Source organism: Rattus rattus, chromosome 1 (assembly GCF_011064425.1).
Source record: "Rattus rattus isolate New Zealand chromosome 1, Rrattus_CSIRO_v1, whole genome shotgun sequence".
Taxonomy (NCBI): Eukaryota; Metazoa; Chordata; class Mammalia; order Rodentia; family Muridae; genus Rattus; species Rattus rattus.
This window is the reverse complement of record NC_046154.1, coordinates 118,446,202-118,507,530: the sequence shown is the minus strand read 5'-3', so window position 1 is coordinate 118,507,530 and position 61,329 is coordinate 118,446,202. Positions and strand designations below refer to the sequence as shown.

The 61,329-nt window shown below is 41.6% G+C and overlaps 1 protein-coding gene across 1 annotated transcript; it reads left to right on the top strand.

Annotated features, from left to right (window-relative positions):
- The first annotated feature begins 821 nt into the window (after positions 1–821).
- Positions 822–51,728, top strand: Gpr63 (G protein-coupled receptor 63). Its single transcript, XM_032905071.1, has 2 exons — positions 822–1,054; positions 50,115–51,728. The coding sequence occupies exon 2, from the start codon at positions 50,263–50,265 to the stop codon at positions 51,538–51,540; it is 1,278 nt and encodes a 425-aa protein (XP_032760962.1). The 5' UTR covers positions 822–1,054; positions 50,115–50,262; the 3' UTR covers positions 51,541–51,728.
- Positions 51,729–61,329: the final 9,601 nt, after the last annotated feature.

Genomic DNA, 61,329 nt, shown 5'->3' with positions numbered 1-61,329 from the left:
AGAAGCAAGGATCGAAAGCAACAGACAGAAGAGCAGATTTGGTGAATGGTCCCTCAGGCTGGTCTCTGGGGAGTCAGGGCAACTGCTGCTGCTCTGAGCCTCCTGGGCCCTCAACTCTGCCCACGAATGTTGAGGATGGTTTGGAAAATAGTATCGTTTATCACTTGGAAGCAACATTTCAAAAGCACCATTACTGAGATTTGATGATGGTATCTTTCCTTCAGGGTCTTCCTGAGTCCAGTGTGGTGATCATTAATGCCAGTGGTTCTAGTAATCAAGTTGGAAGCCACCTTGCAAAGTGGTGATTGGTTAAGAACAGAGAATGGGTCAGAGCAAGGCATGTCTGCTACTGCACTTCAAGACTCCTTCAGCGGTCCAGGTAGGAGTCCAAGCTGGTCTTCAATTTGAAGTGCTCCGAATGAGACCCTCACCACAGTGTGGGAAATGAAGAACCACCCAGGAGGATGGACCATCAGCGGAGGGAAGCACTGTTCCACTGGGCACCTATTTTTAGCTCAATGGTAAGTGTGGCGGGGTGATGGGGTGTTAGGATCAAGACCTTAACAGGGGTGTTGGCAGTTCAAGCAAAAGTGAGGTTTCCTGGCTAGCCAGCAGTAGCTAAGCATCCTGGATGTAGGGTCTGAGCACCTACTCCCTTAGATCGTTTTTTTACCCAGGTGCGTGGGGTGAGGTGACCTGGGGACCTGGAGCAGGAGGAGTCAAGTTTAGACATCAGAAGGCTCCTGGGATTTTGTCTGTGCTGCCCCCTCCCTCTTTCTTTGCCTCCACCCCACTCCTCTCCTCTTGCCGACCTCGCGGCCTAACCAGCAGCTGGCGCCTTTAAGAGCGAGCGCTGGTTAACCGGGGGCGGGAGCCGCCGGCAGCCGGCAAGGCGGAGGCACTGCCGGGCGATGCCCCGACTCTCCGCCGCCGCCTCGGCCTCCTCCTGCGCTGGGGGCTCGGAGCTGCAGAGCTGCGGTGCGATGTCCGCAAACTTCCGGGAGGCAGCGGTCACCAACTCCCGGCTCTCTCGCCGCGGCGCCTTTTGTGCGAGGTGTGAGCGCGTCCCGGGCAGGCGAGCGCATCCTGGGTGCGGGCGGGCGAGCGGGCGGGTGGCGCGGAGCGCGGCTCTCCGGGTCTCCGCGGCAGGAAGCGGCTGGCTCGGCAGCCGGCACCCGGGAGAGGCTCCTGGAACGGCCGCGGCTTCTCCGGGCTATCGGACGCCCCGCGCTGCTTCGGGCCTCCTAGATCCCCGGCGCTCCAGCCCGGGCCCCGCCGAGCAGAGCCTCGCGGAGGGCTGGGACCCTCGGGAACTTTCCCGCCCTGGGCTTTTCACTCTGGGCTGAGACTCAGCATGATCGCCCGGGTGTTTAAAAAAGCTCAGCAATGCAGCTTTATGAGAAATAACAACCTCCGGGGCTGATCCAGTTTTCAAAAGTGATCATTTAGTTTTTGGTGAAATATTTGGATTGTCTGGAATACTTAGGAAATACAGGTTTTCTCGTTAGAACGCACCCCCCTCCCCGTGAGGTAGGGGTGAGGTTTAGCGGCATCCTTTTAAAACAGGAATTTCTTTGTTTATCGACAAGTTTGCTTTTCATCACGTTTTAGATTAAGAGTGCTCCAACTTCTTAAGGATTTTAAAAGTAATATATTTCTAAGAATGGTAAGCAATACTTGCATAATATTACTTTACTTCAGACAGTTTTACCCTTGGAGGAGGTAAGTAATCATTTGATAGAGCCTACAAAAGTTCATGTACTACAGGGATGGTCTTTCTTCATGTGCCCCATTTGTGAAGAAAGCCTCACATGCTCACCTTTCGGTTCATGTATTCTGTGTTCTCCAGTTAGCCTGGTCATCTGGTGAAGGCTGGAAGTCAGAAGTGCTGATAAAGAGTTCTGTGCTGTAATACACAGTATCACATAGCCCACATTTTAGTGACATAGTTGATTGTATCACTTCGTTCACTTGAAACAATTGTATCCAAACTCTTGCCCTTAAATCCTGAAATGTTCAGAGTAAGTTGTTAGGGGTATGCTTCATATATGTGGAAGAAAGATACTTGCTACTCAAATAGTCAGGATAACTAAGGAAATGCCTCAACGGTACCGTGGAAGTTTTGAAATAACAGAAATAGCCATTAATACTGTAAAACAAACAGAACATTGATTTTTGTCTTGGAATATAGTTTTGTCAATATATGTATATACGTATATATGTATATATGTGTACATGCATCTCTGTGTGTGTGTGTTTGTACATGCATCTCTCTCTCTCAATCTATCTATATATATACACTATATACATCAGAACTGATGATTAAAACAACTCTTTACGTATTTTCTGTCAACATTCTTGTAAAAAAAATTTTCTGAGAAGTCTCATACTTAAAATCCTAACTCTAGTTGCAATTGTCCCTTAAGTTGGTTGTACTTCTGGCAAATTGGTAAGAGTTTGATGTTCTAAGGTGGTTGTGGCAGAGTTCTGATCAGTGTGTCTTCTCTGAGATTATATAGGTATACTTGACTTGGGACATATATTTTTGAGACCCTTTCTCTGTACTCTGTACTCAGGAATATGCATATGGCTTTATGTAGGTATGATGTCACACATGTCATGCATGTATCTGTCTGTCATGTATCTCTGTCACCTGTCACAGGGAAATCATTCAGGGACACAGTAATGCCTGTTCACTAAGAATAGCAGATCTAAATGGTTAGAAGGTAAAAACTGTTCTTGCGAGGGTTTGTTATCTTTGAACGTTTTAATTAAGGAATACTGCTTTCTAACAAACACTTCAGCTCTTACAAAGCTTGGACTAGCATGCCATCTACCAAAGATCTTAAACACACATTTATCTATCAAAGCAATCCTACCACTGGGTGATTCAGTCAGGCTCTTTTCTCAGCTTCAAAAAATTTTACCGTTAGTAGGTGAATCGATAGATTAAACCTTAGTTTTTCAGCACATCAGAAATGACCTCTCGTGATTCTTCTCAACTTTACAACTTAGGAAAGTTGATCTCAGTAGCAAACCTAGAGGAAGTTCTTTGTTCCCCTCTGTGAGAACTCTTCAGTGTTGATGGTCTTGGTTGTCTGCTTTGAGAGGGGCCCACTGATGGTTCAGTAAACAGTACCCAGAATCCAGTGCTGCAATCATTGTTAAGGGTAGCAAGATCATCTTCCTTTGGAACAGTGCTCAGTCACTTTCCACATCTGCTGCTGAGGCATTTAGAGAGGGAACCAGTAACCCATTAGAGTGGTTTTTATTATTGCTTTAATTTGCTAGCTATTTGCGAAATATGTTTGCAATTTGCTTTTGCCATACATGTTCTTTACATTGTTGCAAGTGGCCCTCCTCATAACCTCCTCCCCTCTGCTTTTGACAACCGAGATTGGGGTGAGTGCTTACTGTTCTCTTGGAATACATTAAGAAGTTTCTCAAAATTTACATCATGTCTCTTTAACTTAAAAAAAAAATCACATTTGAAGTGTTTAAGTAGGAAATAATAGCCCCTCCCCTTCTTTAAGATGATGGGATTTTTGTCAGTTTGAATACTTGGGAAACTTCTGTGTAAGGTCAGATGTGTCTTTTAATTTGAACTGGATGAGGAACAAAATCAGTACTCTTGCAACCACGAAACACGGGGAGCATCCCACATAATTTGCAGTGTGGGCAGCCCAGCATGCTTTAGTGTTTAGTTGGCATGAGGCGGCAGGCCATGCTTGTTAAAAATGGTTTCTCAAGTGGACGACAAGCTGGTTTTGTCTTTGAGCTTGGCACGTAGGATAAAATGCCTTTGCCTCTACATCGATCGATATGGACAAAAACGGGCAAGTACAATTTGTGTGCGTTTCTGTTTGTCTGACAGAAGTTTTAGTAATCTAAAGAATGAAAAAAAAACTCTAGGATGCTGAAAAGTTTACTCATGATCACTGAAAATGGAAGGAGCATCTAGGTGGGATTTTAATACAGCTCGAAGGTTATGGGGGGAAATGTGGTGTATGTTCAGTTGACTATTGGTCTCCAGTTGAATTGATAATAACACTATTGTTCTTAGCATTTCATTTAATAAGCAATGCAAAAGGAAGTATGCCTAGGCTCCACTGAGATTAAGAAGATACCCAGTCAGATCCTGTATCAGTCACCTGACCTACATGCTGATTAGTTCTTAGGTAATTTCCAGCTGAAACCCTTATTATTTTAGTCACGTGTTTACATACCGTTTGGGGAGTTTTGGCCAAAGCTTCTTGGGTAACTTTTTGCACTGGACTAGATGAGCTCAGTCTTTAGAAAGGAGGAATCCTTCTTGGGGAGATTGGTGCAGAAAAGACGGCCATCATTCTGCGTTGTAGTGCTTACCTACCTAACAAAGGGAGACATCCCTTGTTGTCCTACTTTCTTGTTTTATTGTATATTTTATTTATTTACATTTCAAATGTTATCCCCTTTCCCATTTCCCCTCTGGAAACCTATGTTGTCCTCCCTCCCTCTGCTTCTATGAGAGTATTCTCCCTCCCCAACCAACCACCCCTTCCCACCTCCCCGCCCTGACATTTCCCTACACTGGGGCATCGAGCCAAGGGTCTCTCCTCCCATTGATGCCCAACAAGACCATCTTCTGCTACATATGTGGCTGGAGCAATGGGTCCCTCCAGGTGGACTCTTTGGTTGGTGGTTTAGTCCCTAAGAGCTCTGAGGGGGGGGGGTGCTCTGCTTGGTTAATATCGTTCTTCCTATGGGTTACAAACTCCTTCAGCTCCTTCAGTCCTTTCTCCAACTCCTCCATTGGGGACTCCTGCTCAGTTCAATGGTTGGCTGCAAGTGTTAGCCTCTGTATTTTTGTCAGACTCTGGCAGAGCTTCTCAGGAGACAGCTATATCAGGCTCCTGCCAGCAAGCACTTCTTGGCATCTGTAATAGTGTCTGGGTTTGGTGTTTGTATATGGGCTGGATCCCCAGGTGGGGCAGTCTCTGGATAGCCTTTCCTTCAGTCTCTGCTCCATACTTTGTCTCCTTATTTCCTCCCTTGAGTATTTTGTTCCCCCTTCTAAGAAGGACTGAAGCAGTCATGCTTCGGTCTTCCTTCTTCTTGAGCTTCATGTGATCTATGAATTGTATCTTAGGTATTCTGAGCTTTTGGGCTAATTATCCACTTATCAGTGAGTGCATACAATGTGTGTTCTTTTGTGACTAGGTTACCTCACTCAGGATATTTTCTAGTTCCATCCATTTGCCCAAGAATTTCATGAAGTCATTGTTTTTTTTTTTTTTTTTTTTTTTTTTTTTTTTTTTCGGAGCTGGGGACCGAACCAGGGCCTTGCGCTTGCTAGGCAAGCGCTCTACCACTGAGCTAAATCCCCAACCCCAAGTCGTTGTTTTTGATAGCTGAGTAGTACTCCGTTGTGTAGATGTACCACATTTTTCTTTGTCCATTCCTCTGTTGAAAGACATCTGTGTTCTTTCCAGCTTCTGGCTATTATAAATAAGGCTGCTATGAACATAGTGGAGCCTGTGTCCTTGTTATATCTATCTACCTACCTACCTTCCTTCCTTCCTTCCTTCCTTTCTTTCCTTTTTTCTTTCTTTCTTCCTCTCTCTCTTTCTTTCTTTCGATTTATTTGAGTACACTGTAGCTGTGTTCAGACACACCAGAAGAGGGCATCAGATCCTATTATAGATGGTTGTGAGCCACCATGTGCTTGCTGGGAATTGAACACAGTCAGTGCTCTTAACCGCTGAGCCATCTCTCCAGCCCTTGTTATATGTTATATGCTACCTTCTTTAAAAAAAAAAATAGCCTAGGAGATTTTAGAGAAAGAGCATTAGTAGGGGTTTTAAAATGCCCGAATTTAGATGAGAATTAGGGATTTGACTGGAAATTACCTAAGAATCAAATAACTTGTTTGCTGGTATTTTGGTTCTGTATCTAGGCTGAAGGAGTCTGCTGTAAGTTCTTTGCTCTCTGCTGGTCCGGGAAGGATGCTGGGTACAAAGGGGAGTGGGGTAGGAAAGGTCATGTGATCCCCTGCCTTCCATAGGGAAGGGTTTCAGTACCATCCATTCTTAACATTGTTTTACTTGTTGGCAAGGGATGGGTTCAACTTGCTCCATTTTGAATAAACCCACACAAACCTAGACAATTTCAAGTTTCAGGGTCAAACACTAGCAAGAATCCATTCCTGATTTTTTCAGCTCATTGCCTCAGTACTTGCTTACCTTCTTTGCATTGTCTCCTTCCCCCATGATATATTTATCACCAGTTTGAACTCAAGGTTTTCCCATTTTCTATGAGTTGGGTAACTCTGCCCCCAGTTAAAGCTGAAATGCCGTTGATGTCTTCCCTCTGTGTATTTTATGTTTATCTGTGTTTACGGCTTTGGCTCCCTATTCTTCATTCTCACACAGTAATAGGTTTTCTCATCCTAGAAATGCTATGTGTGCAGTATAGACAAACCTATCCAGATAAGCAAAGAGAACTATGCTGATTACTGTCAGCATTTTATTGTATATTTCATAGGCACGTGGACAGTAGTTCACTTTCTAACTTTATATATTGCTCTGTTGCCTCTTTCCAGGTCATGAAATGACGTGCAACACTGATGTGTTGAATAGTGTTTTCTATGGATACGTTATGATTTATTGCATAGGTGTGATGATAACTGACAGGGAGACATCAGTGTTGTTGCTGCCAGCTTTCCTCCTCCTCCCTTTCTCCTCCTCCCTTCCTCCTCCTCCTCCCTTCCTCCTCCTCCTCCTCCTCCTCCCCTTCCTCCTCCTCCCCCCCCTCCTCCTCCTCCTCCCCTTCCTCCTCCTCCCCTCCTCCCCTTCCTCCTCCTCCCCTTCCTCCTCCTCCCCTTCCTCCCCCCTTCTTCCTTCTTCCCTTCCTTCTCCTCTTCCTCCTCCTCCTCCCTTTCCTCTTCCTCCTCTTCCTCTGCTACTGTAGGGCAGGGAGAAGCTTTTTATAACTCAATTTTATACTCATCTATGACTATTTACATCGAGTAATATCCTAACTGCTGAGTTCTGTGGGAGAAATAAAGACATTGGCCTGAGGGTAGTTTGTTATTCCTAATGGAAAAGTCTAGTCATCCATTAGCATCTCTTTCTTTTTCCTCTATAGGTTCTGCTTTCCTTCAAGTCAGAATTTCAAGGGTGTTCTCATTAACACTTTCTCTAAATGAAATAATCCCAGATGTTCACAGAGATTTAGCCTTAATCCCAGCCACAGCTGTAATTTGCATGTAAGGAAATACAGCAGATGACAATGTGTGGTGAGAGTATTTTTCTCTTTGCAATTTCAGTCTCCTATATTTATGCTTGTTCTCTGGTCCACACACTTTGCAGCATATATAACTGCCCAGGTATTTAATGAATATTGCTTATTATAGTCATGTTTAAAACTTAAAGATGCTTTTCTTACCCATGATACCAGCTCTTATACCCTTAACCTTGATGATAAATTTGTAAGGTTTAAAATGCACAGAACTCCTAGCAAGCGCAAGGCCCTGGGTTCGGTCCTCAGCTCCAAAGGGGGAAAAAAATGCACAGAACTTAGCTTCGAGTTGCATCTGCACATGTGGGTCTGTATTTTATCCATATGCTTGTATTGATCGTTCTTTCCTCTGTCCTTAATATAAAATGATTTCTTAGCCAGAAGTTATCTTTGAAACCAGATACGGGTCATGCCGATTGTCTGTAAAATGTGCTATTTCAGTAATGGAACGGGAGATGCAAAGTGGGCATCGACAGGAAAAGAACATGTGTGAGTCTGCCTTGTGTTCAGAACTGAAGTTATCTTTAACCATCCAACATGACTCTCAAGTGCATCATGGCATGGTCTCCGTGCCCATTCTTTATTTGTAAAATTTAGCACCAGCTGTGGGGGATCTCTCTCTCTCTCTCTCTCTCTCTCTCTCTCTCTCTGTCTCCCCACCCCATGCTCTCTCTCACATTTTTTGGACTAGTTTCCTCATACCCCAACCCCAGGGGCTCATTTCTTTGTCTAAGTCAAGCTTAGTTTACTGTTTTCTTCTAAGCTGGTGGTTTACTCTGATTTTATACTTAATAGCAAGTTTTTTGCTTAGCTGAATATCATTTCTCTTTTTCTTTAATATTGAAACAAAACCCACAAAAAACAGAACAAAACAAAACAAAAAATCCTGTGTTTGTATTAGTTTGTATTCTGTTGCTGGGACACTGACCTAATAAAAATGGCCTAGTGCTAGAAAGCTTTATTTTTGCTCATGGTCTCAGGAGTTGTAGTCTAAGGTCACTTGTCTCTGTCTCTTTGGGACTAAGGTGAAGATTATCTTATGGTGTAATGAGCCTGTGGAGGAAGAGGTGAATTCACCTCATGAAAGTCAGGAAACAAAGTGGCAGAGACCAGCAAAAAGATAAAGTCTCTAAGGACAGTATCCCAGTGACCTACTTCTCCCAACTAGGTCTCATCTGCAGAGTTTTCAGTACCCCCAGGTAAAGTCATAAAGATGTGACTGCATCAGCACCTTTTCCCACTGATTTGGTGCTAGCTCTTAAGATCCACTAAGATCCACTAGTCTCTGAGTGATCGATCCACTAGCTGTTGACCAACCTGTAACACATGGATGCTGGGGGCGGCGCTTCATATCCAAGCCACAGCCGGGTCTCAGTGTGTTGGCATGGATGTAATAGACACACACGGATTGAATAGGTACATTTCTTTTCATGAGGAGGCTCAGCCTTTATGGAAAAGTACAGAATATCTTTTTGAAACCAATTTTTACCACTGCCTCATCCTAAAATAGTTGATTTCTTATTTTTTGTTTACTTGGGGACTTTATGCCAATTTAACTACATTGATGTGGGTCTCACTTTTAAGATTTGGGAATTTATCAGTGTCATTTGGGCTAAAGTTTATTCGTGTGTGTGTGTGTGTGTGTGTGTGTGTGTGTGCGCGTGCATGTTTTGTATTTTATAATTTAATTATGTTTTTATGGAGAGACTTGTATCACTATTGCTATGTTTCAAAAGATAGAACCAAATGTTCCATCATATCATAAAATCAGTTTCTGGCTGCCTGTGGTACCTCGTGTCATTTCCCTCCCACCGCTGCTACTCAGTGTTTCTCCTTCATTCCTTTTCCTTTTAAATATTGTAGCATATAATTTCTCTGAGCTTTCAGCCGTCCATCTCTGTTATGTGCTTATTTCTAACTTCTATGTTTATCCTCTTTGATGGCTTTCAGGTTTCTTTCGCCCTATTCCTATCATGTAGCTTGCATGCCTTGCTCTCCCTTTATTCAACGACTATATATAGATGCCACTCATGTCACCATTTTAGCTCTTTATCAGAATTAAAAAAAAATCGTCTATCTCTAAGTATTTTTTCTGGTTTCTTCTTATTTACCTAGTCAGTTAGTCATGTGTATGGGTGTTTTGGCTGCTTGTGTCTGTGTACCACATGTCTGCAGTGACCGTGGAGCAGGAAGAGGCCATCAGAGTTTTTTGGACTAGAGTTGTAGATGGTTATGAGCTGCCATGTGGGTGCTGGGAATCGAACCTGGGTCCTCCGGGTGATCATCCAGTGCTCTTAACTGGTGAGCCATCTTTCCAGTCCTACGTAGTATGTTTTTGATTCCAGTTCTTAGGACTGGAGGTGCTGGATATGTATGGCTCTTTTTGTTGAATTCCGTTTGAGATCTGCTGAGAGAAATTGTTCTGTATCACCAGTTCTTTGATGCTTGTTAGTGCTGTGGGCTCCAGCAGGCATTCTGTTTCAGTAAAAGTTTCACTGTCACTTGGAAACAGCACGTATTCCTTTGTTTCTAATCGTGTTGTTTAACTCTTCAGGTTTAGTAATGTTTTTCGTCTGTTTAAAAACTCAACTGCTGAGATCTTAATTGTGGATTTATCACCTTCGTCTGGATAATTCATGTTTTGCTTTTTGAGGGCTATTTACTAGATGCGAGTTTAAATTTAAAAAATTTGTTTATGGTAAATTAAACCTTTTTGCCCTGTATGATGACTTTGTCTCTGATACTGTTATTTGACTTAAAAACCTTTTTCCTTTGATATTAATGAGCACTACAGTGTTCCATATAGATTGTGTTTGGTTTTATATGCCAATTGTCTGCAATTGAGGCTGGTTGTGTGCCGTTATAGTTTTGGATGTGTCCCTTGTTTATATGATATACCTGAATCTGTTTTTCACTGGAGAATTCAGTCCTTGGTATTTGTAGTGAAGATTGTTAAGTTTGGGTTTAATTATGATCTATAGCCATGTATTATTTTCCCCCTGCCTTTTCTGCATCTTCGTTCCTGTCTCAAGCTTCTTTGGATAGATTTAATTCTCCCTTTTATTTTTATTATTTTGTTTACTACATGAGCTTTCGGTGCTGGCTGGCTGCTCTGTATTCTTTTGGTAATGGCCCAGGTGATTTTTCTATGAATCTTCATCTTTTTTCATCTGTGATTATTGGGATCTTCACCCTCAATTGTGGAATTGAATTGTGTTCTTCCAAATGTATACATGAAGGCCTAAGTCTCAGTATCTGGAGATTGTCCCTGTCATGGGGGAATTCAGGCTAAGTGAACTTCATTGGTAGCCCTGATCTGGTAAGCCCAGACACAGAGATTTCCCTTCCTCTCTGCATGTTTCGAGGAGAGGCCACTTGAAAGTGCTTTGTTGAGGGACACATGAAGGTTGGACAAGTTAGGAAGGAACTGATCTTGATGCTACTTTCATCTTGGACTTTAGCTTCCAGAGTGAAGAAATGTGAGAAAATTTTCTATTGTTTAATCCACTGATGCTGTATTTTTGATGAGGCCTAACCTTCCTTATTAAAATTACTAATTCTTAAGAGCAGTGTCTATAACCCCACCTCCAGTTTATTTCTTGTTAATGCCTTAGTTAGCTTTTGTTTCTTCTTACATTATCTTTTCGGTGTAATATCCAGCACATATATGTAATTGTGTATTATGATTGTACTTTCTCCCCTTCCTCACATAGCAGGTCTTCTGCCTGGGGAATTTTCTTTGTCTGACAAATATCCTTACTTTTCCTTTGCTGACTGAGTGTGTGGGGAGAGTTTGTTTATAATAATGATTTTAATTACCTTCTTTCTTGAAGAGAGATCCTTTGGGTATTAAATTCCTTTTTTGATAGATAATTACTTGCAGCATATCACATAGTATGATTCCATTATCCTCGTCTTTTTATTATTGCCATGGAGAATTGAGCACCCAAGCCCATTTTGCCTCCTTTGTCAGGGAAATCATTCTTCTAAGATCTTTTGAAGACATTCTCTCTACAAAGAGTTTCTTGTGTGGGTACTTGTGTGTCTAAATGTGCACATGTATGTTGCAAATTTCAATCTTTTTTTTTTTTCTGATGCTCAACTGGCTTTTACATAGTCCAGGACCACCTGCCTACGGAATGGAGATGCCCACCATAGGCTGTGACATCCCACATCAATTAGTAATCAAGCCAGTCTCCTGCAGACAGTTCCATAAGACAATATGATATAAACTTTCCTCTCAGATGACTCCAGGCGCTAGCAAGTTGACAGATAAAGTTAATCAGGGTGACACATCCCTTCTTCATGCTTGCTCTTTACTGAGCTCATTGCTTTGGTTGACGATGACATCTGAGGTCAGCTTCGGTCTCCATGTGAACACACACATGCATGTGCTCCTGTACACATATGCACCTAACCCAGGAGAATAGCTACCTATGCACATATAAATACAAAATAAATAAAACGTCTTTTTTCTATAAGTGTGAGTCGGGCTCTCTCCGAGATTCTTTTTTAAAATCATTTGTTTTATTTTACATGTATAGGTGTTTTACCTGTGCATGGACTGTGTGTGTGCTGTGTCTTTGGAGGTCAGAAGAGGGCTTTGAATTCGGTGGGACTGGGGTTACAAACAGATGGAAGGCATCATGGGTTAGGGGTCCGTAGGAAGAACAGCCAGTGCTCTTTACTACTGGGTCATGTCTCTGGCCCGTTTGGCCTTCTGTAGCTGGTTTATATGTCCCTGCTCTCTCTGTGTCTCAGGCATAGCCATCATGCTTCTCTTTCCTGTTCCATGAGGGCCACTTGCCATCCCAGAGTCTTTTAACCACTTCCAGAACTATGACCCAAATAAAGTCTCTTCATAAATTATTAATCTCAGGTATTCTATTCTATCCTTTCAAAATGGACTAAGCCAAACATATTTACTTTTTTTCTTTTACCCTATACAATACAGCAATGTGGGTACCACTTTTGTTAGGAATAGACAAACAGAAAGAGGCTAAAGACCTCAGGGTTTGTGCTACCCAATACACATTTACTATGAAATGGCAATGAAAGCAAGCACAGTAGTGAGATGGTTGGTGAGAGCTGGAGAGAGATGGCTCAGCGGCTGAGACCATCCACTTTTGCAGAAGACCCAGCTTTCAGCACATGTGTCGGGAGGCTCACCGCCACGAGGTGTCCAATGCCTCTGGCACCCACATTCCTGAGCACATATCCATATACAAGTATACCTAACTTGAAAATAATGAAGTGACTCTTTAAAGGGAATCTGAAGTCCATTCATCCGTGATTGGAATGGCTGCCCATCCCTGGGTCAGGAGAGTTGAGCCTTTACTCTGCTGTGCTCTTTTTTCCCTGCACCTTTTTATTTTTTATTCTCTCATTTATTACATCCCAACCACAGTTTCTCCTTCCTCCTCTGTTCTCAGTCTCTCCCCACAAACTCCCCTCTTTCACCCACACCACACGGAAAAGAGGAGGTCTACCAGGGACATCAACCAAACATGGCAAACAAGCTTTAGTAACACCAGGCACATACCAACACATCAAGGCTGGACAAGGCCACCCAGCAGGAGGAAGAGGGCCACACAAGTAGGCAAAAGAGTCAGAGGCAGCCGCTGCTCCCACTGTTAGGAATCCCGCAAGAACACCAAACTACTCAGCCGTAACATCTATGCAGAGGACCTGGGTCAGACTCCTATGGCTCCCTGATGCATGCACGGTCCCATGAGTCCCAGCCAGTTGATTCTGTGAACCATGTTCTCTTGGTTTGTCTCTGGTATCTCTGGTTCCGATCCTTCATCTCTCTCCTCTACAGGACTCCCCTAGCTCCCACCTTGTGCTTGGCTGTGGTACTCAGCATCCCCTCCCATCAGCTTCTGAATGAAGTCTCTTTTGTCTCTTTGATGATTTTGCACACAGGACAAACTGGGTCGAAGGTTTTGTGACTGGGTTGGTGTCCCAGTCCCTTCACTTGAGGCCTTGCAAAGTTACAAAAGATGGCTGATTCAGCCATTGCTTCCTCTGTTACTAGGAGTCTTTGCTAGGCTTCTCATGGCTTCTGCTGTACACTTTTAGGAAAGAATTTATCTCTGCATTCTTAGCATTAAAATACTTTTTTAATCCCAATTCTTTTTACATTATGTTAAAAAAAACAGTAAAAGTTCTCTCTAATCTAGAGCTAGTTTAGTTAAACTAAACTATAATCTTAAACGATCATTTCTCTAGGCTTATACTGGCGTTCCAGGAAAATGGGTCTCTCTGGCAGGTACTGGAAAGGTGCTTGTCTCTAGGGCTGCACTCTGTATCAGCTTAGCCCAAAGGAAGGGCTGGTCTCCTTTGTGTCTAATTTAAATGGAGATGTGGTTATTCAGTAAATGATCTCTTTTTTCTAAAATTCCATCCAATTCTTTCTTTTTCCTATTCAATTTCCTGCATAACAGAAACCATGAATATAAAGAGAATTTGCACGTTTATTTTATTAGCCGTTAGGCAAATTCTAACATTTGGGCCACACTGCTGTAAAGGTTCTTGCTGGTCTTGGGTGCATGCATGCACGCGTATACACCTCTTCATAGCGTCAGTTGCTCTTGTAGGCTGTTCTGTTGCAAGAATCACTTGAAAAGGGCATGAGTAAGATATACTAAAGCTACGCAAAGTCCACACAAGCACGGTGGTACGTACAGTGCTATTTGGTGCCTTTTCTTCCCTGTTTTGTTAAGGGGACCTTCAGGAATCACAGTTCTGGCCGCTGGTGTGCAGTTGGCACAGGGCCAGTGAATTCCCTACAGGCTCTGGGTCTTCAGTTGCATCAGCGGGAGAACTTGCTCAGCATTTACTGGTTCTTTTGTCTGAGAGCAGCAGGGACCTTACTGAATGACAACACCCCTTATGCCATTACTGGTGGGAACCTCAGTGACAGGCAAGTACTGGGCCCCCTTAGACTTTATTCTCTTGAGGTTTTTGGAACACTTGAGGTATACTTCCTTGGTGCTTAGAATTTAGCTTTTAAGTTTTTTTTAATTCTTAAGCAGCTTTTAAATGTCTTTAACGTTTTAAAATTATTTTGTCTGCGTGTGCGGGTGTGGAGTTGAGACAGCTCTAGGTGTTTAGTGCCACCTGCTGAATTGTCACTGTCCTCCTCGATTTTTTTTTTTAGTTGAAAACAGCTATTATAGATTTTCTTTCAACAGGTTTTTTCTCTGCTAAGGTATTTTTCTTGGCCCCGAGCAGGGTCATGCAATATGGAATAATTTGGAAGGCATACGGAATACTTTGAGTTTACAGAGACCCTGTAAGCCATGGTGGGTGGCCCTTTTTGTTGGGCCAGTCCTACTGGGTTACTTTAGGCACAGTAATCCCAATTACATGGCAAAGTTTATAAGTAGTAGAAATATGTTCTTAGAGGAGATAATTTTATAAATGAATTTGACCTTGTGACAGAAATTAGTGTAGAGAATCTTTCAGCCAGCAAAATTCTAAGAAACACTAAATGTTTTTAGGTTTAAAATTATTTGTAACAATTCAGTTTTGGAAAACATAAAAAGAGGGGCTGGAGAGATGGCTCAGTGGTTAAGAGGAGGTAGTGAGTTCAGTTTCCAGCAACCACATGGTGGCTTACAACCATCGATAGTGGGCTCTGGTGCCCTCTTCTGGCTTACAAGTGTCCATGCAGATAGAATCCCCATATACATTAAAAAAGAAAGAAAGAAAAGAAATAAGAAGGAAAGGAAGGACCAGAGTCCCGGACCAGCGGAGAATCCCGGCCTGCAGCAGCTCTCTGCTCCCAGGCCCCCTGGAGAGGAGTTCTCGCCGCCTGGTCGGGCGGGCACTCCTGAGGCAGCAGAGCGGAGGAGACCACCAACGCCGCCCACCTCTGCCCACATCCCTGGCCCAGGAGGGTACTGTATACGGCCTCTGGGTACCCGTAGAGGAGGGCCCACGAGCAGCAGACCGAATACGTCTGAGTCACCGGACCTGGAGGGCCCGGCCGGATAAACAGTTCTCTGCACCCAAATCCCGTGGGAGGGAGAGCTAAACCTTCAGAGAGGCGGACACGCCTGGGAAACCAGAAGAGACTGCACGCTGCACACAGTACTGACCCCAGAGGAAAACAAAAGCTATCTGGAACCCTGGTGCACGGAACCTCCCGGAAGGGGCGGCGCAGATCTTCCTGGCTGCTGAGGCCGTGGAGCCCATAGGCAACGCCCCGCCAGCAAACTGTAGCCTTGGGACCACAGGTAAAACAAACTTTTCTGCTACAAACAACTTGCCTGGTGAACTCAAGACACAGGCTCACAGGAACAACTGAAGACCTGTAGAGAAGAAAACTACGCCAAAAGCAGAACACTCTGTCCCCATAACTGGCTGAAAGACAACAGGAAAACAGATCTACAGCACTCCTGAGACACAGGCTTATAAGACAGTCTAGCCACTGTCAGAAAAGCAGAACAAAGTAACACTAGAGATAATCTGATGGGAGAGGCAAGCGCAGGAACCCAAGCAACAGAAACCAAGACTACATGGCATCATGGAGCCCAATTCTCCCACCAAAGCAAACACGGAATATCAAACACACCAGAAAAGCAAGATCTAGATTCAAAATCATATTTAATCATGATGCTGGAGAACTTCAAGAAAAAGACATGATGAACTTCCCTTAGATAAACAAGTAGAAGCCTACAGAGAGGAATAATTGAAAAATGCATGAAAGAATTCCAGGAAAACATAAATAAACAAGTAGAAGCCCAAGAGAGGAGACACAAAAATCCCTGAAAGAATTACAGGAAAACACAATCAAACAGTGGAAGAATTAAAAATGGAAATAGAAGCAATCAAGAAAGAACACATGGAAACAACCCTGGATATAGAAAACCAAAAGAAGAGACAAGGAGCTGTAGATACAAGCTTCACCAACAGAATACAAAGAGATGGAAGAGAGAATCTCAGGAGCAGAAGATTCCATAGAAATCATTGACTCAACTGTCAAAGATAATGTAAAGCGGAAAAAGCTACTGGTCCAAAACATACAGGAAATCCAGGACTCAATGAGAAGATCAAACCTAAGGATAATAGGAATAGAAGAGAGTGAAGACTCCCAGCTCAAAGGACCAGTACATATCTTCAACAAAATCATAGAAGAAAACTTCCCTAACCTAAAAAAAAGAGATACCCATAGGCATACAAGAAGCCTACAGAACTCCAAATAGATTGGACCAGAAAAGAAACACCTCCCGTCACATAATAGTCAAAACACCAAAGCGCACAAAATAAAGAAAAGAATATTAAAAAAGCAGTAAGGAAAAAGGTCAAGTAACATATAAAGGCAGACCTATCAGAATCACACCAGACTTTTCGCCTGAAACTATGAAGGCTAGAAAGATCCTGGACTGATGTCATACAGACCCTAAGAGAACACAAATGCCAGCCCAGGTTACTGTATCCTGCAAAACTCTCAATCAGCATAGATGGAGAAACCAAGATATTCCATGACAAAACCAAATTTACACAATATCTTTCTACAAATCCAGCACTACAAAGGATAATAAATGGTAAAGCCCAACATAAGGAGGCCAGCTATACCCTAGAAGAAGCAAGAAACTAATCGTCTTGGCAACAAAACAAAGAGAAGAAAAACACACAAAAATAACCTCACTTCCAAATATGAATACAACCCGGAAGCAATAATCACTATTCATAATATCTCTCAACATCAATGGCCTCAACTCCCCAATAAAAAGACATAGATTAACAAACTGGATCATAGCGAGGACCCTGCATTCTGCTGCCTACAGGAAACTCACCTCAGAGACAAAGACAGACACTACCTCAGAGTGAAAGGCTGGAAAACAACTTTCCAAGCAAATGGTCAGAAGAAGCAAGCTGGAGTAGCCATTCTAATATCAGATAAAATCAATTTTCAACTAAAAGTCATCAAAAAAGATAAGGAAGGACACTTCATATTCATCAAAGGAAAAATCCAACAAGATGAACTCTCAATCCTAAATATCTATGCCCCAAATACAAGGGCACCTACATACGTAAAAGAAACCTTACTAAAGCTCAAAACACACATTACTTCACACAATAATAGTAGGAGATTTCAACACCCCACTCTCATCAATGGACAGATCATGGAAACAGAAACTAAACAGAGGCGTAGACAGACTAAGAGAAGTCATGAGCCAAATGGACTTAACGGATATTTATAGAGCGTTCTACCCTAAAAGCAAAAGGATATACCTTCTTCTCAGCTCCTCATGGTACTTTCTCCAAAATTGACCATATAATTGGTCAAAAAGCAGGCCTCAACAGGTACAGAAAGATAGAAATAATCCCATGCGTGCTATCGGACCACCACGACCTAAAACTGGTCTTCAATAACAATAAGGGAAGAATGCCCACATATACGTGGAAATTGAACAATGCTCTACTCAATGATAACCTGGTCAAGGAAGAAATAAAGAAAGAAATTAAAGACTTTTTAGAATTTAATGAAAATGAAGATACAACATACCCAAACTTATGGGACACAATGAAAGCTGCGCTAAGAGGAAAACTCATAGCGCTGAGTGCCTGCAGAAAGAAACAGGAAAGAGCATATGTCAGCAGCTTGACAGCACACCTAAAAGCTCTAGAACAAAAAGAAGCAAATACACCCAGGAGGAGTAGAAGGCAGGAAATAATCAAACTCAGAGCTGAAATCAACCAAGTAGAAACAAAAAGGACCATAGAAAGAATCAACAGAACCAAAAGTTGGTTCTTTGAGAAAATCAACAAGATAGATAAACCCTTGGCCAGACTAACGAGAGGACACAGAGAGTGTGTCCAAATTAACAAAATCAGAAATGAAAAGGGAGACATAACTACAGATTCAGAGGAAATTCAAAAAATCATCAGATCTTACTATAAAAGCCTATATTCAACAAAACTTGAAAATCTGCAGGAAATGGACAATTTCTAGACAGATACCAAGGTACCGAAGTTAAATCAGGAACAGATAAACCAGTTAAACAACCCCATAACTCCTAAGGAAATAGAAGCAGTCATTAAAGGTCTCCCAACCAAAAAGAGCCCAGGTCCAGACGGGTTTAGTGCAGAATTCTATCAGACCTTCATAGAAGACCTCGATACCAATATTATCCAAACTATTCCACAAAATTGAAACAGATGGAGCACTACCAAATTCCTTCTATGAAGCCACAATTACTCTTATACCTAAACCACACAAAGACCCAACAAAGAAAGAGAACTTCAGACCAATTTCCCTTATGAATATCGATGCAAAAATACTCAATAAAATTCTGGCAAACCGAATCCAAGAGCACATCAAAACAATCATTCACCATGATCAAGTGAAGGCTTCATCCCAGGCATGCAGGGATGGTTCAATATAGAGAAAACCATCAACGTGATCCATTATATAAACAAACTGAAAGAACAAAACCACATGATCATTTCATTAGATGCTGAGAAAGCATTTGACAAAATTCAACACCCCTTCATGATAAAAGTCCTGGAAAGAATAGGAATTCAAGGCCCATACCTAAACATAGTAAAAGCCATATACAGCAAACCAGTTGCTAACATTAAACTAAATGGAGAGAAACTGGAAGCAATCCCCCACTAAAATCAGGGACTAGACAAGGCTGCCCTCTCTCCCTACTTATTCAATATAGTTCTTGAAGTTCTAGCCAGAGCAATCAGACAACAAAAAGGAGGTCAAGGGATACAGATGGAAAAGAAGAAGTCAAAATATCACTATTTGCAGATGATATGATAGTATATTTAATGATCCCAAAAGTTCCAGAGAACTACTAAAGCTGATAAACAACTTCAGCAAAGTGGCTGGGTATAAAATTAACTCAAATAAATCAGTAGCCTTCCTCTACACAAAAAGAGAAACAGGCCGAGAAAGAAATTAGGGAAATGACACCCTTCATAATAAATCCAAATAATATAAAACACCTCATTGTGACTGTAACCAAGCAAGGGAAAGATCTGTACAATAAGAACTTCAAGACTCTGAAGAAAGAAATTGAAGAAGATCTCAGAAAATGGAAAGATCTCCCATGCTCATGGATTGGCAGGATTAATATAGTAAAAATGGCCATTCTACCAAAAGCGATCTACAGATTCAATGCAATCCCCATCAAAATACCAATCCAATTCTTCAAAGAGTTAGACAGAACAATTTGCAAATACATCTGGAATAACTAAAAACTCAGGATAGCTAAACTATCCTCAACAATAAAAAAAAAGGACTTCAGGGGGAATCACTGTCCCAGATCTCAAGCAGTATTACAGAGCAATAGTGATAAAAACTGCATGGTATTGGTACAGAGACAGACAGATAGACCAATGGAACAGAATTGAAGACCCAGAAATGAACCCACACACCTATGGGCACTTGATTTTTGACAAAGGAGCCAAACCATCCAATGGAAAAAAAGATAGCATTTTCAGCAAATGGTGCTGGTTCAACTGGAGGTCAACATGTAGAAGAATGCAGATCGATCCATGCTTATCACCCTGTACAAAGCTTAAGTCCAAGTGGATCAAGGACCTCCACATCAAACCAGATACACTCAAACTAATAGAAGAAAAACTAGGGAAGCATTTGGAACACATGGGCACTGGAAAAAATTTCCTGAACAAAACACCCATGGCTTATGCTCTAAGATCAAGAATCGACAAATGGGATCTCATAAAACTGCAAAGCTTCTGTAAGGCAAAGGACACTGTGGTTAGGACAAAACGGCAACCAACAGATTGGGAAAAGATCTTTACCAATCCTACAACAGATAGAGGGCTTATATCCAAAATATACAAAGAACTGAAGAAGTTAGACAGCAGGGAGGCAAATAACCTATTAAAAAATGGGGTTCAGAGCTAAACAGAGAATTCACAGCTGAGGAATGCCGAATGGCTGAGAAACACCTAAAGAAATGTTCAACATCGTTAGTCATAAGGGAAATGCAAATCAAAACAACCCTGAGATTTCACCTCACACCAGTGAGAATGGCTAAGATCAAAAACTCAGGTGACAGCAAATGCTGGCGAGGATGTGGAGAAAGGAACACTCCTCCATTGTTGGTGGGGTTGCAGACTGCTACAACCATTCTGGAAATCAGTCTGGAGGTTCCTCAGAAAATTGGACATTGAACTGCCTGAGGATCCAGCTATACCTCTCCTGGGCATATACCCAAAAGATGCCCCAACCTATAAAAAAGACACGTGCTCCACTATGTTCATCGCAGCCTTATTTATAATAGCCAGAAGCTGGAAAGAACCCAGATGCCCTTCAACAGAGGAATGGATACAGAAAATGTGGTACATCTACACAATGGAATATTACTCAGCTATCAAAAACAATGACTTTATGAAATTCGTAGGCAAATGGTTGGAACTGGAAAATATCATCCTGAGTGAGCTAACCCAATCACAGAAAGACATACATGGTATGTACTCATTGATAAGTGGCTATTAGCCCAAATGCTTGAATTACCCTAGATGCCTAGAACAAATGAAACTCAAGACGGATGATCAAAATGTGAATGCAGATCGCTCATGAGAGACACAGCCAGAATACAGCAAATACAGAGGCGTATGCCAGCAGGAAACCACTGAACTGAGAACAGGACCCCTGTTGAAGGAATCAGAGAAAGAACTGGAAGAGCTTGAAGGAGCTCGAGACCCCATATATACAGCAATGCCAACCAACCAGAGCTTCCAGGGACTAAGCCACTACCCAAAGACTATACATGGACTGACCCTGGACTCTGACCTCAAAGGTTGCAATGAATATCCTAGTAAGAGCACCAGTGGAAGGGGAAGCCATGGGTCCTGCTAAGACTGAACCCCTAGTGATCTAGACTGTTGGGGAGAGGGCAGCAATGGGGGAGGGGTGGGAGGGAACACCCATAAGGAAGGGGGAGGGGGAGGGGATGTTTGCCCGAAACCGGAAAGGGAATAACATTTGAAATGTATATAAGAAATACTCAAGTTAATAAAAAAAAAAAAAAAAAAAGAAGGAAAGGAAGGAAAGAAAAAAGGAAGGAAAAGAAAACATAAAAAAGAAATTTTGGTCAGGACTTATATTCCTTTTTAAAAATTATATATAAGTGTAGTGTGGTTTTTATTTTGTTTTTTTTCTCTTATTATTTGTAACCCCCTCTTTTTCTGTTCCTTCCCTACCAAAAATAATATATAATCTATACCTTTGAAACAAAACATACTCGTGATCAGTATGTGAATCTTTCCTGGAAGTATGAGAGTTAGCGATTGTCACGATAGAGTAAATGATGAATTATGTTTCCTTACTTCATAGTAACTCTGTGAAGCATGGTGGAGTCCAGAGACTATTGGGTGTTTCTTACGAGATTTCTCACTAGACGTTCAAGTTCCATGAGCTCAGGAGATTCCTGTTTGGTTCCTTCTCAAACTCGGAGCAGACACTGCGCACAAGTTGGATGTCACAGTCTGAAACTCTCAAGTCCCAAATGCTACAAAATCCACATATTTTCAAACTCTCTCATGCTGAAAAGTCTTAGATTGCAGAACATTTCTAATTTCAAATTTCAAAATAGGCCACATTCTAAAATGTTGCTGAATGTGGAACTCTTTGATCCTAAGCATTTTTGATAGCTGATAATCTATACTTTTGGTGTAGAGAGAGGGAAGAAAGAGAGGGAGCGAGCAAGGAGGAAGGGGTCTTAATGAAATAAGTAAATTGAAAAGTGTGTGTTAAAGGACTATGTCATATTCAAAAGGTTGGGTATTGGGGCACAGTAAGTGAGTAAAGGTAATTTTTTTTTTATTTTTATTTTTTATTAACTTGAATATTTCTTATATACATTTCGAAAGTGTTATTCCCTTTCCGGTTTCGGCAAACATCCCCTCCCCTCCCCCTTCCTTATGGGTGTTCCTCCACCCTCCCCATTGCCGCCCTCCCCCAACAGTCTAGTTCACTGGGGTTCAGTATTAGCAGGACCCAGGGCTTCCCTTCCACTGGTGCTCTTACTAGGATATTCATTGCTACCTGTGAGGTCAGAGTCCAGGGTCAGTCCATGGAGTAAAGGTAATTTTAATTGGTATATAGTAACATTGGGGACATGTGTATTTTTGTCTCATAACTACTTCGAATACTAAAGCCAAAGTCATCTTTTGTAAATTTTGAGCTTTGAGTATACTTTATATGTGACCTTAGACCGTTCGAATCTTCCTGAGCTTGCTAGAGTTATTTTGAGAGATGGCGGTGACCGGAGGTCAGAACAGACCTGCCCTGTTTTCTGGTGAGTCCCCTGTGCTGCTGTGACACATAGAGAGCCCTGTGATCTTTAGTTCTGTGCTTCTCTTATTGTGTGACTTTTCTAGCTTCCTGCTCAGGAAAAAAAGACTGCTAATTCCGTATTTCCCTCTGTGCTCGTCATTGAAATTGCCATGATACTGAGTTATATTTGCACAGTGTAGGATCAGTAAGGCAAAGGCCTATCCTTTTTTTCTTTTATGTATGATCTCCATATATTTAATGGAATTACCTTTGCCTTCCATGGTTTTTTCATTATTCACTTTACATCCCTATTAAAGCCTCCCCTTCCCCTCTGAGTCCCACCCTTACAAATTTCTCCTCTCATTACCCACTTCCTTTCATTTTAGAGAAGAAGGGGAAAACTCCCTCCTCCCCATTCCCACCTGGCCCTGGGACATTAAGTCGAAGCATCATCTTCCACGGAGGCCCAACCAGGTAGTTCAGCAAGGGGAAGAGGATCCTTCCAATTGTCACATATAAGATTTGAGGTTATCTGAGGTCTCCGACGATGTGAAGGTCTTCTGGGTACCTGCCATGAAGTTCCTATGATATCATATGAGAAGATGAGCCTGAGTGACTGGGGTGAGGCAGGATGGTGAGGCTGTGCATGTAGGGTTCTACCAAACTATGTGCATTCTGAAGAGGCTGTGCTTGACCTCAGAGGTATTGTCTGGGTTTGAAGTAGGAAAGAGACACCGTGGTGTGTGCGATATTTCCCTATCTTTTTTGCTTTACCTTTCTCTGTGTGTATATGTTCGTGTAGGTATGTGTGTGTTTGTGACTGAGCTACAAACTCCAGGAGTGTGCTTGTCTTTGTCCCACACCTCCAGGAGTGGGGTTACAGAACGTACCTCCTTTATTGGCTTTCTCTGTGGGTGCTGCAGCTATGAATTCAGGTCCTAATTCTGTGCAGCAAGTACTTTACAAATCGTACCACCTCCCGAGCCTTATTTGACTTTAGAGTATAGCATGCCATATACCGGTGTCAGTTGTCCATCTCCTGGTACAGCACCTAAACCCAAATGATGCCTGAGACATATTTGTTGGCTTGATTTGAGCTCTCAGGAAGAGTCAGTCAGAAACAGAACATGATATTATGAAAAATAAGTCAGTTATTTTGTAGTCTCATGTGGGGATCTAGGACAAAAACTAGGTAACCTTGGTGGTAGAAAGTTTCTAGAAAATATAGTAGGGAGCATAGAGGCTTTTTCTTGAAGCAATTAAAAGACAAAGAAAGAGCTACCTGTAGTTTGGTGAAGTGAAGATCATCGGAGTCCATGTTGCACAGTTTCTAGGACGCAGATTTCAGTGATGGTGAGGCAGGATGAAGGGATAGGGAGTCTACCTGACTTTTTATTTGGATAGGAATTGCTGAGAGGTTAGGGAATGAAACACAAAGGTGTGTGTCACAGTCACAGTGCAGCATGGAAGCCCGTGTGTGCATTCAGATAAACAGAACTGTGTAGTGTGGTATCGTGTGGCTGTTTCTGCGCTTATAGCATGTTCGAGTATATTAGAGCTTTGTGTCTAGCACAACGCACGTGCACTTTATTTCTTTCTGTTGCTAACAGCTTTCCATTGTAGAGTTGTATCTGCAATGCCTTCTGTTTATTCAGTCATCAGTTGATGAACCATAAGAGCTGGCTGTAAGGTACTTTCTTAATCCGTGATTGATGGGGGACGGCCCAGCCTATTGCGGGTGGTGCCATCCCTGGGCTGGTGGTCCTGGGTTCTTATAAGGAAGCAGATTGAGCAGACCATGTAGAAGAAGCCAGTAAGCAGCACCCCTCCATGGCCTCGGCATTAGCTCCTTCCTCCAGGTTCCTGCCCTGTCTGAGTTCCTGTTCTGGCTTCCTTCAGTGATGAGATGTGATATGGAAGTATAAACCAAATAATCTTTTCTTCCCAACTTGCTTTTGGCCACGGTGTTTTGCCACAGTGTTTTCCCATGGCAATAGAGACCTTAACTAAAGCAAGTTGGTCCCTAGATTGCTAGTTATTATTGCAACAGACCTGACCATGTTATTTTGGGCAAGGATTGTAGAAGGACTTTGGAACTTTGTGCAATTGAGTGTTTGGTACTTGGTGAGCTGTTCTGTAGGAGCCTGTAAGATGAGAATGCTGAGGGCCATGCCAAAGATGGAGGCTTGGTTTTCAAAGTTTCAGAGGGACTTTTAAGATTCTACCGGGATCATTTGTTATTCTGAATTAAGATTCTGTGGTTCTGCTTAGCTGGAAAAAGTGGTTCTAAGCTGAAGAATCAGATATGATGTATAAGATACTAAAACTACTAAATCGAAACCTTTGCCTTACTGGTACTCATTGCTGGTTGGCTAGAGCTGAGAAATGACTGGTGATTAAGAAGGGACCAGTATCACTGAGGTGAAATCTTCTGGGAAATGTTTTCCTGAGAGCGAGCACACCGAAGATCCAGAGGTAGTTAAGGTTGCACCTCACACTGGCAGCTGAACTTGGTAGTGTAAGAGTCACTGGTTTCGAAGGTATGAAGAGGTCATGGAAAAACAATGAGTCTTGGCACTGGGAGAGGCCATTGGTGAAGGTGCAACCTCAGTGACAGACGAAGGGCCAGGATTGCAGGGGTCATACAGAGAAGTTGGAGCTTGGCATCACGAAGAGAGGCTATTGATGAAGGGACAGCCCATTTACAGCAAGGGACTCTAGCAGTTTTGGTGATGTCTGTGCTGTGGGATGACCACCAAGAACATCAATCAGCAGCAGTTGGTGGAGCCAACTGGGGCCTAGAAGATAATCCATCCGTATGTGCTGCGGAGGGTGGAGCTTGAAAAGTGACCCAAGCCCCTTGGAGGAGCCCAGAAGATTGTGAGTGAACTTAAGACATTGGACATTGAGTTATTTAACACTCTGAGGGTTGGTTTTCCTTTGTTCAAATTTGTAATTGTGCCAGGGTTCTTCCCTTTTAAAGTAAGAAAGTACCTAACTTATTTTTGATTTTTATAGGAGCCCACAGTTGAGAGACTTTGAATTTGGGGATTTGATTTGGAGGTTTAAGGAAATTGTGGATTTTAAGAAACTGGATATTTTAAAAGAGACAACTTTAAAAAAGCGTTTAAATTTATAAGGCTGTGGACTTTTTAAGTGTGTAAAATGTTTTGTATTGTGATGTCTATTAATGTGTAATCTCAGGGCTGAGCAAAGAGATTACGGCTTAACAGTGATATGTTTGTGTGTCAAGGTGACCAGGGGTCAAGTGTGCTGACTATGCCAACTTGACATAAGCTAGAGTTTCTGAAAGTCAAGAATCTCCAGAAATCGACAGTGTAAGATCTGTTTGTAAGACAACTTCTTAATTAGTGACTGGTGGAGGGGGGCTCAGCCCACTGTGGGTGGTCCCGGGTTGTTTAAGAAAACAGACTGAGCAAGCCATGGGGAGCAAGAGAGTAAGCACATACCTCGGAGATCTCTGCATCAGCTCCTGCCTCCAGGTTCCTGCCTTGTTTGAGTTCCTGTTCTGGCTTCCTTCAGTGATGAGCTTTGTGGAAATGTAAGCCAAATAGACCTTTCTCCTCAACTCTTAGGTCATGGTATTTTGTTACAACAGTAGAAACCTTAAGTAAGACACAAGTGTTCTTTGTGAGATTTGAGCACAAGTCTGTTAGATATGTGATTTGAAAGTATGTTCACTCTGTTGTTTGAATTTTCCTTAGCTTAATGTCTTCTAAAATGCCAAAATTTAGAATTTTGATGAGGTCAATTTTTTATCCATTTTTTTCTTTAACAACAGTTGTTTTGGTGTCAGATATGAATTCTTTGACCTAAGGCCTCAAACTTTTCTACAGATATTTTAATTATATTAATTTTCAAGGTTACTTCTGAGAAGTTAAATATCTGAACTTAATATATTCATTTCTTTTCATTGCTGAGACTGGAACCTGGGCCCTTGCATGTTTAAGGCAAACACTTTACCACTGAGCTGCATGTCCAAGCCCTGGTGTTTTGTAACAGTTTCATTATGTAGCTCAGATTGACCTCAAGCTCACCAGGCTGCCTCTGCTTCCTGAACACTTAGGTTACTGTATACCCTAACACTCCAATGCTTTAATTAAAAATTTTTTTTTTGGTAGAAGCATCATAAATAGGTACAAAGATAGAAAAAGATAGTAAAAACCGAAAAAGGAGTTCATATGTACAACCATCAGAGAGATTAAGGAAATGTTATATCATCTCAGGAGTTCCAATATCCCAACAGTCCCTTCCTTGTCCTTGATTATTTCACCCCTCTCCTAGAGGAACCATTCAACAACTACCAGCATCGTGTTAACCCTGCCTTTGCTATGCAGTATAATATGTTTCTGTGTCTGTGCCTTATGCTCGGTCTTATTTTTGTTAGGTTCATCGAGGTATTGTTCTGCGTGGTTTGCTCATTTTTGTGGTGGTATAGTACTTTGTATGAGATTTATTATTATTATTATTAATTTGCTGCTTATGAATACTTGCTATTCCAATATTTGGTTATCTCAAATGGTGCTGCTAGTACTTGTGCCACTTAATAGAAGGATGAGAGCATTTCCATTCAGTCATTACTTGGTGAGGTTGCTGCGTGGCAGAGATGACAAGATGGCATGCTTTAATAGATGGCAAAACACAGCACTTTCTACTCCTCACAGCAATGTGTGGAAGTCCCATTTCCGTATTTTCTTTTGCTGTTCCTTTTTAAGCTTTAACCACTTTGGGTTTGTGCTATTTGTATTTATATTTCACTGCTGATTGGTGAGAGACAACACCCTTATATATGTAATGGATTTTTATTTTCCCCTATTTGGATGTTTTAGTGTTCATTCTTTTGCTCATCTTTTAACTTGGTTGCTTGTGTTTTTCTTGTAAATTATCTCACACACACATATTTTGAATTACAAGTCATATGTTAGCTTTTTGTCACTATGACAAAAGATGAGAGCTAGTCAGCCTACATGGTAGGAACATTTTATTTTGGTCCACGGTTTAGGCTCTGTTGTTTTGGAGGCTGTGATATGACACGTAGGGTGACAGCGTGTTGTAGAGCAACATTGTTCACTTCACAGAAAATGAGACAAAGGAAAGGAAAGTGCTGGGACCCTAGTAGCCTCTTCAAGGGCACATGCAGTACCCTACCTTCTGCTCACTAGGCCCTGCCTCCTAACAGTTCTGCTGCTTTCCAACTGAGCCACAGGCTGTGGAGATGCAGCCTTCAAAACTTGGGCTTTTAGGAGTCAGTCAAGATCCAGATCCTAGCAAGTCAGTAGTAGGCTGGCCATTTCAAGAGCCTCAGCCTTCTGTTGTCTTTTCATGCGCTGTGCCTTCGGACTACTGGTCAACCTCTTCATGGTATACTGAGTGTTTGACATTTGGCTTGGGTCTTATAACATAATTTTGATTAGGAAATGTAATTAAGGGAAAGAACTTGACCTAGACTAGTGCATGGCCATTCTTTGGGCCCTTTGTTTTCTCTGTGCTCCTAGAAAAGCACTGTTTTCCCCAGGTCCTCTCCTACACACTCTCAGAAGCCTGAACTCATCCAGCCAGGGCTACCACACTGGTTCCCAGCCACCTAGCTGCCTCTTTTACTTACCTTCACAGTTTCACAGCCACTTGTGAGCCTTTCAGCTGCCACTTCTCAAGCTTTCAGCTGAGAAATACGTCAGAGCTGGCATTTTGGAATTGGCTTATGCATAGTGAAGAAGTGTGATTGACTACAGAGTTGCCACCTCACCGTGGTCTCCTATATTTTAATCTCTGAAATCTGAGTTCCACAGGTTCCCTTGCTCTGGTAGCTCTTAGATATCTTGAAGGAGGTTCTCAGTGGTTTTCCATTGTCCAAGACCCTGTTATTGTTGGAGTGTTGGTTTGCCATAGCTTGTTTTTGTCAGAAGAGGAAGTCCTAGAGAATGTTTGTAAGGCAGTTGATGCATCTTTCTGAATTACTGTTAAACTGAAATTCCATTGGTGGACTATATATTTTAATCTTTGCTATCTTCATTTAAAGCAAAAAAACAAAAGAAAAAACCAAAAAAAAAAAAAAAAAAAAAAACTTTGAAGACTTGCTGAACAGAAATTCACATTCACTTTCATTAAAAGTTTTATTCTAGTGGGGTTGAATGCTGTTTGAAATTATTATTTTTTTCATTTTCTGTTCATGATTTTCTTATAACATTATTTTTCAAGAATTTTAAGGAACTTTAAATGTGAAACTTTGTCTTTTAATTATTAAGAGTGACAAGTTACTACAGTAATAACCTCAAAGTAGCCAGGCTTGTTGGCACATGCTTTTAATCTCAGCATTCCAGAGGCAGAGTCAGGGTGATTCAAAGTCAGCCTGGTCTACAAAGTGAGTTCCAGGGCAAGACTACACAGAGAAACCCTGTCTCTAAAAAAATAGCAAACAAACTTCAAAATAATTGGTTTTCCCAGTCACCTTTATACAATTTTAAGAATGGTGGCAAGGGTTGTGGATATTTTAACTTGCACATCAAACTTTATATCCATAGAGAAATGATTACCAATTTTCACAGCCTCACTCAACCTCTGGAAGAATATTCTAGTCTCTTTCTACAAGTGCAACTATTTTAGGTGCTTCTATGATTGGAACAGAGGCCTCCCGTTTTCAGTCATACCTTACTTCACACACCTACAGAAGTTACTAATTTAAAGTCATGTTCTTCTTTGTCATATATCACATTCACTGAAGATGAGTACCTTCTTTGCAATATCAAAAGCGAATTATTATGCCTTACTTCCTTATATGAAGTGAAGTTCGTCCTATTACCAGATGCATCGCATTAACACTGAGTAGCAACCTTACCAGTTGAAGCTTCAAGGTGGTTATGACTAAGACAGTTTGAGACTGAGTTCAGAATTCTAAAGGGTATATAGAAAATGTTGAGGAGCTGAAAACATTCATCATTCACAAAGCTTTTCTAACTCTAACCTTGTGTTTGGATTTCGAGAACTCATTTAGACATTTCAATTTTAGTTAACTTTATGAAAATACTGTATTTGATGAAGTAGAACATAATATTTTCCTTAGGTTAGGCATATTTTGATTTACTTTTTAAAATATAATATTTCATTAACTTCTTGATTTTCATACATCCATGTTTTGATTATATTCATTCCCTACTCCCCCCCCCCAAAAAAAACTCCCAGATCCATCCCACAACCCCACCCTACCTTGCTTCAACTTCACTTCCTTTTTCTTTTAAAAATGACCCAACAAGTCCAGTTTGTGCTTCCAGTGTAATCATGGGTCTGGAACAACATGTGGAGCATGATCAACCTACCAGAGCCACTCTCATAAGAGAAACTTACTCCTTCTCCCAGAAGTCATCGATGGTCAATAACTTCTCAGCTATGGGTCAGGGCTCCTTAGTCCCTCCATTGGCCTAGCTGGAACGTGGCTGGATTAATCTCTGTAATAGGTCTTGCATAGGCAGCCACCGCTTCTATGAGTTTACTAGTCCTGTCATATCCAGAAGACACTGTTTCTCTCTGGAGGTTCCTAACTTCTAGTTCTTATTGTCTTCCCATAGCTTCTTATGAGAGATGACTCTTGAGCATTGGCAGGAGTGTATGATATAGATGTTCCTCTTGTAACTGAGTTCTTTACTGATGTTCTCAGCTGTGGGTCTCTATGCTAACCACCTTCCACTGCACAAAGAAACTTCTCTGAGGAGCTCTGAGAGCTGCCTTCATCTGTGGTAGAGAGGTATGAATTTGGAGGGCAGCTTGATACCATGTCCATTTCACAAAAGACTAATAGTTAAGTTCATGCCTGGGGCCTGGGAACTTTCTGGCCATGGGTTCTTTCTGGTTGGGTTTATATCACCCAGCCATGTATTTCCTTTGCTGGAGCAGGCCTTAAATTCAATCAGAAAGAGAAAGGGTAGGGTGGGGGAAGAGTTGGAGAAGGGATAATTAATATTAAGGACATTAGTACTTAAAGGAAAAGCCATATGGAAATCCATTTAAAAATAATTCTTATATATGTGATTATTTTGTCTGGATGTATGTTTGTGTAACAAACATCTGCTATCTGTGGTGGTTAGAAGAGGGTGTCAGATACCCTGGGACTGGAATTACAGATGTTTGTAAGCTGCCATGTGGGTGTTGGGACTGAACCTGGGTCGTGTGGAAGATCAGCCTGCGCTCAACTGCTCACCCATCTTTCCAGCTCCCCATACCTGTTGTTTTATAGCCTAGTTTCTTTACAAAGCCATGCAGACACACACACACACACACACACACACACACACACACACACACACCTGTTGTTTTATAGCCTAGTTTCTTTACAAAGCCATGCAGACACACACACACACACACACACACACACACACACACACACACACACAGTTTAATTGGAGTTAATCTATATACAGGGCTTAGTGTTTCTCTCAGAAGCCACAGATTACCAGTTTTTTTTTTTTTTTTTTTTTTTCAGAGCTGGGGACCGAACCCAGAGCCTTGCGCTTCCTAGGCAAGCGCTTTACCACCGGGCACAATCCCCAACCCCGCCACAGATTACCAAATAAAAAGCCACAATGTCAGGTGTAACATACCTGCTCTTGAGTTGTTGATCAGGTGTTGTTTCAACAGCACCAAACACAGGTTCTTGCTACTGTTCTTAGGTGCTTGTCATAACTTGATGGTATGACCCTATTACTGAAGACTCTACACAGCAGTTTTAGGACATGGAGGAATCAAGCTAACCAGGAAGCTGGCTACCTATTGGATAGCTTTCATAGTTGGAAGGTGCTATGCAGACTTCTGGAGGAAAGAAATTTATCAACAGTTTTACCTAGCCATGAACTCTTGTGAGCTAAAAAAGACACGCGTGGCAAGGTATTTCCATGGGTGCAGTATTGGCATCAGTACGATGGAGCTATTTTAAATTTGAAGTGTATCCTTATTCTCAGAGATGACCTTGCTTAGTTATTGTCCTACTTTTTGTCTTTCTGGTCATTTCATTAACTCTGTGCAGAACACTGTCTGCTCTCATGCAGCCCTAAGCCCTCAGAGGATAATGTTCTGAAGAGAAGTGAAGTCTCTAGGGAAGTCCTATCTAAAAATAAAACCTCAAGGTGTTGGACCAGGGATGTAGGGCAGATAGAGGGACAGCATTTTCTGACATTGCAGATTGCTACAATGATGACATAGAAGTCACTTGCTCCTTAGTTGCTGAGAGAAGCAGCAAGGGGTTTTGAAATGGGATGGGGTGTAGAGCCAGGCAACCCTGGGCTCTTCTCCAACTCTCCCACCAGTACCGTGGTTACGGGCATGCCTCTTGCTAAGTCTCTGCCTATTTATCTTCAAAACAGGAAAGTAGCTGCTACCTTTGGAACTCTTCGCCCAGATTAGATAATGTCTTATTTACATATCTACTGTGCCAAATTGACCTAACCAAGGTAACTTATAGAAAAAGGGTTTATTGGGGTTTGAGGGTAGGAGTATCCAGGATAGGCGAAGGTCACTGGATGAGGTCTTAGGGTACTGAGATACCTTATTAGCATGGGAAAACTGTTGTGGAAATATTTAATCTCAGTCAGGGGCTTTTACTCTGCCTTTGATCATTCAGTTCCCAGATTAAAAGATATACAACTTTTATGTTTATAATAAGCCTTAATCAGCACTGGAGCTGGGCAGGTATACTCTCTATGCTATTAGAATCTATTTCCCCATCGATAACTACATTTTATAATTTGCCATGTTCCATTTGGGTAGTTCTTAACTTTAATTGGCTAGCCCTCCTGGTCATATTTTTATGACTCACCTACTTATGGTGACTTCCTCTTCTCTCTACCTTCTTTCTTCATGGTTCTTCTCCAACCCCAAGCCTGGTTGGAACCCTAAGCGCCACCTATCTTAGTTCTGCTCAGCTATGGGCTGTAGGCGTCTTTATTTAATCAGTAGTTTTAAATTAAGGGGCAAGGTCACATTGTCCATGCAGACTCTCTCCTTCTTGGGAGTAAACAGACCTTGGGAGCCAGCATTTAGTATTATAACACATAGCAAAAGACCAAACCTCAATAGAAACATTTCAGGAATCTCAGGTACTGGCTGAACAGGTTCTTATTAGGAGAGAGGACGTTGATCCTGTAATCTAATTGAGGCTACATGACATTCCTCAAGTAGAGGATTATGTGAAGGCTTAGAATTTCCGAGACAAAGTCAGAGAAGAAATTCTGTTTATGCAGTCTTTCATATTATACAGAGCCCAAGGTCTTTCTGGTTAGTCATGGTGGACTTTGATCTTAATTTGCAGAGTTTTTCCACAACCATCATGGCAGGAGAAGTGGATGGCAGCAGGGGTGCAGGCGTGGCACTAGAGCAGTAGTTGAGAACTCACATCTTTATTTTCAAGTAAAGACAGTGAAACCTCAAATCCTACCCACAGTGACATACCTCTTCCAATAAGACCAGACCTCCTTATCCTTCCCAAACAGTTTTACTAACTGGAGACCAAGCATCCAAATATATAAGACTATGGAATCTATTCTCATTGAAACTACTGCATTCTACTCCCTGACCACCATAGGGTTGTGGCCATGTCATAGTCCAAAATTGACTCAGTCCAACTTCAGAAGTTTCCAAAGTCATTCACAGTCTCAAGTTGTTTAAAAATTTCCAAATCTCTTCTGAGACTCAAGGCAAGCTCATCTAAAGGCAAAACTCTAACTGCACACTTCTAACACACAACAACAGAGAATATGTTTCCATTCTAGAAGGGAGAAAATATTGGAACAAAGCAAGACCAAAACCCAGCAAGGCAAACTCTAAAGTTTGTAGTTCTATATTTTGTGTCAAAGAGCTTAGATAGCTCCATCTTTTCAGCTTTACTGACTGCAAACACTTCTCTCTTTTGGGCTGGTCCCACTTTCTGTGAGCAACTCTCCTTGGCAAACACCTAACAATTCTGGCATCTCAGAATTGTACTGGGTCTCCAGTATAATCTAGGCTTCACTTAGCAAGTTCGTGTGTGTGTGTGTGTGTGTGTGTGTGTGTGTGTGTGTGTGTGTGTGTATGTGTGTATGTATGTGTGTGTGTGGTGCTTAGAGGCTGAAGTCAAGCTAGCCCAATAATGGCTATCTACCAACAGTAGGTCAAAGAATCCAATAGTTGTTTAGTATATGAAGCTGAATGTCTTAGTTGGTCTTCAGTATGTCAAAATTCCAAAGATATTCTAGTGCCAGAGACAGAGACAGAGAGACAGAGAGAGAGAGAGAGAGAGAGAGAGAGAGAGAGAGAGAGAGAGAGAGAGAGAGAGAGAGAGAGAGAGAGAGAGAGAGAGAGAGGAAGAAGGGGGAGGAGGAGGAGGAGGGAGCAAGCAAAGAGAAGTGTTAGCCCCATGTACTTTATATAGACTGCCAACAGAAGATGTGGTCCAGATAAAAGTGTCTCTCCCACTTTAGAAGATCCAGATTAAAAGTGGGTCTTCTCACTTCAAATGATTTAATTAAGAAAAAAAAAATCCCTCCCAGGTGTACCCAGCTGCTTGGGTTTTAGTTAATTCCAGATGAAGTCAGACAGACAACCAAGACTAGCTATCACACAGTTTCAGAGGGTGAGTCCATACTATTGTGACGGGGAGCATGGCTGCAGGCTGACAGGCATGGTACTGTACTGGTAACTCCGACCTCAAAACCTCATCTGCAAGTAGGAGGAAGAGAGAATGAGCTAACTGGAAATGTTGTGTGCTTTTGAAACCTCCATCCCCACACCCTAGTGACACACCTTCTGCAAGGCCATATCTCCCATTTTTTCCTAAACAATGTATCAACTGGGTACAAAGAATTCTAATGTATGAGCCAAGGGGGGTGGTTCTCATTCAAATCACCCCTGATTATATATGTGCTATATATAGCACCACTGATATATAGTGCTTATTTTAGAAATGGTGGGCATATTTGCATTTCTTACATTTTTAAATGTATTTTGTAATAAGTTTTGGGTTTTATTCAGTTTCATATGGTAATATGAGAAGAGCTGAGTTCTTAAGTTCTCATCGTAGAGCTGCTTCTTACTAGGTTTGAGGCATTTGGCATGGTCCTTACTTTGTTTGAACCTCACCTCCTCCTCTCTAAATAAGGATAGTGATGTAAGGCCCAAAGCGAGTCTTATCTACCAGGAGACCCCCCCCAAATGAAGCACGAGAACAGAGTTTGATGCAAACACAAAAGGTTAATTTTTCTGGTGCATTGGGGTTGACCCTCAATCAGCCCTTTATGGCGAGTGACTAGAAGGTGACTGTGAATGGCTATAACAAGCAGTTTTTATACTTTTTAGGGGTCCAAGTTACATTAGAAAGGTTACAGTTTAAACTTATTGGTTAAACACATTGACCTTTGAATCTATTGGCCAGCAATAGACATGCATTCGAACTCTGTCTGGGACTGGAGGGTCAGGGACTATCAGTCAGTACATTCTGTGGTTTTTCAAGAATGTCCTTGCTCTTCCCGAGAACTGTGGTTGGAGAATGGAACTTGGCCTAGCCTTGACCTGAGGTAGGAAGCTGGTACTTGGCCTAATCTTGACCTGAGGGGGTGGGTATAAGGCTGGCTAAAGCCCCTAGGGTCCTTCACAGGAACCCCATAACCTACTTACTGTCTACCAGGCCAAGCCTCTTAATAGCTCTTACACTTCAGTAAGAACTAGGGTCCTTCAGTGATTGATGCCCATTCTCTAGAGTTGTATTTATAATAAATCCAGCTTAGCATCTGGCTAATATGAAAGCACTGAGCAGTTACTTGATAAAGAATACTAAGCAATGAAATCCAGTACAAAGTAGTTATGGGAGAAGGCATGGTCTGTGAGACAAAGTTACTGAATGTGACTGAGAGAGAAGCAGAGGGTGAGCGGGAGTTCCCTGCAGGGACAACCTTCCGTCCAATGACTGCTGTTCAGAGAAGGCCGACTAGAATAATGAGGATTTTTACTTTAGCTTACTGCTAGGGAAAATTGCAGACAAATAGTTTTAGGAAATGGGTTCTGTTGAATACTTTGTCAGGCAAGTGAAGAAAAAGAAAATTCTCAGGTAGAAAATACTTTGATGTGCCGTACCGAATCTCAAATCCACCCACTGTGTGAAAAGTCACTGAAATGTGAGTGCATAAGTAGAATATGTGTTTACATATGAAATTGGAGGTAAACAGGTCTACTATGACTTAGTACCATTCTATTGTGGATAATATACTAGTGTTTTGTTTTTGTTGTTTTGTTTTGAATTAGCATGAAGAATACTAGAGCTATTCTCTTTTGGTTGATTTTTAAAAGTAATCTTGGGGCTGGAGAGATGGCTCTGAGGGTAAGACCGATCACTGCTCTTTCAAAGGACCCAGATTTAATTCTCAGCACTCTTCTTGGCAGCTTACAACTGTCTATCATCCAGCTCCAAGGGATTTGATAGCCTCACACAGACATGCATGCAGGTCGATCACCAACGCATATAAAATACAAATAAATACATCATTTAAAAATAATTTCTCTTATACTCTACATTCCAGGTAGTGCCAGTGTTCAGGTGAGACCTTGTTTCTCCTTTAATGTACTCCCTCGTAGATGGAGCAAAGGTCATATGCCATCCTTAAGGTTCACTTTTCAGTTAAAACAGAGCCATTGCTCTTCCCTTTCTCTCAAGGGTACAACAAGCTCACAGGACAGACTCCAGATTGCGTTTATCTATAAGATGAGAAGTGAAAAGACTTCTCATGGCAGAGCATTTTCTGTCCGCCTCAGACAGACTGTGTTTCTATAGTATGTCAGTATCTGTGTATTGTACATGCCTGTGTGTGCTGGTGTGTTTTCACATGTGTGCATGAAGAGGCTAGAAGAGGAGGACTTCTAGTGTCTTGTAGTGTCTTACGTTATTGCTTTCCACGTTTTTTTTAAGTTTGACACAATTTTGCACTGAAACCGGAGCTTCTCATTTGGGCAAAGCTAGCTGGCCAACAAGCTCCTGGGATCTCTTGTCTCTGTCCTTCAACATTGAAGTTATATGCACACGTTCTGCCTGGCTTTTATGTTTTACATTGGCTCTAGGGACTTGAACTCCAAGTCCTCTTGCTTGTACAGCAACTGATCTTATCCACTGAGCCAGTTCCCACTCCTCTACACAAGATTTTTTTTTCCTGAGACAAGATCTCATTCTGTCGTGCTGAGTGGCCTGAAATTTTGTCTAGACCATAGACCAGGCTGGGTTGGCCTTGAACTCACATAGATCCTCCTGCCTCTGACTACCAAGTTGGGGTGTAAAGACATATACTACCCTAGCTGGTAAGGAGAGGCTTTTTGGAGATTTTTTTTTTAATGGAGAAAGAATAGAAGCAGATCGGTTCTGTGGTAATTTTTGTTGTGTTTTAAGAAACGGTCATATAATACAGTGGGAGGGAGCATCTCAGTGGGGTCACATTGTTCCCTAATCACCACCATGAGATGGGCCTAATACAAAAGGAAGTTTTTTAGGGGAAGGGAAAGGGACCTGGAAAAGGGGTAGAGGCAGAGAAAGGGGGACAGAGAAGGACAGAAAGAAAGAGGAGAGAAGAAGAAAGGAAGAGGCTTGTCAGGAAGATGTGGGGAAGAGAGAGAGAGAATAGGAGATTGACAGGGAGAGAGGTGGGAGAGAGAGGGTAGCCAAGCAGTCCTTCCAGGCCAGGTTGACTGGCACCTGGCAGGTGGTTATGCAAGCTGTTACTAGGTAGCTGTTGGGCGGAGCCTAGCAGAATTGTCAACAATTTCTTAGCATGAATTTTGAGAATATTTCTAAAACTGATAATCTTTTAAAGAATGTTTACCCCCACCCCCAAACTTCTAGAGAGTCTAGTAAGTATTTTAAGTTTGGAGGAAGATTAGTAAGTGCAGTAGTGGACCTGCCGAATGAATAGCTGAGCTGAATGCCCCATAAGTGCTGTGTTCCTTCTGCCTGTGATGTTATGCATAGAATTGAGAAGCCCAGCATGTTATTCCCAAGTTAAAAATTTAAGGCTCTCCTTTTCCAAGAAAATACAAAAAAAATGTGTGGGGAGAATTAGGTGCCTTCATAGGTGTACATGTGCTCCCCAATAGTTTCTGCTCACCCCAAAGTGAAGCCTGTCTTCTGACAGTTCCAGTGTCTCTCCACACACTGTCCCTACCAGCTGTTCACTAGAAAACAACAGAAAGCCACAGCTGTGTATCAGTTGGCAGAGGAAAAGCCACAGCCTTCGAGGAAAGAAAACAAAATCTATATTTACTGTTCAGAAATAGGCACAAGCTATAATGGGGGGTGAGGGGGAGAGTATCATGGAAAAGTGGGAAAAATAAGCAAAATTAATATCCCCTGGAAGAAAAGAAATTGTCTACGTCTGTACCACCATGAACAGGTTTAATCATGTCTGATTTCAGAAGCTTAGTAGCTTCAATCTGGTTAGTGCTTGGAGGGGAAGAGAGACTAACCAAGGACAGGAAGACTATAAATGGAATCTTCTGGGGAGTTTCAATACGGTAGCATATGAAGGATGAGACAGTCATAAAGTGGAAGCAGTGAGAGAGCAAAAAAGACACCCCATGAAAGCAAAACAGCTTCTCCAGGAACCAGAAAGATGACTTGCTTAGTTCTGTTTCTGTCATATTCTGATAAAAGTAGTTCAAAGGATAAAGGGCTTCTATATACAGTTTCAGGAGGGACGCATCCATCAGAGCAAGGAAGATGTGGGAGCAGGAGCATGAGACTGATCTTTTACACTGCATCAGCAGTCTGAGAGAAGGAACAGGAAGTGAAGCTGGTCTACAAAAAATGTCAGCATGTCCCTAGTGACCCAGACTTGCAAGGGTTCACCCCTTAAAGGTTCCTTTAATCTTCCTAAACAGTACCACTGGGGACCAAGTGTTCAAAGACATGAGACTGTGAGGGTTATTTTACATTCAAATCACAATGACTGTAGAAATATTCAATCCCTATCCATCTCTGAGCAGCAATCATTGGTGGTCAGCAGGAACAAGCACTTCAGAAAAAGTGGCAAGAAGGTTACTACCAAGAGGAAAGTCGGTGATCCATTTTCTAAGAAAGATTGGTCCAATATGGAAGCGAAAGCTATGTTTAACATTAGGTCCCTCACAGACTCACCATCACTCTTTCTTTCCGTGCATGTAGTTCAAATATAAACTCTGACCTGTTGCTTCAGCACCGCCTGCTTGCCTGCTATTATGCTCTAGCTCTGATGATCATGGACTCACTCTCTGAAGCTGTAAGCAGCTGCAATTAAAGATTTCCTTTATAACTTTCCTTGTTTGTGAGGTCTCTTCACAGCAATAGAGCAGTAAAAGACAGAAGTTGGTACCCAGCCCTGGTTATGGCTGACAAGCCTGACAATGATTTTTTTTTTTTTTTAGAGAAATATCAAAGACAGTTGGATTTTGTATTAGAAAAGTAGTTGCACGTTTTAAGTTGGGCAAAATGGGCCAATCTAGAAGGAGTCTGGAAGACCACACTGGTGACAACAAGAGGTTAGCTGGACTAGAGACCATTCTTAACGATATTTTGGCAAACAGCATGACTGTTTTATCCTCTGAATGTGCCTGAGGCTTAATTGAAGTTTGAGACTGATCTTATTGGTAGAGGAGATTTCGAGACAACTTAATTTTCACTCTGTTGTGTGGATGGTAATAACCACTCTTAGGCAAATCTACTACGGAAAAGAACAAGTTGGACAGAAAGGAATGCAAAATGTGAAGTTTGAGGGGAAACAGAGCACCAGGAAATTTAATGTTGGAGCTCAGTCCTGTGCTCAAGGAAATGAGAAGTTTAAAGAAGACCTGAGGCTAAATGGAATAAAGGGAGGTGCCTTAGGGAGATACCCCAGCCCGACCCCAGCCGCTAATCCTGCAACCTGTGTAAGGAAAAGGCCCAAAGGGATTTCCTCCACTTAAAAAGCATCAAGAAGTTAAAGCTTACGCAAATGTAACTCAGGGAGGGACCAGGTTCCATGCTCAGCAGAAGGCAGAACTTGGCAGTTTTGGCTACCTGGTTCTGGCTTTATTTATCAAGAAGGGTATGGGTGGAAAGAGTTATGGAGTTGTCTTCTGCCATTGAGGAAAGCTGCTGAGATTAGGCGTTTGGCAGGGAAGCCCTTGCATGGAAGCTTGGAGAGACCACTGCATGATGCTGCCTAAGTGAGGCCTGGCTTGCATTGGAAACACCGAGATATGGGAGCTGCCAGAGTATTGGCTTGTGTGAGACCTGTGTACAGAGAATGGAACCAGACCGAGAGAGACAAGTGTATGGCAGTCGGTCAACAAAGCCGGAAGGAGTGGGAGATCTGAAGTGTCCTTTGACATTGGGCATGGGGTTTCAGGATTTGGAGTTTGTGCTGCTGGGTTTTGGCCTTACTTTAGTCCAGTATTTCCTCACTATGCTCCTTTCATTCTGTTTTGGAAAAGTAATGTATCTTCTGTGCCATGTTAGCAGCATCAATTTGCTTTCTGCTTTTGATTTTACTGGGCATTACAATGAAAAGATTGCCTTGGATCCCAGAAGAGACTTTGGACTTAGGACTTGTAAACTTTGTTGAGACCAAAAGATTATAAGGAGTTTTGAAGTTGAATTAAATAGATTTTGCATTACGATGTGGCTACAAGGCTGTGGGGGTCAGGAAGTAGAGTGGTTTGAATGAGGATGGCCCCCATAGGCTCCTAGTTTTGAGTGTTTGATTTCCAGTTGATGGGACTGTTTAAGAATTATTAGGGGGCGTATCCTTATTGAAGGAGTTATGTCACTGAGGATGGGTTTTAAAGCTTCAGAAATCCATGGCAGGTCAAGCCTCACCCTCTCTGCTTCCTGCTTGTGGATCAGGTATGAGCTCTTATCTACTGCTCCAGCACCGTGCCTGCCTGGCAGGATGCTCCCTGACATGTTAATGGACTAACTCCCCCCCCCCTTTTATTTTTAAAGATTTACTTTTTTATTGTATATGAGTACACTGTAGCTGTCTTCAGAAGAGGGCATCAAATCTCATTACAGACGGTTATGAGCCACCATGTGGTTGCTGGGATTTGAACTCAGGACCTTTGGGAGGGCAGTCAGTGCTCTTAACCACTGAGCCATCTCTCCAGCCCAATGGCCTAACTTCGGAAACTGTAAGCAAGGCCCAATTAAATGACTTCTTTTCTAAGTTGCCTTGTTTGTGGTATCCCTTCACAGCAATAGAGCAGTTATTCCAAAAATCTTCTGAAGGTTCACAGTTTTAATAGTGATGAGTAAAAAAGTCCAATTTCCCGGGAGAGAAGAAAGAAAAGAAGAAGAAATCTCCAGAACATAGAATGGAAAAGAAAATCAGAAAAAGTGCCAGGTGACCTGCTCAGTCAAGCTGGCCTGATATTGAAATGCTTGAAACTGTTAAAGGCCTTAAAGGATAAAGAATGAGAAGGTCACTGCACAGGTTCGGGTCTTTGTCAGTGTCATTGTGGAGGAAGGAACCGCCACTGAGGAAATACCTCCACCAGACTGTCTGGTAAGCAGGGCTGTGCAGTGTTTTCTTGACTTGACTGATGTGGGAGAGTCAGTGCACTGTGGGTGGTGCAGCCCAGTGGGCAGGTGGTCCTGGGAACCGTGAGAAAGAGCTGAATGGAGAGCCAGCCAGGAGGCAGCTTTTATCTTTGGAGCCCTAGTTCCTGCTTTGGCTTCTCTTGTATCCTGTAAGCCAAATAAACCCTTTCTTTTCCTGACTTGGTTTTGGCCTGTGTCTTCTCACAGCGACAGACAGAAAACTAGAAAAGTCACCTATATCATAGAGGCTTTTATCATGCCGGAGAGATAATCTCCAGCATGATGGGTCTTTGGGTTGAAGAATCATGAGGAACTAGCAAAATGGATTGAGACAGCTTTCGAAGCAGATTGATCTTGGCGAAACTTAAAGAATGTTAGGTGATGAACAGATTAATGCTTCTAGAGAAAAGTAGCATCATCTACCTCCCATTTGCCTCTCAGTACTTTGCTCCCTTTCCTGTTAGGGGGAAGAAAAGCCTCCTAGGATGTTATTTTAAGCTGTTTTTTGTTTCAGGTTGGGAAGGTGAGGAAGCCATCATTATTCTCTATCTATGGCTCTCCTTCCTACCTGTCTGTCAGGGAGCTGTCTAACTCCTAGTCCCTAACACTCATAGAATGACATTATAGACTAAGGGTAGTATTTGTCTCCGTTGAGGTGTAGTAGAGGAGTAGGAGTGATGGGGATGTGTCCATGGAAGGCCGTGTTGGTGAGAGAACTGTGTGTATCTGGACTGTGTCACTGTTAACATCCTGGTTGTGAAACTGCCTAGTGTTACGAGGCCTTGGGAAAGCAGGGTGAGTGGGATCTCTGGCTTATTTCTTTTAACTGTGTGTGAGCTTACTGTTATCTGAAAACACAGATTTTCACTGGAAAAAAAATTCATTTCTTTACTCCGTGTGCAGTTGAGATTCCAACATCCAGATACTATTTAAAAACCTGGAGAGGATATGTTTAAGTTGGAGCTAAAGGACTCAGCAATTGGTTTAAAATTAATTTACTGTGTCCGTCTATGGATTCGTTAAGAATCAATTCATAGGAAAGCATTGGCTAGAGTTATTTGCATCTTGTATGCATTTCTTTAGTGTTTTTGTTTCCTAAAACCTAATATGAAAGACAGTAAAAGGTGCGGGTGGGGGGGTGGGTGGTGGGTGGTATTGGTTCCTCTCCCTCCAACTGTGTTTTGTGTACATTTCTCATCTTTGCAGTAGTGTCTTTAAAAATTAAACCCATTTTTGAAGTATAACTAAGGACAGTCTGCCCATTTTCCTGGGTGCTGTTTCCATCCCAACACACTAACAAGGGCACCCTCCCTCCTGTACTAGCTAAGTGAAGGTGTCGATGGTAGTCTGTAACCATTCCTGAAGTTGGAACAGCTTTAGTTTGGTAAATGGTGCTGCAAAGGCTTGGTGACTGAAACAATTTAGCCAACCCCCCCTTGGACCTGTTCTGTTTAGTGTGCATGGAAAGCACCTCAGTGTCCTGAAAAAGATAGTCCCAGTTCAGTAGATCCGGATCGTGGTAGGTATTTCTGGCAAGCTTCCATGTTGCTGTCCCTTGAATGCCCTTTAGTAGCAAGTTTCTGCAGGCTCGCTCTTTCTTGTGTGTATTTCTGGAAGGAAGAAGTAATAGGGAGATGAAAGGAAGAAACCTTCTGGCTTCACATTAAAGAACTCTCCTCAATGCATATAAATATATACACACAGTGATGGTGAAAAATAGGCCGCGAAGTTGAAGGAGAACATGGAGGGGTAAATGGGGAAATTTGGAGGGAAGAAATGTAACTGTACTAAAATCTCAAAAATAAGGTTAAAGATATCTGTCATTATTGTCATTATAGTTTAGTATATTAAGACTTGTAAACTTTAAGATGTCTTTGTAAGCCTTAAAGTAGCTTTTGAAAATGACAATTAAAACAATTAGAGGTTTTTTTTTTTTTTTTTTTTTTTTTTTTTTTTTTTTATATATGTAGGCCTGACTAAGACAAGGACTTTGAAAAAACCTATTTGTTTGCTTTTAAAGAGGGAGTAGGGGAGGAACACCCATAAAGAAAGGGAGGGGAGGGTTAGGGGATGTTGGCCCATAAACCGGAAAGGAATAACACTCGAAATGTAAATAAGAAATACTCAAGTTAATAAAAAAAAAAAAAAGAGGGAGTAGTAGCCAAAATATACTTAAAGTAGTTAAAATGCTTTGGTGTGTACATTTACATACATATACATATGTATATACATATATACTGTATAAAATTGTTCCTCCTTGAGATACTAAACTTCTTATTCCAAAGGGATATATATACATATATATATATATATATATGAACATATCAAGAAGTATACACACACACGCGCGCACACACACACACACACACACATATATATATATATATATCGTAAAGTAAAAGTAATTATCTCTTAAAAATTTATGTCCTCTGATGCCCTGGGGAGGGTGGTGTCCAGGGGTCACCCTCTCAGTGGTGAAGTGGGGAAGAACTCTGTGAGGGGGGAACGAGAGTGGAGCAACATTTGGGCTGTAAATAAATAAAATAATAAAAAAATTAGAAAAATCAGAAAAGCCTTATACCTTCAAGCAATAAGTAGCATGTTTATTTTTAATAAACTAAGATTTGAACGTTTAAAGAAGACAGGTGGGTGCAATGCTAAGAGACAGAAAAACATACAAGGAAAGGAGATAGCTGTTGCTAGCCATGATGCCCCCCTAACCCCAAGAGCGTCAGCAACCTGTTCTGCAGGACATAGAACCTGGCGAGTGTGCTGAAGTCACTGAAAGCCAGAGGAGCCATTTGATGCTGCTGGGTAAACAGTTCCCTCACCCAACCCTAGCCCTCCCAATAGCTGCCCCCATGAAAGCACCAGGATTGGGCACCTTCTAGGGTTCATGCTCTGGTGTGGCTTACTCCAGGGTATGCATTCTTCCCCCTGGACAGTTGTTCTTCCTTGAGATAGTAAATTCCTTATTCCAAAGGATAACATAGCTTTCCTTGTATGATCTCTGTCTCGGTATTTTTTTTTTCTATCACCTTTCCCAGAGACACCTTCACCACTGAGCGAAGAAGAACATTTAGAACCTGTCTTTGTAGTCTCGGGTACTCTGAAGATGTTCATCAGATTGTCATGAAGCCGGGTCATTCTTCCTCACCTCACAGCTTACCCCTGTCTTTAATGGCATTGTAGCAAAGTGGGAAGGGAACCATAGTTGTCAGAATTTGTTAGGGAGATGGTTCCGTTCCTGTACTAACCTCAGTGGCAGCTGGATCACTCAGCTATATAAGGGGTTCTCATAGACTTAGGTCTTTTGCATGTTTGTATTGAGCTAGTCTTGCTGGGTAGCCTGGGTTGTCATGGAATTTATTAAATATCCCAGGTTGGCCTCATACTCAAGTCAATACTCTTGCCTCCGGCTCTAGATTGCTAGAATTTTAAGCCTGAGTTTCTACCCTCTGTTTTGAGTTTCTACTCTCTGTTTTAGACTCGGGGCCTTCTATTTTTCTTTCAGTGAATATATATGTATGTGTGTGTGCACATGTGTGTTTGTTTATGTGTCCAAGTGCACATACAAGTGAATGCAGGTAGAGGCCATCAGTTGACATCAGGTGTCTTTCTCTATCACCCTCCACTGTAGGTTTGAGAATGATCTCTTTATTGAACCCAGATCTCACTAATTCAGCTAGACTTGCTGACCAGCGAGCCCGGGGTATCCTCCTGTCTTCATCTGTCAAACTTTGAGATGACCTGTGTGTGGCACCAAGCTTCACTTCTGTGTGGGTGACTGCTGGGGCCTCAAACTCAGGTCCTCTTGCTTAGCAGGCACATTTCCATCTGAGCCATCGCCTAAGCCCTAGACTCAGGCTTTACTAAGTTATAATTTGGAGGCCTCATTTTAATGCTCTCTTTTAAATATGTTGAATATATTTATGGAGATTCAAGGCAATTATTTCTCTTCTCTTCTAAGAGTAATCAAAGCATACTATAATTTATGAAATAGAAAATAGAAAAGCACCATGTGCATGTATGTGTTTGTGTATGTGTCCAAGTGCACATGCAAGTGAATGCATGTAGAGGCCATCAGTTGACATCAGGTGTCTATGAACATTCAAGTTTGACATCTGGGTAATCCCCCTCTCCCCCCTTTGACAACTGAAATAGTTGTGGTACGAATGCAGTGTTAGTGCCTATTCAAAGAGCATCACATTGTGGCATTCCTCTGTGTATTGCAGGTCTGTGACTTCAAGCTACTTGATTATGTCTTACTGAGTTAATAAGATGCCTAAGCATTGGTTCTTTAGGTTGAAATATCCCTGATATGTGGCCAAGTTTGCAATTGGTGTAGCTAAGTGGGAAGCAGAAATAGTTGATTAGGAAAAGAAAATATTCTTTCTATTTGCAAGTATTTCTTGGTAAGTTTATTGTTATGTCTACATCTTGAAAATGTGTGAAAGATTTCTGATACTCAAAGAACTTCATACTGGAATAGTATTTTACCGGTGGGTAATTATACTTACAGAATATATTTAAGGAAATCCAAATTGCTGGATTTAAAAAAAAATGTTGTTTACTGGCTTGCTCCCCATGGCTTGGTCAGTTTCCTAGCTTAAACTCTCCAGGATGACCTGCCCTCCTCAGTTGAGGTTCCATTTTCTGAGATAAACCTAGGTTTATGTCTGTTTAACAGAAACTAAACAGTACAATGACTGCTTACTAAGTGCGGTCATGCAGAAGTACAGACTGGAACATGGTGATGGAATGAAAGAAGGGTTTGGCTCGTGGAGAGATCAGGGCCTTCTGTGGGCCCTGCACTCCTACCTTCATGCTCGGCATAGATACACACATAGACACCCAAGGCTAGAACTCAAGAACTTGGTTTGGGCCATAGAAACACTCCTGTGTTTACATGACCAGGAGAGAAAATGAAAAAGAGGAGATGAGAAGTAACAAACGAAATAAGGAAAGTGCTTATTCTTCCTTCGGTGTACGAAAGCAAAGCTTTTCACCTTTGTTACACATGAGGAGTTTTTGGGTGATGTCATGGTCTCATCGTCGATTGTTTCCACCAAAATGCACACTAAGGGTTGATCCCCAGTACAGCACAGTTGGCAAGTGGTGGAACTTTTGTATTCAGGGGATCTACTGCCTTGTGGAAGTGAGTTTTCACTTTGTAGACTGAACTGGTGACCATGACAGTCTGCCAGTGTGGGTAGTCTAGTCTAGAGTTCCAGCAAGAGGTGAGAAAGAACTACCATTTCCATGCAGGGTTGGCATTTTTTGATCCCAGCAGCAGCCTGGATGCTTCCTTTCCCCAGCTTGGTACTAGGGGGTTCAGCTGTGCCACAGCCTGCAGCTACTTGCGTAGAGATGTGTGCTTGCCTCTGACTGCACACTGGGAGGAAACATCGGCCTGATGTGAGAGCTTCCAGCGTCTTAGTTTTCAATCCCTTGTTTTCAGTCTCACCTGAGCTTTTGTAGTCCTCACTGGTCAGACTCTTTCTGGAGGTCTGTGCATATTTTACTTTCTTCAAATCAAACTTTTCTGGAAGTTTGGAGATGAACTGCTTTGCTCTCCTGCTTTGTGAGGTCAGTTACCTTAACACCATTTGTTTTGTTTATTTTCCTCAAACAACAACAAAACGATTCTTTGCTAATGGAGTTTAAATTTATAAACTCTTTTCTTTTTATATTGATATTAAGTCTATTCAAAGTGAATCTCAAGATCCTTATATCCTTGGTCACTTGGCTTTCTTTAATTCAAAGTCTAGGACCTTTTTAAAACAATTTTCCAGGGGATTTAGCTCAGCGGTAGAGCGCTTGCCTAGGAAGCGAAGGCCCTGGGTTGGTCCCCAGCTCTGAAAAAAAAAAAAAAAAAAAAAAAAAAAAAAAAAAAAAAAAAAAACAATTTTCCTTTCAGTAACTGGAACATAGCAGTAAGTTTCTGAAGGCTGAGTAATAAGTCAATGAATTGAGTTAGAAGTTTGTGTATGTAGTAATGGGGGGCTTGGCAAAACAAAACAAAACAAAAAAACCGACTTTGGTTGTCTATGGAGCTATGAAAAGTTAAAAAGCACATTTTGACTTAGTATTTTGCTTTTGTTTCTTTCCAGTTTAATTGCTGTTCCTTATGATAAAAAATCTAGATCTAATCAGTTAATTTTGCCATTCAGGGAGTTGAATCCAAGGCTACTTGCATGCTGGGCAAGTGCTCTACCACTATTTCTCACTCTCTCTCTCTCTCATTCATATATATACATATACATACATACATATATATACATATACATACATATATACACATACATATATATACATATACATACATATATACATACACATACATACACATATATACATATACATACATACATATACATACATACACATACATACACACATACATATACATACACACACACACACACACACACACACATATATATATATATATGTAATGCACAGAATGTATATGCCATTTGACCTATAGAGGTCAGCTATGGGAATTAGTTTTCTCCTTCTACCACATGGGTACCAATGTGAAGATCACATTCACATTGTTGGGCTTGGTGGCAAGCACCTTTACTCCCTGAGCCACATTGCCACAGTTTCAAACACTTTAACACAGTTGGCCAAACATGATTTAAGCTATTACTTTATGATTAAAACACAGATTTGTCTACACAGAATTTTCCCTGGAGGTAGTTTGTAGCAAGAGTGGTTTATGTACTATCTCAACACTGTATATTTGGGGGTCTTTCTGAATAGACTAACATGGTTATGATGAGAAGCTATAATAATCTTTGTTTCTTTCCCACTGCCCCTTTGTGATCATAGACTCTGATAGTCACTAATTTAATGTGCCATTTTCTCAAGATGTGCTAGCATTTTAGAGTGATTTCTGAGGACAGATAAAATCTATTAAGAATAACTAAATTAAGCTGTAAAATGAGAGGAAATGGTGAAATCAGTATTTCATGCAAACAAACTCTTGTTTTTCTCATTCATAAAAGCAATGCTACATAAGATAGTGGATTGTGATGCAAAGTTGGTAGAAAGAACATGATCTGGCTATGGATGCTGGGTCTTGGATCTCACAAATGAGATCCCATCTCTTCCCTTGACAGCCCAAGAGATGGATGCACAAAATGTTGACAATTATCCTTAAAAATCAGTGACTAAGTGTAAGGCTGTGTAATGTGTTAATTGTAGTTTTGTTATAATCTTCTATGTATCACTATTTCTAATCTTTGAAGGATTTGGTGAAGGAATCTGTCAGGAAATCCAGGGCTTTGTCACTAAAATGATTACCCTCTCCAATAAGGCCAACAGAAAGAGGAAACCATGTGAGAATGTGGGTTGATAGGATCACAGATTAAGGAATCCCCATATGTAGGAAGGAAGGCTTCATAATTTGGTAAGATCTTGGGAGTAACACTAAATAAAAGGTAAGCAGGTCTTTGAGAAAAGATAGTCAAATATCTTCGTAAGTCTCTGAATATTTACAGGAGATTCAGGTACTTTTCTACCCATCTTCCCTAGGACCCTTGACTTTATGACTTGGTTAGCATCTCCTGTTATATTGCTAATAGTATCAGCTCAGTCTGAGGGAGAAGAAATAGAAGTCTGCATCTCAGAAAAGATGATGGAGATGATGGACAGGCTTAGAAGGAAAGAGAGGATATGAGAAAGAGTTTAGGAAAAATGACCCCTTTCCCTGAATGTCTTTTTCCGGCATGGTTAGTGGGGGAAATTCTGGAAGGGGGTGGATATGAGAAAAGAGCTTAAGAAAGAAATAGAAAGGAAAGGAGGAAATAGGGTAGAGGAGGAAGGGTTAGGAAAGAGGCAGAAGGAATAGAAAAAAGGAGGAAGAAAGACCAAGAAAGACCAAGTTCAGAGCTTAATTGAAAGAACCCCATTTTTACTTTTAAGAGCTGTCAGTCCTGAGGTGTGTCAGTACCACCGAGTTAAGCTGGAAATTGAGGTTAGGTTATTTTTAACATCCAACTTTATGCTAATGTAAAGAAGGAATAAGAATCTGTAGAAAAGAACTATTAAAATTTGTTCCCCTAAGAGATTAGCAAAATGTGCATCAATAGTGACTGTGGAGAGTTACGATACTACAAACTTTTGAAGTGTATTTTTTAAATGTTTTTATTAATTCTTGGAGATTTTCATACAATCTATTTTGATTCTATTCACCCCTACTCTTCAGTCTCCTAAGATCCATTACCCGTCCCCATACCCCAACTTCATGTCTTCTTATTTAATTCAATAACCCACTGAATCCATTTTGCACTGTCCATTTACATCTGGATCTAGGGCCATGAATTAAAGTATGATCAGCCTACCAGGAACTATACCATTAAAGAAAACTCTTTCTCTCTGATGAAAGCTATCAGTTATCATAACACCTCAGTTAGGAATGGGGTCTCATGATCCCCCTCCTACCTGCTCGAATGCTGACTGGCTTTATCTTGTGCGGGCTGTGAGTTCAGGAGTACAAAGGGGTCGTCAAATCCAAAAAGACAGTTTTCCTCAGGTCCTGGCCACCTCCAACCCTTATAGTCTTTCTGCTCTTTCTTCCTCAGTGGTCTGAGCCTTAGAGAGGGCTACTGCAATCTTTTAAAAAGCATCAACCATTAAGGTTTTGATTTCCATCCTTGCTTCATTAATGTATTTCAAGATCCATCTTGCTTTATGCGCAGATCCCATAAAATTTTCATCATGTTTGGTTAAGACAATATAACAGTGATATTTTATCGATGACTAGGTTACAGAACAGAGTTTTAGAGGACTAGAAAGAAAAAGAACGATCCTACATGATAAAAGATAAAGTCAAATGTATCCACAGCTACACTATCCTGAAGACAGTTTGGTCTTAGGAGCTAAACAGAGATGTATAACCCTTGCTAGTACTTGGATAGGCAATACAACAAATTGAAGGATATTTACTAATCAGATCTCATGTTCTTTGTTTGGGCTTATTTTCAGGCAAACAGATTCTTGTGGAAGATGGAGCTGTGTCCATTTTCCAGAATGTGCATCCGAGCCCATCAGTGGAACCTGACCTGACAGCACTGTATGGAAATGCCCGAAGAGGACCCACATTTCTGCCTGAACCTGCCACCCTCCTAAAAACATGGTTGTCTCCGGAGTGTTGACTGCTCCGGCAGTGTTGACTACACCCCATACTGGGACATCCAACATGACATTTGTAGTCTATGAAAACTCCCCTGTGAATATTACGGCCCCTCTACCATTTCAGCATCCTAGCCCTGGTCCACTGCTTAGATACAGTCTTGAAACCATGACTAGCACTGGATTTAGTTCCTTGGCAGTGAACAGCACAGCGGTGACTCCAGCACCAGCAGTTTTTAAGAGCCTAAACTTAGCTCTCCAGATCATTCTCTCGGCTATCATGATATTTATTCTGTTTGTGTCTTTTCTTGGAAACTTGGTTGTTTGCCTCATGGTTTACCAAAAGGCCGCCATGCGCTCTGCAATTAACATCCTTCTCGCCAGCCTGGCTTTTGCAGACATGCTGCTTGCTGTATTGAACATGCCCTTTGCCCTGGTCACTATTCTTACTACCAGATGGATATTTGGGAAGTTCTTCTGTCGGTTGTCTGCTATGTTTTTCTGGTTGTTTGTGATAGAGGGCGTGGCCATCCTGCTCATTATTAGTATTGATAGGTTCCTGATTATCGTTCAGAGGCAAGATAAGCTAAATCCATACAGGGCTAAGGTTCTCATTGCAGTCTCCTGGGCAACTGCTTTTTCTGTAGCTTTTCCTCTGGCTGTGGGAAACCCTGATCTGCAGATACCTTCCAGAGCCCCACAGTGTGTATTTGGGTATACTACCAACTCCGGATATCAGGCTTATGTGATTTTGATTTCACTCATTTCATTCTTTATACCTTTCCTGGTGATACTCTATTCATTTATGGGCATCCTCAACACCCTTCGGCACAATGCCTTGAGGATTCATAGCTACCCGGAAGGGATATGCCTCAGCCAGGTCAGCAAACTTGGTCTCATGAGTCTACAGAGACCCTTCCAAATGAGCATCGACATGAGTTTTAAAACACGTGCCTTCACCACCATTTTGATCCTCTTTGCCGTCTTCATTGTCTGCTGGGCCCCATTCACCACCTACAGCCTTGTGGCTACCTTCAGTAAGCACTTTTACTATCAGCACAACTTCTTTGAGATTAGCACCTGGCTACTGTGGCTCTGCTACCTCAAGTCTGCATTGAACCCACTGATATACTACTGGAGGATTAAGAAGTTCCACGATGCCTGCTTGGACATGATGCCCAAGTCCTTCAAGTTCTTGCCACGGCTCCCTGGTCACACAAGGCGACGGATTCGCCCTAGTGCGGTCTACGTGTGTGGGGAGCATCGGACGGTGTTGTGAATACCTGAATTCTTGAGACCTATCTAATGATGATGGTTCTTGATTGACTGGGATTTTTTCCTATGGCTTCTAAAGTTTTATTGGTTTTAATAGTGTGTGTGCGTGTGTGGGGGCATGTAAACGGAATGGTAAATACTTTGCTCCTCAAACCAAGGTAATACTAAGAAAGTGGTCATATATGTTTACCTCTAGGTTAAAAAAATTTTAGCATGTGTGTGTGTGTGTGTGTGTGTGTGTGTGTGTGTGTGTGTGTGTGTGTGTGTTGGGGGTGGATTTTGTTAGTTCAGTTGACTGGTTTTATTTTTGTAGCATGAATCAGGATTGTGCTTCATTGAACTTGCAGTTAACTTGAATTATAGGTGGTTTTTATGCTGCTGAGGTAAGCTTGGTTGAGTTAATCAGTTCCTTTCCCTCTCCTACTAGCCACGGTGGCTGCTCTTTGCCATCGTACTGGAGTCAAATCCTCTGCATCTCAGTTGGTAGCTATTTAGTTGTATTTAAAAAAACAAAACCGAGGAGGTTAGTGACGTTTTTAAAGGTTATTACACTTTACTTTGGAGCACTTTACGAGACAATGTACAGACTCATTCGTTGTATTTCTTAGACTTGCTTTTACACATGACATGCTGTGCTGTGGGAGATCTGCGCTTATGATGTCTAGATAGACAGCTTCCATTAAAAGTGTTTTAGCTGCATGTACAGTTTTAAAGGGAACATAAACACATAGGGATTTTCCTAAGCACAATGGTGAGTTTTCAGAGCACCCAGGAAACATTGAGGAGGCACAGCACCATGGCAAACTTCACGGAGGAGCAGAATGAGAGGGTGGGCTGGTCCAGCCTGTGGTCATCCTGCTGATTCAAACATCATTACCAATTTAGAGTGGGGGGACCACCACTCTGCAGTGGCGCGGTATGCACGGAATTGCGAAGTTTTTTCTCATGGCTTTTTTTGTGAGGTAGGTATCATATATTTCCTCTCTAAGGGTGAAAAAAGCCAAGTTTCCGAGGGACAAAAATCCTGCCCAGAGATTTTGGAATTTGGTAGAGCTGGGCTCCAGACATCTGAGATACAGACACAGATCTTCCACTGTGCCACCTAGACCCCTCACTCATCTTCAAGCTGCTATACTCAAGGGGAACTTCACTACTTCACTTCACATATTCTTTTTTTGTTCTCTCTCTCTCTCTCTCTCTCTCTCTCTCTCTCTCTCTCTCTTTTTCCTTTCTGAGACATCATTTCATGAAGCTCAAGTAAGCCTTGAAGTTGCTATATGTCTGGGAAAGACATGGAGTTTCTAAAAGAAACAAACAGCAGACCCAGCCTTTCAAATGGAACTCAAAAATATGACGATGAATATAAATTTGAATTTATAAGGCAAGTGACTTACAGTTACTGAGTGCTCAATACAGCTGAATGGGGGGTCTTACTCCAGCAGCTTTGGAAGTTTCTAGCAATTTAGCTGATCAGTAGTAGGGCCTTTTGCCTCAGGGCTTGCCTTAGCAGAGTAAGTTGTGAACAAACTCAGGTAAGTCTTCCACAGTGAAGAGACGATAAACCCTGGTCTGAGCTTAGATTAACTTTGATAGATCAGGCTTTGGATTTCTTATTCTTTTTCTTTAGTTGTCTGCCAGTCCTGGTGCATCCAGAACCTTGGTCAGCTTCTCGGTTACCCATGGTACAGACAGAATAGCCAGCAGGAGCGGAACTGCAGACTGAAGGCAAGAGGGCTGAAAGTCTGGCCTTCTGACTGTCCTGGGCTAAGGCAGTATCTTAACTCAGTTGTACAGCACCTTTTCAGAATTTTACTGCTTTCTGAGCCATTGGGAAAAACAAGCCTGGGTTCCTTCAATTACAGAAACCCAAGTTAGTTTGCAAGAATTGCTAAGGTTTTACCCAACCCTGAGGTTTTTTTATTGTTTGTCCTTGTTGCCCATCCCACTCCCCCCATATACAAGTATAGTTGGAAGAGCCCAGCCAACGGCATAACTATTGTCTGGTCTCCAGTATTACTTTACATTTGCTTTGTTAGCTCTTTTCTTAAAATGGGTGTCTGATGCTCTCTGGCTTCGTGATCAGGAATTGGGATGTTGGAAATTTGTTTACAACACCAAACACCTGGGAAATCCTGATTTTGATGCCATTTGAGGCAATTGCAATGGTGTTGTAATTCACCAGCTGCTTAAATAGCTTTAGGGACTAGTGAACACTATTTGCCACATTATGTTAAGGTCACTGCATATGATAGCCACCTACCTCTTTGATTTCTAATTTATATTTAGCAAAGGTAAATATGTCATTGTCCGTTGGGATATTAGTAGATATTAGCAGTACATTGAAATGCATTTTGTTTTCCATTGCCAATGTAAACTGAATTTTAAAGGCAGATATATTAATACAGATGTTGAAAGTTCAACTTTCAGGAAAGACAGCGCTGTGAATATCGATGCATACTGGTGGCTTTTGAGTCTTTTTTTGTGACTCTAGTGGAACTTGGTTTCGCATCTGTGTTCTTGCTTATGTGCAGTTGAAGGTACTGTCTTCTGGTTCATAGGCAGCTACACTTGGGGAGTGCTCTGGGAAGACTGCAGAGCCAACATGAACAGCCATGGGGGAGGGGACATTGAATCGTAGCTCTCTTTACACTGGATAATCTGGTCAGACTACAGTTTACACATCACTTTAACTATTTTAATTTTATATACATTTTGAAAGTTTTAGGAAAAAACACTATGGTGCAACATTAAGGAATTTAGATAAAAAATTGCACATTGCCTATTATTCTGTCATTTCTTGATGGGGAAAACACCACTACTAACCACTGCTGACTGACATAATCAGAAAAGTTTTCCTTCTAGCTAATAGGATACATGAAAGAGATAAGAAAATATTTGTTGTTGTTAAAAAACAAAAAAGAGTGAAGAGAAATTTCAAATAGTTTGCAGCAGTAATATTTAAAATTTAATACATGTTTGAATATCCTCAGGAAGGCTAACAATACAAATTCCTGGGCCCCTGGGTCAATGGTTGGATGCAGGAATGTTTATTTCTGTTGAGTATTTTGCCTGATTCTGGTTCAGATGGTCCCCAGAGCACAGTTACAAGAAACACTCCTGTAGAAAATAAGAATATCATTTAAACCCTGTTTGCTTTATCTTAAAGTAGTTGTGTGTTAGGCGCCAATGGTGATACACAATGGAAGGAAGTCTCCACGGTGGGTGCCTGTCTGGTTGGCATGTATGCTGGTGCAGATTTGGCCAGCACCAGCTTTACTTTCTTTTCACTGGTGAAGTCTGATGAACCATGTGGTCTCACAGTAGGGGTCAACGAATGACTCACTAATTGTAAGTCATGACTTCCACAAGGCTAATTAGTATAGTATTTTTTCCTGCAGATGTCTCTATAGGGCATCTCTTCATTATATGTAATTTCCTGGGGAGAGAGGGGGAAATGTAAAGGCTCATCTGATTCCTAATTCTCTGCTCAGACGAGTTGTTCAGCTGAAGCATGAAGTGAAGTAAGATAATCTTTAAATCTTCGTACTTTTGTTGGTGACAGAGATATTTAATTTCTTTGATCTTTGCTTTGTTTACATGAGAATGTATAGGTATAGATCACAAACATTTCCACCTGCTTGCTATTTTATTCTGTCATGATTTTTATTTGACTTCAAATTACTAATAGTTTCAAATTTATTTCCTTTACCATAATTTTAATGAACTGAACTTCAACTCCATTGAAGACACAACTTTTATAATAATAAAAATATCAAAGCACATGTTTGTTATCGCAAATAAATGTTAGTACACTTCTTAGCTATCTATAGGTACTTGTCATTTGTAATTAAAATTAATTTATTTTAAAATGGCACCTAGCCTTTAAATGAATGAAAAGCTTTTAATTTGAGGTTGTAACATTTAAATATCAAAAGTATGTTTATTTGTTAATATTCTTATTACAACCAAGAAAAGAGCTACCAATAAGAAAATGAATAAATGTTTACTATTTCTAAAGTGGAGTTATTGTTTTTTTTCTTTAAACACTTCATTTCATCCTAGAAAATTGTGTTATGAAGAATGGAAATCCAAGTTTCCTTTCAAATTCTGCTCCCTTTGGGTTCTTGGTTTTAAATTAGCTGTCCAATCTGTTTGCATATGACTGTGTTCTAGTTTTAGAAGTTTTTGGAGTAGCTCTGACTGAAATGGAATTTGACAGAAGATGATGAGTGTTAAGAAACAGTCAGGAAATTCTGTCTAGGAGGGTTTTGAAAATGGACTGCTGAGTCATTTAAAATTATTAGCATTTGTGAAGCCAAAGCTGCTGCTATTCGGATGATATGATTCATGCTGCAACTCCAATTCCAGAAATCCCTTTAGATAAACACAGGGAGTATTTATCTAAATACGAGCGTTGTGGCTCTGTGCCCATTGAATGTGAGGACATGATTTCCTGTCGTTCATGTGCAGCTGAATGTATTTCTTCATTAAACTTACAAAAAAAGGTTACACTGAATATATAGTCATTGTTTTCTTCTGAAACAAAAGGTAAGAGCAACTTAGCAGAACAGAATCCCAGGCTGCGTTTGGAGCTATTCATATCTGTGAAAACAATGGATCCATGTTTCTTAGGGCCGGCGCCCAGCAGCTTCTACCTTAAAACATAAAAGTGTATGCAGTTGGCTTTACTGCAGGATGAAAACAAGTCCCATGGCTGTGTGGAATTGTATCTAACCAGAAAGAGAACTCTGATGGGACATTATGCCATTTATTGAAGAAGTTAGTTAACAGTTTGTAGGGCTGGCTATGCAGAACCACATCGCAGAATGGACGGGCAGACTGATTCAAATGAGAGGTGCCCCTGGTTGGAATTTGGAGAAAATTTAGCTCTGGCTTTTAAGGATTTTAATTAATTCAGAGGGATCTACCTGCTCCTCATTTTCATTGCTAGGATGACAGGAACATGTGTTATTAAGCTTGGGTCCTCCTCCTCCTCCCCTTCCTACTCTTTTCTCCTCCCTCCCCCCTTTTCTCCCCTCCTCCCCCTTTCTCCTCCTCCCTCCTCTTCCCTCCTATCTCCTCTTTTCCCTTGCTCTTCTTCCTCCTTCCTCATTCTCCCTCCTTCTCCTTCCTCTTCCTTCTCCTTCCTCTTCCTTCCCCTTCCTTCCTTCCTTCCTCCCCCCCCCCACTCCCCCATGTGAGTTCTGGGAATCAGATTCAGGTCCTTATTCTTGCAGGCTTTACCAACTTTCCCAACCGACTTATTTCTGTAGCCCTAATGGATTAATTTTTGTTAGTATAGTGGAGAGTCATGGAATGTTTATGTTTAGTTACTTATGATTTTAGTATGTTAATCACACAAGCCTAACCACTAAGGAAAATGATGTGTTTATAGAGAACCAAATAGGCCGATGTGGTGAGGTGAGGAACTGCTGCTTCTCAGTAGTTAGACCTGCAATGTGATCAGAACCTGGGCTTCCTGAAATCCTGGAGCTGACGCTACCCTCCACCTGTTCTGGAATTCATTGTTCTCTGTCACCTTTGATCCCTTGACTGGAGACTCTTTGGGAAGTTGGTTGTTGGCAGACATTTCTTTCTGCTTTGATCTCTCTCTGGGCTGTTCTTATTAGTGTAGCATCTATGAAGGATAAAGAAAACATTTTCCCAGGGAGAAAGACAGATTTTTTTTTTCTCCTGCAACTTCACCTAAAGTATAGTCTCAAAAGCTGTGGTTATCTTAGATTGTAAGAGACCACAATATTTTAGGTTGCTCTGTGGGAAGACTACTATTGCTGAGCAATAAATAGGCTCTATGTAATCTTAAGACGAATGGCTTCTCAAAACAAATCATAAAGCCAAATGGAGGCAGAAAAATGAAGTCAGGTCTCAGAGGTATAATGATAGCAACAAACGAGTGACCTCTCACTTCTATTTCTTCTTGGGTTCACAATTTTTTGGATGCTACCCTTCTTGGTGGCAAGAGCTCTATGTTTGCTGTTTCTGTCTTCTCTTATGGCTGCTCACACAGAGTAGTATGCCCAAAAGTCCAGCGAACCTTCTGATAACAGAGTCTTGGCGAAATCCTAGGCTCTAAGCTGTGACAGCTGAGTCAGGGCCCAGGCCTTAAGTCTTGCCGTCCAATGACATACTTACTGCATGATTTCTTCCTTAAAGGGAGGAAGTCATCCTGGTCGTTGGTTTTAAGTTTTCCCTTTGATGTGTCAAGTAAGGTGAGGAATGAATGCACCCAAGGGAGATGGTTGGTAACTTAGCTTTCTGGAACCGGAAAACCTGAAGAATGGTCTACAAGTGTTTGACTATGATTTCTAGTGCACAGCACAGAGGAATCCATCTGTCACATTCCTTTAAGGCTAGTCTGTGACTTTGTCTTGGGGTCTTGATTAAATGTGTAGGACCCTCTGCTTTTCAAAGGACAGAGGGAGGATGTGACTCGTGATGCTCATTCTGAAGGACTGTGCATGCCAGGCACTGTGTGCCTACCTGAAAGCTGTGCTTGCCTCCGCTCTGTGTGATCTAAGTGTCTTTGTAAATGAATGATGATGGGGATGTGGACAGATGTGTACCATAGCTAGGAAGCTATGGTGTCTTGAAAATGTGCCTTGGAAAGCTTTCTTTTGATGGTTTTTGACATCTCTATGTCAGATACCATTTTTTTTAACACTTCCCACAGCTCTGTGGATTTGAAATCCCTTGCACCACAGATTTGGCAGGACTCTACACATTTCTTTTCAGCTGTTCTTCCTGATTGGAGCTATTAATAGCTTTAGGGAAGTGTATAATTATCTCAAAGTAGGAGCTAAAGATAAAAAGCTGCTTGAGATTTCAAAGGAACATTTAATAGTTGTTATTATGTAACATTTATTAATATGCTCACTCTGATCCATTGTCTTTGCCAGGAAGACCCTGGGAAGAAAGAGTCAATCCCAGATGTGACACATGGATGAATAGACGCAAAGGTACATTAGCATCCTCTCAGAACAGTAAGTCCCTTAGTTAAAAAGAAGAAAGAGAGTTTAGAAAAGGAAAAGAAGGAGCCAAATCAGACTGGAGCCTTGTACATGTACAGAGAGCTTACACACACCAACTATTCTGTACAACAAAGATGGCTGGTCCCCTCAGAGCAGAGTTATAGAAAACACATGGGGTCGTTGCTCTAGGTTTTGAAATGAGCTCAGAAGTTTGTTTGGCCAAGGTAACTACTGTCTCTGTTCCATGAATAAGCAAATACTAAAGATTTAAATACTAAATGAACAAGCAGTACTGGCTAAAGCAATTTTTTTTTTTTCGGAGCTGGGGACCGAACCCAGGGCCTTGCGCTTCCTAGGCAAGCGCTCTACCGCTGAGCTAAATCCCCAGCCCCTAAAGCAAAGTTTATAAGTAGTAGTTACATTTGTCAGCTCCAGGCTGAGGCTGTTTACTGCCCTTTAAAAACCATAGAGCGCCACACCCAGTCACATCCAGGCGGCCATCATTACTTTAATGTCTGAAAGGTGATGCAGATGCTGTACTACCTTATCCCAATTGTCCCATAATCGGATATCAGACAATCAGGGGCATTACCGAATTTGTTCAAAATTGCTAGTCCAGAGATCTCTTCCTGTTTCAAGCGATTCCTTTCTAAAGAAGCCATCATCAAGTTTTTACCTCACAGTAACTCTCCTTCTATGCTGTGACAGACCGTGGCGATTCCTTCTAGTCCCTGTAATTTGACATGTAGTCTTCCAGTGATCATTGTCAGTAGAATAAATATCTCCAATGCCAGCCATCTTCTAGTTTGTGATATTACCATAAACTGTGGAAACACAGCTCCAGGCTAAGGAGAGAGAAAAGAGTGCCAAGGACAGATTTGTAAGACAGGCATAGAGACCTCAAGAAACTGGTAGCTGGTTGTTGGAGGTTAGGGTAGACATTGTCTAGATTTGGACGTTTTCTTTATGCCTTTCGAACTCCATTGTCACTCAAGGAAAGGAGATCTTTGCTGCCCTGTCTGCCCAATTGATCTCATTATCTCCATACTCAGCAACCCAACCCACTTATGGGCCTTCTAACTTAAACGTTCTCACCCACTTCTCTGTTTGGAATGGCTTCCTCTGTTCACCTAAAAGGTGTGGGACTTGCTTCTCTAACAGTTAGTTCTGCTCCTTTTTACAATCCCATTACAATTGTTTCTGTATCTGTGTGTTCTCAGCTTCCTGATGAAACCCTTCTTCCTAGCAAAGTCCTTCTTACTTTGATATTCTTGTCTTTTGTCTAATTGAGTTTAGTAAAAATTTGATTGTGTGTGGGGGAGGTATGTGCTGTGTGTGTGTGTGTGTGTGTGTGGTATGTACTGTGTGTGTATGGTGTGGTATATGTGTGTGTGTGTGGTATGTGCTGTGTGTGTATGGTGTGGTATGTGTGTGTGTGTGTGGTATGTGCTGTGTGTGTATGGTGTGGTATGTGTGTGTGTGTGTGTGGTATGTGCTGTGTGTGTATAGTGTGGTATGTGTGTGTGTGGTATGTGCTGTGTGTGTATGATGTGATGTGTGGTGTGTGTGTGTGGTGTGTGGTATGTGTGTGTCTGTGGTGTGTGGTGTGTGGTGTGTGGTGTGTGGTGTGTGGTGTGTGGTGTGTGGTGTATGTGTTTGTGTGTGGTGTATGTGTGTTTGTATGTGATGTGTGTTTGTGTGTGTATGATGTGATTGCGGTGTGTGGTGTGTGTGTATGTGTTGTGGTGGTGTGTGTGTGTGGTGGTTTGTGTGTGTGTGGTGGTTTGTGTGTGTGTGTGTGGTTTTGTATGTGTGTGTGTATGTGTGTGGTGGTGTTGGTGGTGGTGTATGTGTGTATGTTTGGTGTGTGTGTATGGTGGTGTGTGTGTATGGTGGGGTGTGTGTGTGTGTGTGTGTGTGTGTGTGTGTGTGTGTGTACACGTGTACTCATTTTTAGGCCAAGGGTTGACATTAGTTGTCTTCCTCATTTGCTCTCCAACTTATTTTTTTGAGACAGTTTCTCAGTGAACCTGGAGCTCACTGAGTTAACTAGACAATAATCCTCTTGTGTTCATCTCCCTAGCGCCTAGCTTTTATGCGGTCCCAAACCTAATTTCAAGTCATCACGTTTGAGCATGAAGCACATTACCAATTGGCCCACCTCTCCAGTCCTCACATTTTTTTGAAAGCAAGAACATATACTTGTCTCTGTTTTCTTATGATGCCCATTCCTCAACTTAGTTCGGTCATGTTCTAGTACTTCTGCTTTTTACTGTCAGCAGTGATGTCCACTGTAGCAAATTTAAAGGATGGTTAGAATGATGAGCCCCTTTCTATCGTCCCCATATAAATTCCGGTGTGCTAATATGCAGCGAGTATGTGAAAGAGTGTGTGAAACTCCTGGGAGGTGTCTATGGACCACACCTAGAACTTACATTTGTGACTAATACTCATGTTTTGTGGATAGAGTTTGGCCATGTAGGTGTATTTTCCTGAAATGGAGACTAATAAACGTGTAGCTTTGTGTCCCAGTTTCCTGATGAAATTCTTCTTCCTAACAAGGTTCTTCTTACTTTGATATCTTTGTGAAAAAGAAATGAGTGCTGGTTAAATCAGTGTTTGTTTGTTTGAACAAAAACCAGGAGTTCTGGTCATTTTCTCAAGAGGAGAAATTTTCACCCAGGACGATGGGCTTCCTTTCCTTTCTGTGTACTAGCAATTCAGAAGAGCTATTCCATATGCAGTCTAGTTGATGTGTGTGTGTGTGTGTGTGTGTGTGCGTGCGTTTATTTGCACATGTGTAT

Coding starts and splice junctions, on each gene's coding strand:
- Gpr63 (XM_032905071.1), top strand. CDS start 50,263: ATGGTTGTCTCCGGAGTGTTGACTGCTCCGGCAGTGTTGACTACACCC.